General features: G+C 31.3%; 2 protein-coding genes and 1 pseudogene across 2 annotated transcripts; all 3 read left to right on the forward strand.

Moving 5' to 3' along the window:
* The first annotated feature begins 8,347 nt into the window (after nucleotides 1–8,347).
* On the forward strand, nucleotides 8,348–18,061 carry LOC129305829 (protein RRP6-like 2). Its single transcript, XM_054945964.1, is given in 15 exon segments — nucleotides 8,348–9,131; nucleotides 9,575–9,730; nucleotides 11,677–11,738; nucleotides 11,740–11,831; nucleotides 11,917–12,002; nucleotides 12,712–12,791; nucleotides 12,905–12,955; nucleotides 13,945–14,053; nucleotides 14,479–14,561; nucleotides 14,746–14,791; nucleotides 15,432–15,519; nucleotides 15,618–15,787; nucleotides 16,412–16,657; nucleotides 16,769–16,870; nucleotides 17,138–18,061. Coding segments are annotated over 15 exon segments (2,730 nt in total). The 5' UTR covers nucleotides 8,348–8,438; the 3' UTR covers nucleotides 17,804–18,061.
* A 1,710-nt stretch (nucleotides 18,062–19,771) lies between these two features.
* LOC129305579 (plant cysteine oxidase 2-like) lies at nucleotides 19,772–22,045 on the forward strand (annotated as a pseudogene).
* Nucleotides 22,046–33,232: 11,187 nt separating this feature from the next.
* LOC129307455 (probable inactive leucine-rich repeat receptor-like protein kinase At3g03770) lies at nucleotides 33,233–37,933 on the forward strand. The gene is made up of 9 exons (XM_054948427.1): nucleotides 33,233–33,605; nucleotides 33,709–33,841; nucleotides 34,048–35,460; nucleotides 35,885–36,018; nucleotides 36,241–36,481; nucleotides 36,679–36,881; nucleotides 37,015–37,067; nucleotides 37,235–37,346; nucleotides 37,436–37,933. The coding sequence occupies exons 3-9, from the start codon at nucleotides 34,125–34,127 to the stop codon at nucleotides 37,709–37,711; spliced, it is 2,355 nt and encodes a 784-aa protein (XP_054804402.1). The 5' UTR covers nucleotides 33,233–33,605; nucleotides 33,709–33,841; nucleotides 34,048–34,124; the 3' UTR covers nucleotides 37,712–37,933.
* The last annotated feature ends 17,657 nt before the right edge of the window (nucleotides 37,934–55,590 follow it).

The raw sequence follows: 55,590 nt of genomic DNA on the forward strand, positions 1-55,590 counted from the left end.
TTGTAATATCTTCACCTTTGTTCTCATTTACTCTACTGAATCTAATTAGAGATCATCATAGCCCGATTGCAACTGTGTGTGTTGCTCATATTATTTCTTGCTCGCCGTCATCCCTTCTTCTTACATCGAGAGTGTCCTTGCTTTGACAGTATGGTCATTGTCGTCCATTCTGCTCCTACCAATTTTGCACTTCTCTGCCTTTGGTGGTCATCATTTGCCTACAAGTTCACATATATGTATCAAGAGAAGTTTCAAAATCAAATAAGATTATGCTACTAACTTGTATTGTATGATTTAACAAGTTTCTAGAACCTAATAGTTTAGGGAAGGGAGATGCAAGCGTCCCTGAAAGTGATGTCAAAAGGATTCAATTTTGAATGCTGAGTTTTCAACAGATGAGAAGAATGAGCTGTGTAGCTCTACTTCTCACGCCAATCCATGAGAGTCATCACGTGCTACTAAGTACTAATATTTAGCTTTTGATGATGAACCATGATGGTTGTAAATTGAAGCCGTGGTTTGATGAATGCTATGTTTAGTTATTAATCTAAATTTCAACATTTTTTTAGAATGTGTTTTACTAGGCCTCTGCACTGGGCTTCTTGAAGGCATGCATGACCATTTAGCCTTGAATTCATTGGCTTAAGTTTGTGAAACTCTCATCCATTTATAATCATTTTTTTCTGGTTTTGCAAATGCTATGTTTTCTAATTGATGGTATGCTAGATTATTAAGCATAGAATATCTATTTTAATAATTTAGTATTTACTATTTAATTATAATTATGGTTATTATAATTGCATATTTGTATTTACTAATTATTAGTAATACAAAAATAAAATTGATTAAATTAATTTTATCAAGTTTATTGAGTAAATTTTTATGATGCGAGTATTTGATAGTGCCACATCAACTCTTTGAATAAATTTTTCATGTCCAGGTATTTTTTATTAAACTCATTATAGTTATTATTTTAAAATTTTATAATTGAATATTTTGAATTTTATCATTTAATTATAACTATTTAGATATTAAGACTTTTTTCCTATTAATCATAATTTTAAGTTTACTATTTTTTTACTTATTAGTTAGTCAAAAAAATTCATCTTTATTTTTATGATTAAATATCTTAACTCACTTTTAAATCAAATCATCCAAACAAATATCAGTATTTCTAACTGACTTCTTAAAAAAAGTTATCCAAATATAAATCACTTTATATTTATTAATTTTTTTATAATTTTAATTTACTAGCTTCAATTAAATTTTAATCTTAATTATAAATTTTTTAATTCAAACGTACGCATTATCGGATATGGTTGGTAATCCTCTTCACAACTTGGGTGGATGGGGGAGTTCTTTTGTACCGACTTTTGATTGCTGCGTTTTACTACTGCACCCAAATGAAACCGGCTTCCGCGTCAGGGGAGGAACCTGGCATATGGGGTCCCATCCTGGGAGCCCGTCTTGAGATAAAGAGGGGTGGGGTATTTTAAACGGAATTTTCTCCCTCTCCAAAAGAAAAAAATTTAAATAAAAATTTTCAAGTGCATACTTGTAAAGATGTACCACCAAAAAAAAAAAGATATAATATTATATCATATAATCACTATAATTGCTCTATTGGGAATTATAAGATATTTTTAGCTAACATATTCTTTCAATAAATTAGTTAATGACACTTATGGTTATACATTTTTGTTTTCCCCATGTTTGTATTTTTTTAAGACAATGTTTCAATTTAAAAAATATTTTTAATTATACCTTGATTATATATATTCTAAAAGAATTTATTAATTATATACTGAAAGACTCAACATTTTTTATATTTTAACATTATTTTTGAAAAAAAAATCTTATAATACTAAAAGGAGATAATATTATTGATATAGGCATGTAATAATCAATCAATCTATACCGATGTTCTACTGAATATAAAAAGGATGCGATGAATATAAAATTTATATATTTATTTATATTGAAGTAGTATATTAAATATACAATATTATTTTTTTTTTTACCATGCTGCATGATTATAAATAATAATTTTATTTCTATTTTATATTATAATATTATTTTAGTAAAGTTATTTATTTTTATTTCAATTTTTAATTTTTTTTAAAAAAATACTGTTTGTATAATACTTTTAAATTATTTTGGCCCCACAGCGGCCTTCGCTTTTTGGTTCTGCCTGCGTTGGGCATCACCTCTTCTTGTGCTCAATGCCATGCTGAAAGCATTATTTTATGTGGAGTATACACTACATTGAGATGAAAGGGCTTGGTAAATATACACATTAATTTGTATTACTGAGGTTGATTAGAATCCTATCAACTATTGAGTGAAAGCTTTGCCACTAATATTACCATATTCTTGGGGCTTGGGCTCAAAATTTTTAACTACACTAGTATAATATCATAGTTTAAAGAATATTTTTGTCCTTCAATTATTAGTTTAAGAGTATTTAACATTTTAAATTAACATAAAATATGATTTTTTCTTTTGATATTTAAAAATTTTGTATTCGGTACCCTACTATTAAAAAAGTTAATTTTAATTATTAGTTAATTAAAACATTACAAAAAAGACCTAAAAATTACAAATGAGTATCCTGCAAGAAAATTTATATCAACTAAGTCTCTAAAATAATAGTTAGTTAAAATCATATTTTGTCATTTTTAATGGGTAAAAAATAATATTGGTATCCTGTTACTTGTGTATAATTACAAGACTCAATTGATATTTGTTTTATTATAAGGTACTTATGTATAACTTTATAGATTATTTTTTATAATTTTTTGAAGCCATTTTCTGCAATTTTTAAGTCAATTAGTAATCATAATTAAGTTTTTTTAACAGCTGAATGCTTAATACGTCATTTTCAAATGTTAAAAGGTAAAAATTACACTATATGTAAATTTAAAATGCTAGATATTTTTGAGTGAATAATTGATAAACAAAAGTGTACTTCAACTCTAACATCTTTTTAGATTAAATCAATGATTATCAAGTCACGTAGTCATCTCATCCCACTCTTCCACTCCACCTTTTTTGTCTGCAATTCTTACTGACTCGAGATTGATGGTACATGCGGGATCAAAGATGAATCACAAACAATATGCTTGTTTAATATTCAATGTAGTAAGACATGGCTTATATGTGGTAGTAAAGCATCTGAAAACATGTTGACAAAGAGTTTACCATGTTGTCTTTGGTTTTATATTCCAAATCCAATATCTTCCTAGGTTGTAATTTTCCCCCTTCTGAATTCTGATCATATAATTCATTACAAAATTTATAATCCTCCCCCCATTTTTTTTTCCGGTGACAATTTGGGCATTTCATCATGGAGTGTTATAGAGCTTACTTTGTTATTGATTTTTCCACTACAAAATTTATCTTTAAGTTTTGAATTGTAATTTTAACTTTTTATTATATTTGCTAGTGACTGAGTATGCATTTATTTTAGATTGTATTAATATATTTTCAATTCGTATTGTGTTTTTTAATAATTTAAAAATATTTTTATTGTTATTTGGATAATTAATTTTTAGAAGGAAAATATGATTTTTTACCAATAAAAATAATAAAAAAAGATAAATGTGTAATTTCCAAAATTAGTAAAAAAATAAGTTTTAATAGTGTGTTGGCTTGTCAACTTACCAACCTGGTGCAGGTCATGCAGATTGGCAAGAGCACAACTCATCAAGATGCAGGTTGCGTCAACTCACCTCGCCCAATTTACAACCTACAGCAGGCCCAACCCTGTAAACTGCTAGTTGGTTCGTAATATCAAGATTTATGCACCGATCAGCTTACAAAAACGAACTCCAGGCCATAAAATGGCCTCCTGCACTACACCCAAGGATGAGTAACACTTGTCGCTATGAACTCATATTCAGAGTCTGGCCCAAAAAACCAGTATTCATATACTGCTATTTTTGCATTTTATTATTTTATATCAGCGTTGATTTATATCGAGCTGGACTGTATCCCATATCTTACACAAAGTTTAAAACAACTTATATTAATAACGATTCATGACAAGGAGACTTTATATATAGAATTACATATTGTAGATTATAGGTAGACATATTAATATATTAATTACATTTTTTCATTACAAACAGGTTATTTTTATTTTATTATTAATTATATATAAATTGATACATTGACAGCCCCGATGAATAAGCTGGGAATCTGCTAATTAGAGTTATACGAGATGATTCATTAACAGCTCAGGTAAGATCCATCAAGCTTCAGAAATTGAAGCACTGTCCATGGGATGTTTGGCCTTTCAATGTTTGCAATTACAGAATCAAGGATCAAAGATTCTGTTATAACTTGGCATAAGACTTAGGTTAGTTGAATTGTCTGGGTTCTCCGTTCTTGTTTATCGGTTGAAGAAAATAAGATAGAGATGAGAACGAGAGAGCAACCTTTTCATATAGCTGCTGTAATTATCCAAAACAAGAGAAAGAAAAAATTAAAGTAGAATTAATTGAGAGATGACTAATGATTTACATGACTACAACTTCGTTTTCAACCAAACTAGATAGCAGACATGGCGTTGAAAAATCAAGGCCACACAAAATCAACGCAGATTCTCGACTCCACTGCATCTTCAGAACCCTGGCTTGTGCGCTTGTCATTTTGATTTGTCAGTGATTCAGTGGCAGCAGAGCGAGGAGGAGGAGGAGTGGATGCAGCTAATAGAGACGCAGCATCGAGCTCATGATTCCGAACAATCTCATAAAAGAGAAGAATCAGGGAAGCCATTGGAACTCAGGGAGCAAGCAGCTAGTTTCTGTGATACTTGTGTTGTTGACTTTGGAAGCGAGAAGATGAGCGTTAGAGAGAGAGAGAGAGAGAGTGAAGAAATTTATAGGAAAAGAGAAAGTTGAGGCATCGTTGTTATGGGACTCAAGGAGGTGACACCAAAACAGGGTTCTGCAGCCGCTGTTGCCCCTGTTGCGTGTCTCGTCTTTATTTTTGATGGGCTAATCCACCGTTTCCGTGCCCTATGTTAGCATCCGTATTGACTGATGATTTTTTAAATTTTATTTTTAAGGTAGGTGCATCGGCTTTAATAACGGAAAGGCAACCTTTCCATTTGTTCTCCCAAAAAATTTATAGTGCATGTTTCAATTAAAAAATTTATAATTAATATTAAAATTTAATTAAAATTAGCAAATTAAAATTAAGAAATAGGTCAATAAATATAACATAGTTATGTTTGGATTTTTTTTAGAAATCAGTTCGATGAAATGAATTTTATTTGAATGAATTAATTTAAAAGTCATTAAAATGAATATAAGTTGTATATATATATATATATATATTGTAACTAATTTAATATTTTTTAAAAATGAATTAAAAATATAAAATAGAATGGTAAATAAAAAATATTAATTTTTTGAATGGTAGAATGAAATGATAACTTTACAGAATATTTAAATATAAAAATTTATAAATTTATAAATTATAAATACTCAATCTAAAAGGATTAAATATTATAAATTATAAAGTATTTTTTATAAGTTAAAAAATTTAAAATAAATTGATAAATTGTAATTTTAAAAAAGGTAGACTTAAAATATCTAAAATAAGTTAATTGTTTAAAAATCATAATTTTTAAAAAATAGGGTGAATGAAATGATAAATTATAGTCTATATATAATCAAAATTTAATAAATAGTCTAATTTGATCTTCTTTAAAGAAAACTAAACTCAATTTGGTCAAAAAAAAAGAAAACTAAACTCAATTAAAAATTAAAAAACAATATATATAGAATGAAGTATTAAGTATTGTTTATAATATTGGATTGCTCTAAAGAGGCAGAACCACCCAATACTTTAGTCCTAACCTTGCCAATGCTACATTTAATCAACACAACCTTCATCGACCTCATTTGCGACATTTTCACTGATTCCACCTTTACTATTGGCAACACTTTCCTTCTCTTATGTACTTACCTTGTCTCCTCCATGTAGCTCTGCTTTGCTTTGCTCTACATTGTCTCCATTCACGCCAAAAAAACCATGAGCACTAGTTTAGTTGACAGAAAATCGGACAATAATAACAATGGCGAGCACATCCTTGGTTAGATTTGTGATGAGGGATTAGATAGCGGTAAGCATGCTCATGAAAGTAGGGGCTCATGAAGGTAGAGGAGGAGAAATCGTGCTGCTCGTAAATGAAGGTAGAGAAAACAACTATAAAATTTTAAAAACATTAATGCCCCCAACACTCATCACCATACTCAACTTTGGTTAGAAAGAAGCCTCATGCAGCTTCTAAGGAAAATGATCATTCTCCCTAAAATGTTAGTTGAGTTTTTTTTTTACCTAAGCAAGAGTTGATGAGCTTTTAACATCCTAACCTAAGTTGGGGTGGCCCAAACTTAGATGATGTTATCTAAAATTCTAAACACACACTTATTGTTTTTTATGTGGTCATATCAAAAAATAAAAAATCACATGCCTATAATTGATAAATGTTAATTTTTACTGTAAGTTTGACTAATAAAGTTATAAAAAAGAGCATAAAAATAAAAAATAATTCCAAAAGTTACAAATAAGCTTTATATAACAAAAAATGCTAATCAGGTACATTAAATTATAAATAATTCTAAAAGACGTATATCATTTCTTATCTATTTAAAACATTAACATACTAATTTGGTTATCTCTCAATGTTCTCCATATTTTTATTAATCTAAATTAATTATTAAAATTAAAATTGGGATGTTATGGAAGATGAGGAGGAGGAGTGGTGGAAGGAGCTTCTTACGTTACTGTGTCAATATGTCGGGAGAAGGAGAGCAATCGTGAGTTTAGGTTATATATTTTTTAGTTTTAATGGGTATTATTGTATTTTTATAAATCATGTTTAATTGTAAAATAAAATAAAATAAAATAAATATTCTCTATAGATATTACTCCATGCTAAATATAATTTTAAAGCCTTATTTTCACTCTCACTATTAATTCCAATCCTAATTTTACTAAATTGAGGCTTGCTTACCAGTAAGGCCTAACGTAATAGAAGTCTTTCAATTTAAGAAAAATCACAATTGAGGACTCTTAGAGACAATTAAGTACGCTACGAGACTTAATGATTATAATGTTACTTTATATAACCAAAGGACCTAAATGTAATTAAAATTAAGAGAATAATACACAGGACCCAAGAGGATCAATTAACTCAAATTAAGTCTTAGACGTCAAACGTTAAAAATTTATAAGTTTGACTCTTATTTTACAATTTTATTGTAATAAATTTGTAACTCATATTTCAAAATTTAACAAGTTTCCTATTAAAATTTTAAATTTTTAGAGTTTAATACCTCAGATTTAATTTGAATTAGTTGAAACCTTTAAAATTTATTTGTCATTTTCCCATTAAAATTTATTATAAAAGAAAAAATCATCCCTAATGCATTTTTGTTGTGATTGATTATTATTAAAATAAAAAAAATTATTTTTTTCTTAAATGGAGACTTGTTCACTGGATTAAAACAACTCCTTTGCCACATTAATATTTTATATTTGTTAATGAATGAATTGATTGTTGTTAGAATGAAATGGGACTTATTTTTTCTTGAACGAGAATATATTCACTAAATCACAACACATGTTTATTTTCACCATCAAGTTAATTTTTTTGAATTGTTATTAAGATAATTAGTTGTTGATAGAATGAAAATTGGACTCATTTTTTCTCAAATAAGAATTTGTTCATCAAATCACAACACTTGTTACTCTTTCCCACCAAGTTAATTTTTTTAAAGTTAATAATGAGAGAATTGATTGTTGTTAAAATGTGGATGAAACTTTTTTTTTTAATGAGGAGTTACTGTTAAAAGAGCATATAATATAAACATAAAGGGTATTTTTTTCACAGCAAAAGAAGGTAGTTCAATCCTGTAAAATAATATTAGAATTATTTGGTCTTACAACATATTACTCTGATCTTATTTACAAAATAAAGAGAGAAGAAAAAATTTTATTCTATTTATAAAGCACTTGTTAATTTTCAATACTTTCTTTACATTTTTTATTTATTAAATAATTTAAATAAAAATATTAATAATAAAATTTAAAAATATTTATATGAATAAATATAAAACCTTATTAAATTTTAACATAAAATTAATAAAAGTTAAAGCTTTTTTTAATTTTGATAAAACGTATTTCAACTGACTTGTGAATAAAATCATACAAATAATCAATTATCTGTAGGATCATTGTGATCTTCCCTCCGATTTAATTTCCACGTGTAGCCTCCCGGCTGATGACACGTGACAGAAACATATGCTTTGAGACCCGCCCGCTGTTCCCGCGGTTGCACGGATGGAGAGACCCACACACCAAGCGATGGCGATGTTTAGACTAAAACCCTAGCTCTAAACCCTTCACCAATCTCGGCCATCACGATGAGTCAGGACGCCATGGACGTTGATCAATCTCAGCCCACCGCAAGGGCGCGTACTCTGCACAATTTATCAACCGGCCCTCTGTCTTCGTCAGCCGTCAAGCTCTCGGGTTCTTCCCGATGCTTACCTTCGGACAAAGACTTTCACTTTTACTACAACTTCGACGAATTTAAGAAACCAATTGGAGAAATCGAGAAAAAATCCCAGACGATGCTGGAAGCCATCGGCAACTCGGCGCATTTATGGGGCAAGGAGATTGATTTACCCATGGATATCGACGATGCATATGACTGGTTGGTTAATGTGAATGACGAGGTTTTAGAGCGGTTCGATGTGTCCTTCGACGAGTTTCTTAGGATTAGGAAGAAAGAGGAGGAGACAGGGTGTCCCATGAGTTCAATGCCGGGCTCGGAAGACGGGTTCCAGTTGGTTTATGGGAAGAAGAAGAAGAAAGGGGCTAATCATCTGGGAGCTGGGAAAGTAGACGAGCCAGATTCAAGTCCTGCCTCCGGTGTTAAAGTGGCCGCAAAAGACAAGAAAACGACTGGGTCGAAGCCAAAGATTCCGTTTCATATACCAACAATTAGGAGGCCTCAAGATGAGTATAACATTCTAGTTAATAATTCAAACCAGCCTTTTGAGCATGTTTGGTTGCAGAGGAGCGATGATGGTCAGAGGTTTATTCATCCGCTGGTTAGTTTTCTGTTTTTTCTTGATAACATATATTGCTCTCTCTCTCTCTCTCTCTCTCTGCGCGCTAATTGATCCATTCAATCTGTGAAGGATGCAAGTGAGTTCCTAGCGTGGTCGGGAAGAAAAAAATAAGTCTTCAGTCTAAGCATGCCATGTCAAATGGATAATCTTAAAAACATAGGGTAGTATACTATTGTTCCGTGGAATCGATTCGCAGAAAGCTTTTTTAAAAAAAAAGAAAAAAAGGAAAAAAAGAAAACAGGTAGTTACATTTGAAGAGACATTCACTAAATCTAGGGCTTTCCTTACAACGTAAAAATTGATGCATGTGAATGGGGCATTTCTACAGCCTTTCATAATTTTACTTATCTTTTCTTGTGTTTACCATGCTGATTTTATTGTATGGTCCTTTTTATCATTTAATTATTAATTTCTCGTTTCAGGAGAAACTCTCTGTCTTGGATTTTGTTGACAAAGATCTTGGAGATTTTGAACCTAGAAAACCTCCCCCACTAGAATGCACCCCTTTCAAACTTGTGGAGGATGTCAAAGGTTTGAAGGAGTTGGCTGCTAAGCTGCGGGCAGCTAATGAATTTGCGGTAAAATATGAGTGCTGTTTATGTTTTGTTGAAAACTTTTGTGCATTTTTATGATCAACCATTTACCACTAACTCCTTGCTCATGTTTTTCGGAGCTTGTTTCCCTTATTTTTAGCATGATCATGCTACTACCCTTTATGCTATTGCTTTTAGTTTGCACAACTGCAGCGATACACTCTGCTCCAATTTGTTGAGTTTATAAACATTGGCCTTTAACCGTGCTATAGGAATTGCATATAACTTAAAGGCTGCATTTGGTAGGTGGGAACGGGTAAGGGTAAGCAACTTTTAACTAGTTTGGCACTTGCCAGAGCTATTTTCTAGTTTATGGCAATCTAGACACCTGTCATATACTAGGGGAAAGGAGATGGCTTCTTGGGAAACAAAAATTCGGTCCAGAATGCCCATGTCATCTCATTGCTTCGAGAATGCATGTGAATTACTTTGAGTCGTAGACTGTTGTTGGAGTGAAAGGGAGGTGATCATTGCTGGAGCAAATGCCCTCATCGTCATCTGGTCCCTCTCTTCTATCTGTGGCGCTTTCTACTTGCTCTTGCTTCCTATTGCCTCGCTGCTGCTGTCATCAAGCTCTTCCTTTCTCTTGTCCGTGCTCTTCTACCTTTCTCAATTTGATGCAGTGGTTTCTTGTGAGTACATGGAGCTCACTAAACCGGTGAGAATTCCACTGGCTGTGGTAGCGAGAAGAGGGGAATAGTGCAATTCTATCCAAGCCATGTTTTATATGCTGTCAACTGTGTTGTAGGCTGCAACTTGGAGATGGGTTTGCCCTAATACACTTGGGAGATTGGAGACACGGGCAGTATCATCTTTTCCTCATTTTATTTTTCTCTTTTCCTTTCTAAATTATTCTTACCGAACAGTCCACACGTTTTCCCTTTACCCTTCCCCTACATGTCTTGCAAATCCCTTTCCTTACCCCATTCCCATGTGGTCTGCAACTGAATATTGGTCATTCTTGATTCTGGACCATAATCTTAAGCCTCAATCAGATAAACTTAGGATGTATCTCATCATTCTTCTTTTTAAAAAAATTTCTGTGGTTCCTTGATGAGACATATCAAATGACAATACCTTTAGCTGCATGAAATCTTCACCCTTGATATGTACAATTTTCTTGAATTTCTTCGGATTCTGCTGTGTAAAGTTATGACGTCTTGTCTGTTGTGTTAAGATAGAGAGAGATGAAGAGAGATAGGTAGACGAAAGAAAGGGAAATGAGGAGACTTTCTGGGTAGTACATTCTGATTGATGAAAGATCAACAACTACATATCTGGACTTAGGGGTATTTATAGGCCGACCCATTAAGGACTAATACAGTAACAGAGTACCTAAATAATGATTATACCTCTTATACCCCTATACTTAACTAATTCTTACATTTCCTAACATTTACATATCATGCTGTGTGGCTAGTGAATATTGTCAGGTGAAACATGAGTTCTGCACTTTTTGGTTGTGTTGATGTAATAATGACCTGTGTTGGTTAAACTACGTTTTGGCTGATTTTGTTTTTTAAAATACTTTATGTTTGCTCTTCTTGTACCAGAAATACGTCTTTCCCCCCTCACTAGTTGCTGTTTGTTCTTGACCCATTTAATGGACAAACTATTCCCGAGATCAACTCTTGATGGAAATAAATTTTCCAAATTTTCCTATTCCAACAAATTTGATTTGTTCATTCCCAACTCTGCTGAAACCTAGAATTGGATTCTTTTGATTTCTACATCGGAAGTATACATATGATGTTTTAATTAATTTTCACTAATGCTAGAAACTTTAAGGAATGAATATGGAAAATGGGATTCCTCGAGGGATTACTTGTCTTTCTAGAGTCCTTATTGTTTGCGAGGAAATGTTCTACAAAATATAATAATTTGGTCATGCATATTCTTTTGATATGTTTGTCTTGACTTGAAATGTCTAGGTGGATTTGGAACATAATCAATATCGGTCCTTCCAAGGCTTGACTTGCTTGATGCAAATCTCACAGGACTGAAGATTTTGTTGTGGACACTTTGAAGCTTAAGATTCATGTAGGGCCACATCTAAGGGAAGTATTTAAGGATCCTTCCAAAAAAAGGTCTGTTGCGCGTGAATAGTTTCTTTTTGCTGGCTTTTAGCTCTGGTTCAGGTCTATTGACTTCCCCCTCTGTAATGCTTAATTAGGTCATGCATGGAGCAGATCGAGATATCATTTGGCTTCAACGGGATTTTGGCATTTATGTTTGTAATTTATTTGACACTGGCCAGGTTTGTGAAATTTTTACAATGTCCATTATTGAGATTCCTTCCCTATGAAATTTCCAGGAAAAGAATATTTGCAGTGACATTTATTTATTTTGATGGTATTATTTTCTGTGTAAATTAGTTCATTCGATCAGTTGATGCTGACTCTCGTTTACAGTGTATGACAAGGTGTTGAGGACGAGAGTTAATTTCTATACTACCACCACCAGATAAATTAGGCTTGCAATAGTCAAGTGTGTTTTTTGGGGGATGAGGTCTAGTGGGTGATCATATTGTTGCAGTCTTGAAAATTTGCGTGAAAATGATCATAACCAAATTGTATTCTTGCTTGTATCTATATTTGAGACATCTTCAAGGGATTTGCATACTATCTCCATACTACTGTAATATGCATGCAAACTTTTGCAAGATCTTTTCCCATCATTTTAGAGGATCCTGGGAAATTTTAGTATTTGCGCTTTTTGTTGTGTATGATGTGTAGTTTTCTTCATTTTCAGAGGATGTCTTGCTCCTCTGCTTGTATTATTGTTAATGGAATTGTTCTTCAATATAAAATCATGATCAGATGATGTGAAGCTTTTTTAACTTCGGTTCTTCTGGCACCTTTCTGTGAACCATGTTCATTGATTAATAGGTTATTACTATATTAGCATAACTTTGACCTTCACTCTCTCTTGAAAAGGAACTAATCTATGTTGACTCCATTGCTCAGGCCTCAAGAGTTTTGAAACTGGAAAGAAATAGTTTGGAATATCTTCTGCATTACTTTTGTGAGGTGACTGCAAACAAAGAGTACGCTCACTCTTCCCCTCTCTGTTTTATTTATTTATTTTATTGTATTTACTTTGTGCATTACTAATTCCTCTATCCTGCATTTTCAAAGTTGATGGGTAAACTCCTTGCAGATATCAGAATGCAGATTGGAGACTACGCCCTCTGCCTGATGAGATGATGAGGTGCTGTTGTGTTTTGAACCAATCTCACTTAATCCATGATACTCCTTTTGTTTTTCCCCGTGCTTGCATTGTTCTTTTAAATGTAAATCTGGCATCTAATCTCCAAGAATAACATCAGTAAATAATCCCTGGGTGGTTCTTTTGACTGTGGCATCAAAAATTAAGAATCTTAGGAATTTGATTTGTCTGCCATTTTTGCTGTACATAAGTGGGAATTACCTGCCCTGCTTCTCGAACATATAGGCGTAAATTTTCTTGACAAGGCTTTTATTCTATAGTCAGTACATCCCCCCCTCGGATGTTCAAAAGTCTTGCCCTTTAATTTTCTAGTTACTAAGGTTTATGCATCCCTGGGCTGACTAGAGATCTCATTTATGGTGTTTAACTTCTTGAAAGTTACAAGTTGGCTCTATTTGGATTAATGTGTGAATGTTGATTCTTGGGGCATAGATGGTAAAATAACAGATTATATACTTCAAGTGCTGCACAGGGGTTAGTTTAGGAGGGAGCCTGAGGCAATTCGAACACTAGGGCTTTTTCTCCCCTGCATCCAATGTTTGAAGATGCTTTTCCCTACACTTCATTGCTGGTTTGTCTGTCTCTTTTCATCCGCATGGTGTAAATTTATCCATGAAGTGTATAGGATCCAAGATTGTTAAACATTAATGTAGACGCTTGTTAAACTGCTTGAAAATGACTAGGCATCTCGTAATGGACCCTTGGACTCCTTCTATTTGATGGTTGATGCTAAGAAAATTAAGCTTGCCCCAATCATTGCAGTAAATAACAAATCAAACTCTGGTTAATTGTGTCTTTTAGTTTGCTGTTTGTTAACTTTTTCTTACATCTGTAATATTTGTATTGGTACATGATAATTATTATTTGTATTGTTATCATATTAGTCATTTAAGTTTTTATGTGATAACGAAGAGCATACCATCCCCGGGATTTGATGACTGTGATCTAATGAATTGTTATTCTGATGACAGATACGCCAGAGAAGATACTCATTATCTGCTGTATATTTATGATTTAATGAAAATCAAGTTATTTGAATTGCCCAAGGAGGCTGAAAATTCTGATACTCCTCTGCTGGAGGTAACTCTTGTGAATTCCCAAAACCTCCTGTCTGTGGACGCTATGGATTAATCATACTTGCATAATTGTGTTGAGTATCATTCTTGCATGCTCATAGAGTTCAGGATTTCAGTTTGTGCTATTGCGTTTATTAGCTTTGCTTCTGTTTTCTGTTCATATATTTATGGTATTTCTTTAGCTATTTCATGCTTTTGTTAAGTGAGTATGGATTCTAAATTGGGATCGATCATGGGCTACTATGGTGCTAAGTTTGGATCCAAGCAGTTAGATGCATGTGATTCACCAATCCTTTCCTTGGTGATCTTGTAATTTCAGCGGAGACAATTTTTGAATTTTGAATTCTGAATTTTTAAGCTGATGTAATAATAACTGAGCAGCTGGTGTAATATTTTTGTCTTCTAAATGGTGTTTCATTTTACTGATAGGTCTACAAACGCAGTTACGATGTCTGTATGCAGTTATATGAGAAAGAACTTCTGACGGAGAACTCTTACCTCTATATATATGGGTAACATTGTTACCTTTGTCAAGTGAAAACCTTTTATTATTTTGGCATTTCATTTCATTGTATTTTAAATCTCGTGATTACTTCTTTTGCCACTTCTAGGCGGTTTTCTCTTGTAATTTCTGCTCCGCATGATTTTATTAATGCTAGTCTAGAGATGTGGATCTAAACTGTGTTTTCAATGCAGGTTGCAAGGTGCTGGTTATAACGCTCAGCAGCTTGCAATTGTTTCAGTAAGCTGACTTCAAACTTATGAACGAAAGTCCATTTACCATAATCTGAAACTCTGTCTAAAAAAAAAAAGATTTGATTTCTAGAATCTGGAGTTTTCTCAGGAGCCAATTTCACACGAATGTTTAAAGCTGCCACCAAAACCCAGGGTTTTGTAGATTAATATATTTTTGGGCCTTTCTTTCATATGAAATTTCAGAATTGATTCTATACTCCATCACAAGCCTGCCACTGCCTGTTGATGTCCCTGTTGTCCCTGTCATTACTTCCATTTTTCAGCGCCTCTATTACTGTCGTTATCCTTTGGTAGCACCGGCTAATTCTGCTGGTTTTAACTCGTATTTGCTGAAACATATAGGTTTCTATCAAAAATAGCTTGCAGAAAGGTGACACAGCTTCTGTGGACCTTTCAAGCACAGTTATCCATTATATAATTAGGTCGCAATTGGTGGTAGTGTTATTAGTGTTCTTAAAACCTGAAATGCAGGTGGCTTCTAGCATGCTTGGATTGATGGCCCTGTTACGAGGATTATATTATTAATAATGAATGACAAAACATCTAAAAATTTAAAAAAATATGTGGGTATTTATTGCTTCCACTGACCACTGTGTTTAATTAAAATTCTGTTATCTGGCTCACAGGGGCTTTGTGAATGGCGAGATGTTGTTGCTCGTACAGAAGATGAGAGTACTGGATATGTCTTGCCTAATAAAATACTTCTTGAAATAGGTACATGAACATTGTGCCCCGTCTTGTTTTTCTTCTGAACGTAGCCCTTCTATCACGTGACATTTATGCTTTGTTTTTTTTTTTAACCTATTTCAAAGCTAAGCAGATGCCTGTTACTACAAGCAAGCTCCGTCGAATGCTAAAATCAAAGAACCCATATATCGAACGCAATCTTGATACTATAGTCAACATTGTTAGGAATTCCATGCAAAATGCTTTTGCTTTCGAAGCTGCTGCTCAGCAGTTGAAAGAGGGACGCCTTGCAACTGTAAGTGTTGTGTTTCAAAGGGTGACATCGATTGGTTAGGTTAGGTGATTATTTTATTTATGCTAGTCCTTTATTTTACAACTAGTATAAAGATAGCAAATGCAAATCGCTGAGCTACTGACCACTATTGGTAATGTGCATTTTCATCTCAAGTCTGATCTTACCAATGCAGGCTCAGTTCTTTTAGTTGGGTAAATTATCCTCCAGTCCCTGAATGGATGAAATTGCAGATCCCTTTCTATTTGGTTTCCCAATCAAAATACACATTTTGATACAATTTCAACACTATATTCTTGGTTTATGGATTTTTTTTTCCCACATGTTATGTGCTTATTATTGAAGAACTTGATTGCTTGGACTTTAAGAAGTAAGAACTACACCTGGTTTAGTCTTTTAGGAATTGGTAATTAACCTAATTACAGAGGCCATTAGTCGAAGTAATGTGTTGAGAATCGTTTAAATATCTTGGTTTCCAATGTTCAGGGAACGTTCCTCAACTGTTCAGTGCAGTGCTTAACAAGAATAGGGTTTTCTTATCACAATTTTTTTGGGGCTCTGTTTTCTGATATGTTTGTGGACTAATATGATGATTTCTAAACCCCTCAAAAATGTGATGATTTGCAGGGATCGGATCACGCAGTACCTCTTAGAGATGAAACTGATGCTCCCCAAGAGGATATGCCTCACTTAAATGTTTCAAATGCAAAAAAGGGAAATGGAGTTGAAGGTGGCACCAGTTCTAATACCTTGGAAAAATCTGCTACTTCTGTCCACCCTAAACAGGACACTTCTCAGCAGCAAGTTAAAAAGGGGGAGGTATCTATTAAATCTGATACACTCACTGTTTTAGAGCAGGACAGAAATGCTGCTGTCAGTACCTCTTCCGCTGAAAAAGTTGTATTTTAATTATTCATTTGTTTATTTTGATGTCTTGACTTGTATGTTAGGGCATCAGCCTCATTGGTGTTCAATTGTTGACAGGGTCGCAAAGCAACTGTTCAGGTGTTGAAAAAGCCTGCTGGCGCTTTTGGGGCACTTCTTGGCAATCCAGCTTCAAAGCGGAAGCTTGATGCTGGCAAAAAAGTAAGCTTTCCTTGATGAACCTTTCATTCAAAGGATGCGTTTCAGTTTCACACGATGCAAACCTTTTGCCCCTTTTTTTTATTCTCTCTGGCCGCCATTTGCATTTCGCAATTGGGTGAGACGTAATAAAGCTGATTAGTAATAAATTTGCTGAGGCACGTCACGTTTAGGATATTCAGACTTCTTATACATATGGCACACTGCTCGAGTTATTTTTACACGGTTTTAGATAACATTAGTTTCACTTAATCTTTCGTTATTTTCTAGGGCAAGGAAGAGGCCAAGCTGGAGCAGATTAGATCTTCGGTCAGTCTTCCTTTCCATTCGTTTTTGGGCAGCAGTGAGAAGTCAAAAATAGTCGAAGAAATTCCTAGTGTAGCAGCCTCTGAAAGCGAAGCTTCGGCTGTCCAAAACCCAGTTTCCGACAATCCTGTTTCTGCCTCCACTGCTGATGAGATTATTCTACTCGATTCTGATACTGACCCAGAGGATGCTACGAACAATAATCCGGAAAGCACAAAGGAGGACATTGAGAAAAATTCTACGGTCTCCACTTCAGGAAAAGAGAACGAAGACGAGCCAATGTCTCTCTCGGAACTGTCATCAAGCTTCCAAAAATGCTTTCAGTCAAACACTCAAAATAGAAGAAGACTAGCCAGTAAAGCTGAAGAATCCGGTAGGTTACTGGAAGTGAAGCCATTTGATTACGAAGCTGCCAGGAAGCAAGTCAGGTTTGGAGAAGATGCAACTTTGCAGGAGGAGGACGATGACGAAGACGGTGGTCTGAGGCGGCGGCAGCGCAACTCTGGTGGTAAGAAGAAAAATTCAGCAGTAGGACGGGGACAAACTAGTGATGTGGCCAAAGAACTGCCTTCCGCTAGAAGACGTCAGGCATTTCCAGCTTCTGGGAATCGGAGCGCAACTTTCCGCTGAATATGAACTCTGCTTTCTTGGTTTACGAGATACATGGCGAAGCTTGCTGGTCCATTCATATCCGTCCCTGTCGCAGTCTAAGCAACATGAGAGGTTTAGATGCCTATTTGTTCCCCTGTTTTTCTCATCTTTCAATTGGAATCTGACACCGTCTTTATATGAGCAGGTCATCAGAATCTGTGAGTAGTTGATTTGTAACGTACTTGCCCTGCTTTCAATTAATGATAATGTTATCTTTTATTTTTTTAAAAAATTAAATTTAAGTGTCAGTCGAGCATATGATATAAATAACAGCCTCAGATTTCCGACAGTATGTATTTCAATTTTCAAGCCGTATTAGTTTTTTGATCATATAAAAAATATTTTAATTTTATTTATAAGACATGTTTTGCAAGTAATTTTTAATTTAAAATATTGAACACATTGTAATAATTAAATTATATTTTTTAATTATATTTTTTTTTAGTTTATGTGGAGGTATTTAATATATTTGTATTATTATTTAAAATTAAAAGTAAAAATAAGAGTATGTTCTATCCTTATATGATATCAAAAAAAAAAATAATTTTTTTAAAATATATGAAATAATTAAAAGCATTGGATCGTGACTAATAATTGACGCTGGTTTATCATTCATCGGACTATTATGTGGTTTTGCACGGACTTGCAGAAGCATAAACGTGTGTATTTATACCTATAATATAATATCCCTTATTTGGCGTATCCCGAGCATAAAGTAGCTTCATGGTTTTGAATTCCACTGGAGCATAAACCATGAATTCCTCGTAGTTTTCGCATGCGCAATCGCGTCTAATATATATATATATATATATATATATTTTGGCCACAATCGCATCTAATGAATTGGAATATTATCTTTATAAGTTTATACATGACGATCATATTATGTTTATGTAAATAGAAAATTAAATTTGCCGTTAGAAAATGAGGTAAAGACGCAGAGCCCAGAGGATAAGATGTGTGCTCTCAGTCGCTTTGGGAATCAAATAGCACGTTGCAGTTTTGCACAGATTCTGTGCCCTTGCCAGGACATGGCTATAAAAATTACCAGCATCAAGCTCAAGTCACCTATAAATCAAAAGAAAAATATTTTTATGTAGTAGCACCTCAATTTATTAAATCAAATCAAATTTCTGGAGAATTAGAGATATACTGTAATAAGACTAAGAGACGTTAACGATGAAATTTTACAATTAAAAAATATAAACAATTCAACGGAATTAATATTTAATAGTGATGTATATCTGCCGTTTTCCCAACTAGATTCAGATTGGCTTTCAGAGTGTTTCTCCCTTGCGAAGTAATCATGGTCGTGGGACTAGCCCCCACGTTAGTGGCATTTTGGTAATTCCAGCGATGGTTTACCGTCTTAACCATCAAAACAGGGGTCGCTTTAACCACCAGTTTCCTTCAATCTATGGGGCGCGGGAAAGCGGAAATGCAAAAATAAAAAATAAAAATAAAAATACTGCTTTTCTCTTTCCTTTTCATCCGGTTTTCTTCCGACAACACTGCCTCATTTCTATCCCTAATCGAAACGGCCCCTGGTTTTCGAGTTTTATTTTCATTTTCTCTCTCTCTCTCTCTCTGCCTCTGACTCTTCCATTTATCTATAAATATCAACTTATCTGTCTTCTTATTCCCCTCGTTATTCCCTGAAATATCATCTTCTCCGTATTCTTACCTCTGCTCTGTTTTGCCCGTACTGATGATTTTCTTCCTTTCTGGTCGGCTGTAATCTGGCCAGCTTGCTTCCCTATCTCAATCAACGAAAGAAAGGAGCGATATTAAACATCTGAAAGTTTCGATTTTGCTAACTTTGTGGAATCTGGGTTTAAAGTTTTATTCCTGCACTTGTTTTTCTCATTGCTGAAGTTGGAGCAGATTTTAACATCGGGAGACGGTTGATCTAAACTGTTGCATCTTGTAGTATAAGTTTTTGCACAAATGCCTGTGAAAGTTTCTAAGTTGATTGACATGAAGAGAGAGATAGGTGGTGTGTCGGTGGAGCCTGAACCAGGTTTGGTTGAAACAGGGGGAGGACAGACTTGGACATGTCAATAGGTTCGTCATGTGAGAAAAATCATCAGCAAGAAGAAGAAATCATGCCGTGGAATTACCAGGCAGGCAGTTCCGAGGGTTCCGGAGGCACTCCAGGAGCTGTTTGTGTCTTGCAGAGAAACATTCAAAGGCCCAGGAACAGTTCCCTCACCTGAAGATGTTCATAAACTATGCCACATCCTTGGTACTACTTTCTTCTGATCTTGAATTCTAACTCGCTATATTTGCAGGAGATGATGTGTCGTGTTTAGAGTATATGTTTGCTTTTATGTGATCTCTTATTGACAAGTGTCAAGTTCTGGGTCAAATTAGATGTACCTCTTGGGCATCGAGCTGGTGGTTGCTTGCTTTTGCCTGTGCGGTTTGGCCTCTTTACCCCAATTACACTAAAGTACAAACCAGAAAGCTCCCCCCACCCTTTGTTTTCATTTTATCTGCCCCGCATTGTTTTTCTTTATAATTTTTTATTCTTTGTCAGTTAGTTTTTTTTTTTTGGGTGTTAAAAAATCAAATGAAAAGTGTTTGATAAAATTTCAGTGCCCCTTCGTCCTGTGGAAAAGCAAAGTTATCACTTTCCCTTCTGACGGCGATATAGACCAAAATCAATTCATTATAGGACCGGGCCAACATAGGATGGCACGTGATCGAAGTTTCCTTCGGGACACAAGATGGAAAGGAGGAAAATTCCAAAAATAATGATAACTAACTCGTAGGATCCGACTTTATTGAGTTTGTTAAACCACATTGTTTATGAATCCTATGAATGGTGGGGCTTTTAGATGAATTTTGTATTATATATTGATGATGATGATGAATTAGTTTAATTCCTTCGAGGAATGACTTCCATGCACTTGTCAGTAACCATGCGTTTTCTAGTATAGGTAGTGCGGATTGAATATGTATTTTCTAGTTGGCAACAAAAAAAAAAAAATAATATGTATTTTCTAGTATATCTCATTTGAAGTGTTATTGTGATGTTTTCTTCCAGATAAGATGCAGCCGGAAGATGTTGGCTTGGACCTGCGGTTCTTCAAGCCTGAAAATATGGCCTTTGAGAATGCAAGTGTCACCAGCACTACCATTTACGATTGCAAGAATTTCTCGGTAAGTTCTCTTCTGATTCATTTTGCCTACCAATGAACTCACAAACTGATGCTTAAAACAAACATCCTTAATTTTGGGTTACTTTTGTTTGTTCATGCAGCTCTGTATCTTCTTCCTACCTGCAAAAGGAGTCATTCCCCTCCACAACCATCCAGGCATGACTGTTTTCAGTAAGCTTCTGGTGGGGGACATGCACATCAAGTCTTACGATTGGGCTGATCCTGAGGCCTCAAGAATTCATCTCAACCATCTCAAGGTGGCTATTAGTTCTCTTTTTTGAGACTTGTTGGAATATCTATGTAAAAGTGGTTTTTGAATTTTGTCATTTTGGTTTTGCAGTGAGATTGGCGAGGCTAAAAGCTAATAGGGTGTTTACTGCACCCTGCGATACTTCAGTGTTATACCCCACAACTGGGGGCAACATTCATGAGTTCACAGCCATAACCCCATCTGTTGTGCTTGACGTTCTTGGCCCTCCTTATTCCCGACAAGACGATCGTGACTGCTCTTACTACAAGGATCATCCTTATTCTGCTTTTTCTTGTAAGTACATCTCACAGCTTTCCAGAACTTCTGTTATATATGGATTGACAAAGTCTTGTATTATTCTTCAGCTGGTGAGCTGTGTTTAATTTGTGTTGATGTTGCAGGTGGAGAGAGTGGAGTGAGGGAAGAGGAGCAAGATGTGTATGGATGGTTGGAAGAAATTGAGATGCCAGAGAACTCTCAAATAGAGGCCATTGAGTATAGGGGTCCTCAAGTTATTGACACTACTTTGTAATAATACACGTTTTCCATAACAAATCCACGCTTGTTATTTGCTGTTCTTACTGAATACCAAGAAGGCATTATAGAGATCTCAACACAATCACAAACCCTGCGCTTTAGGGTTCATGTTCGAGAATCTACATGTGTTTGCTGGTTTTTGTTCTTTATGGCTTAGATTTTACTTGGTGGAGTGTTAATGTAAAGCTCTAATTTGTTCATTATATGGCTACTGGATGTATAACTTTCATGAGGCTGATTTTTTAATTAAGAAAAGCAATTGGTTACTTACCTGCCGAGGGTTTCGGATAGTTTGGGTAAACAACTCATAAAAGTTATGGTTATGCTTAAAGAAATTGTTCGTTTCACAGTGACTAAAACCAGAGACGGATCGAGGGGGGCAGTCATGGTTGGAAAAAAAAAGTTGTTAAAATTATTGTTTTCTCTTGTCGAAAATGGTAAAATTAACTTCAGCTCCCCCACTGGCCACTACAATGTAATTTTATATCCCCCCGTTTAGTTGGTTCTAGATCCGTCCCTGACTAAAACTACAAAACAAGGCGGATTTGGTTGGTTGGTTTTGGTGAAAAGTCATTCATGAGGAGCGAAATCAAGGAAAGAGTCAAATTCACTTTCTTCGAGATTTCACTAATGAATTAACTGCTTATTTGGTTTTTTTACTTTCATTTTTTATTTTAAAAAATATTTTGTAACATCAACTTTAGAATTGTTTTTCAAAATCTAAATAAAAATAAAAATTTATTTAATTATATTAATTTAAAAATAATTTTAAAATTAAATAATAGACTGATTGAGATAATTACATGTGGTTAATTGTTATGATTCATGATAAAAATTGATTAAACTAACTTCAATTTAATAATCATATGTCATATATATTGAAAATAAGAAAAATAAAATAAAAAAAACTTTAAGTTGTTTCATTTTTTGTTTTTAAAAAATAAAAATAATTTTAAAAACAAACAAAAACACTTATTTAAATGAGTTTTTTAATTTTTATTTGTAAAAAAAATAGAAAACAAACCGTTCTCAAAACTCTCTTTTTTTCTCCTTTTATTTTTTCCTTGGTTTAAAAAATAAAAGCAATCCATCTCATTTGAAACAAATATAATTAAACTCACCATTTCATTAGCATTATCAACAAGATTAGAAGTTTGCTTATGCGTCATTGATAAGTTTTTATTAACCATATTTTTAAAGAAACAAATTTATATGTTGACTGATTTGCTCATGAAGCAGTTTATAACAATTTCCATTTTATGATTTTCGATGTTCCTCCCTCTAGGTGTTGAAACTTTTTATGCTTGGATTCTTCATAATCATCATTTTGTAATTGCACTGTTTTAATGGTGACTCTGTGAATTAAAAACAAAATATATAAAATGAAAATCCTCTTGAATGTGGCACAATACATATTCTCTCCGTTTAAAAATTAACCAAATTTTATTTTTTATAAAGTAGTTACTACTTTCTAACTAACCATATCTTTTCATATTTACCTCTATTAAATACCCTACAATAAATATAAAGTCATTATCAATAGGGGTACTTTTGAAAAAAAAAAGATAATGATCACGCTCGAAAGATTAAAAATGTTTCATATTTTTAAATATTTAATTTCTTAAAAAATTTTATATTTTTAAATAGAGGGAGTACATTTTATGCATTAGCTTTGTAATGTAACAAAAGGATTAGGAAAAAAACGTTGATATAAGCATTAGTAGTCAAACAAATTAAAATAATCCTTCACCCAAAATAAAATGAAATAATCATATCTTAAATAACTTACTGGGTTCAGTAAACTTTTTAGTCGAAAATTAAAAATTCATCTTATTGAAGAAATAAGAAGAGATACTGTAATAAGCAGTGTTTTTAAAATCGAACTGGACCGGCCAGTCAGACCGGTCCGGTTTAGAAGAAAAAGTTATTTTAAGGGTTGAGCCAGGTTAAGCCGTTTCGAACCGGTGGTCAGACCGGAAATTGAAATCAAGCCAGGAACCAGATCCGTTTTCAAAAACTGGACTGTTAAAAAAAACTTTTTTTTATCAAATTTTTTTAAAAAAATGACTAATTTTTTTAATCATTTGATATTATGTTGTATCATGTGGCTTGTTAATCATGATAAATTTAAAATCTTTGATTTTTTAAAGTTAAATAACAATTTTATATGTATTTCTTATATTTAATTATTATATACATATATAATTTTTTTAATTTAATTATTATGTCACCTGTTGGTCCAATCAGTTCAACCATGCGAACCGTAAACTGCTGACTTTTCGAGTTAAATGTCCGATTCAGTTCTGAAAACATTAGTAATAAGAGAATAATCTGTGCGGCAGGGATTTATAGCCACTGGCGTAACATAAACGGGCAATGAACTCAGGCTTGACAAGAATCTTCTACGCAAAGCGCGATTATTCTGGAAGGTCTGCGTTTCATGACGTGCATCTAATCATCCCTATAATATCTTACTAAAGTGATATTAATTATGATTTCATACCACATACATGCATCTGCTTTTCTCTAATATGTGAGAATCTCAAATTTTAAAATCAAAGCCTCCGAGGTTACCTAACGCGTTCAATATAAGAATCTTGACTGACTTTTATTTCGTGGAGTTTCGTCTTCTCAGTGACAAACAAATAATAACATATCTTTATGACCTTATCTTCTCCTTAAATTGTAAAATGTGTCAATGTACTGTAGATAAACAGTTCCTATACAGTAATTAAATCATATTTAATATTCCAAAATGAGATGTTCGAGAATATTGCACATGTGGGGGTTATTTCAAGTTGCTCAGGTGTATTCCCGCTTCATGTACGTAATTGCCGTCAAAATACCATTTTGACATTCTTTTGTTATTATGTTTTTAAAATTATATAACTAGGAGAAGTAAAAGTTGTGAACCTTTATTGAGAAAATGCGGGTGGGGCCCACTGTTGGGCCATAGTAAAAAAAAATGAACATGCAAAAATTTTTAATATGTACAAAATAATGAATTAAAAAATAAAATAAATTTTTGCTTATTTTAATAATAAACTTTTTTATTAAAATAATTTCTAAGACACAAAGTACGCATGTGATAATATATTTTAGAATAATTTATGCTATTTAACTTTTAACATGCATATAGGATAACAAATTAAAATATAACAAGTTAATATCTAGATTTAAAATTACACAGGTAATATACACACCCGTATATATTAGTATTTAATGAATTTTTTAAAAATTTAATTCATACAGATAATAATAAATTTTAGATAAAATAATTTTTTACTACATTTTTAATGTATAAGAGATAAAAAAATATAGTTATTCTGTTTTGAATGTTATAATTATTTGTGTGTGGAGGATAAAAAATATAGTTGTTGGCTCAATTTTTGGTGAATGGGTGTGAGTGTTGCAACGTTTAGGTGTTTGAGTATGCCAAACATATCAAAAGAGCATGTTTCTAAAAAAGTGAGTTATAATCAAACAATCAAAATGAGTTCTTAATGTCCTTTACTATAATTTTCTTAGATAATGAAATAACTTGCTAGAGTGATAATGCATGCACCATGAAAGAGCGTAAAGCTTAGTGGTATTATTTAAAAAAAATAAATACAATGAGGAGTTTCATGAATATAAAAAAGTAGAAAAGTATGAGAAACTAGCCTAAAAAACTAAGTTTATATAGGAAAAAGTGAGTCACATAAGGTGAGATTGAAGACAACGCCGAGGTCAAAAATAGAGTAATTGTGTTGGGTAAATGTAGTGTAAATTTGAGTAAGTGTTAAGTCTTCTTTGATTGCATTTATAGCAAAATGACAACAGCAAGATCCTTTTGAATTTTGATTTTGGTGCCATTAAGAGCATATAACTATTCATGCCCGGGAGCTCCACTGTGTGAAGTAATAGGCATGGAAGCAATGATAATCTCAAGAGTAAAAAATATAGTTGTTGGCTCAATTTTTGGTGCATGGGTGGGAGCATTACAACCCTTCAGGTGTTCAAGTATGCCAAGCATGTCAAAAAGCGCATTTAAAAAAAAAAGAGTTATAATCAAACGATCAAAATGAGTTCCTAATGTCCGTTACTATAATTTTCTTAGATAATGAAGTAACTTGCAAGAGTGAGAATGCATGCGCCACGAGAGAGTATAAAGCTTAGTGGTATTACTTTAAAAAAAAAATTACAATGAGGAGTTTCATGAATATAAAGAAGTAGACAAATATGAAAAACTAGCCTAAAAAAGCTAAGTTTACACAACAAAAGTGAGCCACGTAAGGTGAGGTTGAAGACAATGCAAAATCAAAAATAGAGTGATCGCGTTGGGCAATTGTAGTATAAATTTAGTAGGGTGTTAAGTCTTTTTTGGTTACACATTTATAGCAAATTGGCAATGGTAAGATCTTTTTGAATTTTGATTTTGACACCATTAAGAGCATATAACTATTCATGCCTAGGGAGCTCTATCGTGTGAAGTAATGGGCATGGGAGCGTCGATAATCTTAGAGAGTAGGGAGTGGGCGAAACTCTATCAAACATTTCATCAAAACACACTGTCCAACTTATTTCATAAAAAAAGGTTGTAATTGGGTGAGTTTTCTTTCCTTTAGTTTGGGCTTTATAAACTTTTATAATTGGGCTTGGCAGTTCAAGTTTGGTTCAAGCAATAATTATTCATATTTTTATTTTGGATTAATGAGTAAATAGGATCTTAAACTCTTGTTCAAAAATCGTTATGAACCTTGAACTTTTAAAATATATAAAATAAACTTTAAAATTTTAAATTCATAATAAAATAAATTCTGACGTTTAACTTTTTTAACAGTATTACTATTTACAAGAGTATTGTAACGGTAAGGTTAAATATATAGGAAAATAAATCCTGAATAGTAACGGCGTTAAAAAAGTTACGGTCAGAGTTTATTTTATTATGAATTTAAAAGTTTAGAATTTATTTTACATATTTTAATATTTCAGAGTTCAAAGCGGTTTTCGAGCAATAATTCAGGTCTTATTTTCTCATTACCCTTTTATTTTTATAATTTTTATTTTCTATTATTTTATATAATTCTTTTTAATATATTCCAAACATTTTCATTTGATGTAAAATTATGAAGTCAATATTTACTTAATATTTAACTTTTATTAATGTTATCACATATTTAGTTGGGGTAAATGAAGGGGCACGGTGATTTTAATGAATTGAATCCCCTAAAAACAAAAACAAAAGTGAGGTTCAAACTTTTTAATTAATTTACTTACCCTTTCCATTTACATCTTATCTATTTGTAAATATATCATTTTAAGATATCTTTATTTATATTTTTTAATTTATGCGGGGCAATAAATTTTGGAATAAAATATGTTTTTTAAGTTTGTGATGTTTATTTTTGGCAAAAAAAAAGTTTGTGATGTTTATGAGATAACAAATTATAAAGTAGGACAGATTGTTATATATCATTTTAGCATATCTTTTATTCATATATTTTCTATGTGATTTTAATTTTAGATAACTCATAATATACAGAGTACCTAGGTAAAATAAAATATGAGATTTAATTTTTTTGAATTGGTTGAAATATTTTTAAATAAAATAAGGTGTTACTTATATTTTTAATATGTACAAGGATAAGAAATCCTCAAATAAATTATTAGTTTTTTTATGTACAAGATAATAAATTCTAAAATAAAACATTTTAAAATTTTAATATTTTTGTGTTCACTCATCTTGAAATAACAAATTTTTTATTTATGTACAAGGATAAGAAACCCTCAAATAAAAGAATTAGTTTTTTTTTTCTACGTACAAGATAATAAATTCTGAAATAAAACATATTTAAATTTTAATTTTTGTTGGGATCACACGTCTTGAAATGACAAATTTTGTTGTATACCTTTAAAATGCATAAGTAATAAATCCCAAAATAACTTATATGAGAATAAGAAAAGTTGTTTAATTTATATTTTCAATATGCATAAGTAGAAAATTCTAAAATAAATCAACTTGTTTATATAATATGAAAGAAACAAATTCTAAATCAAAAAATATAGTGTATGTTTTATACTCTGTTTGTTTTGAGGGGAATGGAAGGGAAATAATAAAAACTTTAATGAATTCAATCGGATATAAGATATTGGAGTAAGGTTAAAAGTTTTTATTATTTTCTTGTATTTTTTCCACACATTTTTTCTCTATTAAAATTTTATAATAATACTTCTCCATCTTTTTTAGATCAAGTCATTAAAATACCCCCTTGATTCCATTCCCACCTACTTTATAACAATTGATTATATAGATAAGTGGGTTTAAAATTTTTAAGTATTACTCCCTTCTCACTTTAACATTTTATCTACATTAAAAAAAAATAACCTGATATTTTTTTAGAAACTGAACTCATTAAACATTTCCATCATGTTTCTTTACATTACAAGCGAGAGTTAATATTCCGTACAGGTTTAGTTAAGAGATTAAAAAAAAAAAAAAAGAAGCCAAGTTATGTGGTGTTGTGATTGATATGAAAACTTAACCTGGGCCTAGAAGAAGGGGCAGATCTTGGGCCTAGCCCATGATTTTCACTTGAATTTATTTACGGCCTTTGTAATGGATTCTCCGGATAAAGAAACAGCATCTGAAGTTCTGAACTTAAGCTCAGGAAGTGAAATCTAAATGGCGAACCGAAGAAAAAGTGGCATCTTCAGACCCAAAAAAGGGCTCAAATAATTTAAGTGTTTATTATCAAAATTAAATTAAGTTCTCTAATAATATGTAATAAATAAATACGTTCCATGATTCATCTGCTCAAGGAAGGCCCAGTTAAGAACATCAAGCTCCAAAAATTCCGTTCATTCATGATCATATAAAACCAAAATCCCCATGATGAAGTTTTTGATGGTCGAGCTCGAGTTCTTCTCTAACAAAAATGATACATAGAAAAAGAGAAAATCCGAATTAAAGAAATAATCAATGAAAGAAAAAAGGAAAGAAAAACTTAACTTTTTGAAAGCGAAAGCAGAAAAGAAACAGAGTAAAAGAGCAGAAAGCTGGTAGGAGCAAGTGGGCTTAACTTTCACGTATTCATTCGTGCATGTCATGTCTAAGGTGTGTAAAGTAATTATGTCTGTGAATAATGTTAATGTCACAGTGTGCAAATTCAGATCAACTTGCTTAGCAGAATAAGCAAATTATTAAATTAGTGTCTTAACCAATTTAACATAATATTTTATTTACGAGTTTGATCCTAATTTAATTATAATTTTAATTATTAACCTTTAAATTAATATCTCAATGATATATTTAATTTTCAGTATTTTAGTTAATTTAATGTTACTTTTATGGTGGGTGGGTTAACTGGTTGCTGTGTTGCTTGATTCCGTCGCTTGGATGGGTGGGCCATGGCTGAAGCCCTTGGAACCACACCTAAACCACTTTTGCTGTTGAGCCCTATCTTCCCCAGTAGCTGCCAATTCCTTCTTTTGCTGCTCTCATGTTTACTTTTCCCTTTCACCACCGACAACCTCCATTGTTCTTCTAATTATTTATTACTAGCGAGCCCCATAATTCCCATATATCTTTTCCCCTTCTGATATATATCCCACGAAATAATAGTAATATGGACAAGACAGAAAAAAGAAAGACTTGCATGAATTATTGTGGAAGAATGATTCATGATTAGACTTTGAGGAAGTCTTGATTAATTATATGGTATTATATTTTATGTATATCGATCTCAGGCTTAGCTGTTACCCTGACAATAAGTCCAACGCAAACTCCACTACGACCAGTTTCATGGATCGTTGAGGAATCTATGTAGTTTTAATTTTCAATTTGAAATATGAAATGGATGTAAGAAGCCGATTTCCAGATTATTTTATCGGCGCTTTGTAAATAAAATGTTTTTTTTTTGTTTTTTAAATGAACGTACAAAGTTTTAGCAATTTCGGTTTATAAATATGGAAGGCTTGTTTGAAGACAGCCGTGCCCTTGGGGAAAAAAAAAAACTTTTTTAAGTTATTAAAGTACGCCATAGTATAGTTGTTTGGGCTAAATAATGCAATGGACAAAGAAGCTCCTCTTGTTTTTCTTTAGGATTTTGCATCTCTATAGGTTTGGCTGCACGTTGCAGGTTCGTCTCCGTCAATGTCAACAACGGAGACCATAAGTTTAATGTTATGAGCAGTCGGTCAAAAAGCAAACTAGTTACAGATGAGAGTTTCCTTGTTATAAAAAAAAAAAAAAGAAAAAAAAGAAACAAAGAAACAAAGAAAAGGAAAGAAATGAGAGTTCCTTGCAATTATAAACGATGCATCCTTCAGCCCAGAAAAATTCGCTTTTAAAAAGGAGACTCCATCGAACTTTTAAGTTGAAATAAATAAAAAAAAATGTACGACTAACCTATTAAATAGAAAAATTTCTTAAATTTATAAAATTTATTTATCACGTAAGCCTACTCATTGTAAGACTTATAGCATACAACCTTTTGTATTTTGATATATTATCTTTGTCTCAAATTTTAAAATATTTTTAAGAATAAATTTGACATTTTAAAATATAAGATACAAAAAAAAGTAAGGTTTTATTAATTCTCTGCCTCTATTTAATCTGTGTCCCTCTCTATTTTCAGGGCTTATTTGTTTAACAATTAAAAATAAGTTATTTTTAAATAGTTTAGAGATTTTATAAAAATAGATTTATGCTGTAGAGATTTTATAAAAATGCTGATATTATTTTATGTTTAGCTACAATAATAAAAAGTGATTATTAATTAATTATTTTTAAATTTTATGATATCTACTTTGATTTTTATTTTAAAAAACTGATTTGTTATTATATTATTTTATAATTTAATAATATCTTTGTATATCCAATCTTTTTAAAACACTCTCTCTCATATATCATATTAGATTATTTTCAGAAGCTACTCAAAGTTGCTTTTTGAAATAATCAAAAATTTTCTTTTTTAGATTATAATTGTTTTCAAAATTTTAAGTAAAAATCATAAAAACTCACAAAATATATTTTTTTAAATAAATAATTTTTTCATAAAATAAGCTATAACAATGTAGCCCTCAATATATTAAATGAAATGAATCCTTAGAATTTTATATTTTTATTTTTTAAAAAATTATTAAATATATTTAACTAGGTTTATTGGTATGCAAAATTTTATTTAAAAATATTTTATAATTTGACATGAAGAAAGTATTAATATTAAATATAACATTGTCCCTGTGAAATAATTAATCAAATCTAGTGAGGGCAAATATATTAAAAGTGATTAACTTGTTCTATATTACCTTTGGTAGGTCAAGCACCAATTTTACACTTTAACCTACGTTTATTAGACAAATCCAAAATTCAGGCATTGCAGGCTCAATTGAAGCCTACCCAAGCTTATAAAATATCCCATATAGTTAAACTCAGTTTGAATATCTTTTGAGTTTATTTGGGTTCGTCTAATTATCAAGTTATCATTTTTCCGCATTTTTTAAAATTCAATTTTTATTTTAAAATTAATTATTTTTTAATTATAAAAAATATAAAATATACTTTTTAGAATACCTAAAAAATTGTAGAAGACTCAATTTTTTTAAAAAAAATTGTGTGGATATTAAAATTTAAAAATTAATATTAAAATATATTTTAGATATTGTTTTAAGTTATTTTGCAGATTAAAAATAATACAGATATAACAATATTAACGTTTTTAAATTTTTTAAAGAAAATATCCATCATATTGTACTTAAATATATGATCTATTAGGATAAAATAATTTAAAATTAAATAATTACTTAATATTGCACAAGATGGAAGATGGATCAAAATAATAAGTTTAGGAAGCAACATCCAGAAAACAAATACTCCTTCCATTCTAAAACATAAAATATTTTTGAATAAAATTTTACATACTAATAAATCTTATTAAATATACTTAACAATTTTATTTTTTTAAAATAAAAATATAAACTTAAAAAATACTTTAATTTAATATGTTAAAAAGAGAAGTGGAGGAAAGTTGAGTAGAGAATGAAGAAAGGTAATATTGAAATAAATCTATTTAACGTTTCAATTTATGCTTAAATGGAGGAATATTTTTTGCCACATTAACCAAAAAATAGTTAACTTTTACTTAAATATCAATTAAACAGTCAACATTCAAGAGATTTGATAAATTAATCATTTTTATACTAACTTTAGTAACGTTATAAATATTTTTTTATCTTTTTTTTTATTTTAGACTATTAGATGAACTTGGCTGATAACTTCATGAATATTTTTACCTCTTTTTTTAGTCCACGTTAGTAAAGATGTATGTGACAAGCATAGTCAGCATTTAACATAAAAAACTAAAGGTATTAAGACTAAGTTAACGGCTTGATCACTTTTGCAATAACTTCGATCGTGTTTTGTGTATTTTTGCTTCTTTTCTTGCTTTAAATTATTGGATGTTCTTAGCCAATCATTTAGTTGGTATTTTTGCACTTTAATCCTTCCTAAAAATATAATAATCCACATTTTTTAGAGAGATCATGCCATATTTCTTACAAGCAAATCAAATATGAGTGAGATAGGAATGAAGACATGATTATCATTCCATGAGTGAAAATTCTTATATCCAAAGGGAACCATAGTATCGCATAGCTGCATGTTTAGAATATTCAATGTATCATTCAAAGATGAATCTACATTGAACATAGAGAGGGCAATTGTCCCCATAAAATTTGAAAAATTTATACTTACTTTTTAGCTAAACTTGCATTTGCCCCCCTCTTCAGAACTACACATGCCCCGATAAACATGAATTGCCCCACACTCCCTTTAAAATTGTTCATCATACATATTTAAAATTATTGTCTTCTCTTATATTTAATATAAAAATAAATTTATAATAAAAATGAATTATTATATTTTTTTAACTTATCATATCATTTAAAATATTATGTCAATTATTATTTAAAATTATATTTTCTTCAAAAATATTAATACTCATATAAATATAAATATTACCCCTCTAATAATGTTTTCTGGATCCGTCATTGGTATCATTAATGTTAGAATTTCTTGCTTGGAGCTTGTTAATCTGCTCTGATAGCCAGATGTAATTTCTCACCTCTTGGGCTGTGAGAGCACAAGCGTGAGGTAGATAGGCGTTACGAGAGATAGCTTCGAATTCAATGGATCATTCATTATGTCAATGAAATGGACGCATTAAGGGAAGAGCAAATTAAAATCAATTTACAGTTGGTGAGTTAAAGATAAAGGAAGGCGCCAAAACCTACAGATACAAATCGTGGGGCCACTCTTACAAAGTGAAGTGAGAGAAAGCTAAGGCTCACCGGTCCCAGAAAGCGAAAGTCTGCGTAACAGTATGAGACAGACACAGACACTGAGCCAAAGCCACCTTTAGCCATTACCTTACCATTTCCCCTCTTAAATTATGAAGCCAAGTACAAAATTAGCTCCTTTAACCAAATCTGCTGGACTCCACATGCCCCATGTTAAAAGATATCCTCATATATGATATCATATCATGCAGAGGAATAAAGGCTTCCCATCTACACAAGAATCTTTCTTTTACTTTTCCTGCTTCTGCAACTACGGCTTCCCTTTGGGCCTTCCTGAGAAATAAGGAAAAGCAAAGCTATGTCCTGGGGGAAAATGGAGCAAGTTTTGTGAATCTCAATTTCATTATGATGGAAAATATGTTGTAATGTCGGTTATGAGATGGTCCCGCGTGTGAATTTTGGCCCTTTCATTTTCTTTCTCCCTGTGTCATCTTTGTCTTGGCGTGGACAGGAAAAATCTGGCGCCTGGGAAAATGGTTTCCCTGCCTCAGTAAGATTTGGAGACTCGTTCTTGACAGTTTTCTGAGTTTGGCTTTTGTTGAGTCAAGTGGTCTACAATTTCCGAAGATATTTAAAATTTACTCTCTTCCCAGATTCCCTCTCCTTCAAATTTTGAATTTGGCGCAAGAAAGAGATGATATGAAGGTTTTTCACTTCATTCAACCTGGGTTTGGACTTGTTTTTGGAGGACTTACTCGGAGCTCTTCGTGATTTTGAGAGCTCTTGGTAATGTTTCATGATTTTCCTGCAGTTATACTTTCAGATGATTCTCCTGGAATATATAATTTCGTTTGAGCTATCAATCAGGAAGAAACTTGGCTTTTGATTTGTTCCTATTTATAACTTCATGGATTGTAAAACTTTATAATGAATTCAACCTGCTCTTGCCAATTTCGGCTCTTTTAAATTGACATGGCTTAATATTGTTGCAGGGCTTCTGTTCGTCGTCTTGAGAAACAAAGCTTCTATCTCAAGGACACTTTCTAGAGCACAAAAAATCGTTCTTTCAATGGCAAAACAATTCCACAGTTCACTGCTTGTGCTTTTAATAACAGCTTTACTTTCTATCTATGATTCCGAGCAGCTTCAATCTTCCCAGTTCGATGCTCTTCTCAGAATTCAACGAGATTTAAACTTCCCTGCCGTTATAAACAGCTGGAATAACCTCACAGACTTCTGCAACGCCGATTCAAATTCTTCTTCCACTGTCGTGTGCTATGAAGACATCATAACCCAGCTTCATATAATAGGTGAAACAAGAACTTCCCTTCTTCCTCGAAATTTCTCAGTAGATTCCTTTTTCAAAACACTGGCAAGACTTCCTAATTTGAAAGTCCTCACTCTGGTTTCTCTTGGCATATGGGGTCCATTGCCTGCTAAAATTTCTCATTTGGCATCACTAGAAATAGTTAACATGAGCTCTAATTGCCTATATGGGTCCATCCCACAAGAGCTTTCTTCACTTTCCAATCTTCACACACTCATTCTTGACGAAAATATGTTGGCTGGTCAGCTTCCTAATTGGATGGATTCATTTCCAGCCTTAACTGTGTTGAGTTTGAAAAACAATAGGTTCAATGGATCTTTGCCTGATTCATTGGGTAGCTTGGAAAATCTTAGGATCCTTTCGCTTGCAAATAATCACTTTTATGGTATGGTACCTGATTTGAGCCGTTTGAAAAATCTTGAAGTTCTGGATTTGGACAGTAATGCTTTTGGGCCTCAGTTTCCTCAGCTTGGTACAAAGTTGGCCACTCTTATACTAAGGAACAATAGCTTCAGGTCTGGTATTCCTTCTGAAGTGACCTCTTATTACCAGCTTGAGCGATTGGATATCTCATTAAATACATTTGTGGGGCCATTTCAGCCAGCATTGTTGTCTCTTCCTTCAATTACTTATCTCAACATTTCTCGGAACAAATTGACTGGGATGGTCTTTGAGAATATGTCCTGCAATTCAGAACTCGAGGTTGTGGATTTGTCGTCGAATCTTTTGACAGGCAAATTACCTAGATGTTTGGGGTCAAATTCCAGTGACAGAACAGTACAGTATGCTAGAAATTGTCTTGATGGTGCAGATCAGAATCAGAACCCACAACCCTTTTGCCACACTGAGGCCTTAGCCGTGGGGATATTACCTGAGAGAAAGAAGCACAAAGGATTGTCCAAGTTAGTCCTTTCCGTTGGAATAGCAGGCGGAGCTGTAGGAGTTGGAGCACTTCTTGGACTTATTCTCTTTCTTGTTAAAAGAGGAAATACCAAAAGCAAAATTAAGAATCCTCCAGTAAGATTTATATCCGAGAATGCTGCTTCTGGATACACTTCTCAGTTGCTTTCTAATGCAAGTAAGTTTCTTTATCTCTCTCTCTCTCTCTCTCTCTCTCTCTCGCAGACACAAATTTACGTCTGTTTGATTGGCTACCTTATTCATTTTATGCATTTCTTCACGTGTAGAGTACTTGGAAAAGTCTGGTGCTTACATGTCTATCGTTAAATATTTGGAAACAAGTGTTTTAGCTCATGCAGCTCTGCATATAGACTGATTTTAAAACTTAATAATTGTTTGAATTTGAGAAGAGAAACTAGAGGTGTTTGATTGCAGTTTATCAAATGATTATAAGCTGCTTGTAAATGAAGCTCAACTACTAGTTGGCAATTATTAATTGGGGAAGATGACATGGAAGAATTATAGTTCCCTAACACATTACTCAGTGCTTGTCCACATTAAAGATTGATGAAAACAGCCATGTCTTTTGTCTTCATCTATAGGGTATATATCTCAAACAATGAAGTTGGGAGCAGTTGGTTTGCCAACTTATCGAACTTTCTCATTGGAGGAGATTGAGACTGCTACAAACTACTTTAACACAGCTTCTTTCATCGGTGAAAGTTCTCATGGCCAGGTATACATCTTTGTTTTATATTGAACTTTCGAGAGAGGCATCATATGCTTTAATGCTCGAGCTTTTCCAAACGTGTTTTTAAGGCTGTCAGCATCTTAATAGTCCAATATCAAGACACCGTGAAGAGTTTGCTCTAAATTGAAAGCCAAAATTACATCCGCACTTGTATGTGATGTCTACATGCATACTAAAAAAAATGGTGTTTTGGTTATCTTTTTTCAGATGTATAGAGGCCAGTTGAAGAATGGTTCACTTGTGGCCATTACATGTGTAAAAATGGGAAAAGGTTATAGCACACAAAGCTTTATGCAGCAAATAGAGCTGATGTCAAAACTCAGGCATCGTCATTTAGCCAGTGCTCTTGGACACTGCTTTGAATGTTATTTAGATGATTCAAGTGTCAGCAGAATATTTCTTGTATTTGAGTACGTACCAAATGGCACGCTCAAGAGCTGGATCTCTGGTAATTCACAGAACCATCAATGTTTCTCAAGTTGCAAGTCTTATCTCTCTACTTTCAATATTTACTATAAGTCACACTCAAATTCTGAATTGGTGTCTAAGTAGTGAATAATTGACTTCTTTCCTGCCATATACTGTACAATACAATTTTGTCATAGTTGGTCATGAACTCGTGGTTCTTTTCATTCTATTTGGCAGATGAGAATCCTTCAAAATCACTTGGTTGGACTCAACGCATAGCAGCTGTAATTGGAGTAGCAAAGGGAATCCAGTTTTTGCAAACTGGGATTCTCCCTGGTGTCTATTCAAACAATCTCAGAATAACAGATGTTTTATTAGACCAGAACCTCGTTGCAAAAATCTGCAGCTATAACCTGCCTTTATTGTCAAACTTGGGAAAGGTATCAAGAAAATAACTAAGATTCATCATAGTTTCTGTTTCGTATGGGGAAAAATATGTTTTACTGGTTATTATGTTCGGTCCTTTTATCTTCCTCGAGAAAAGCCTTCAATTAATATTCAGCTCACTTGCAGGTTGGCCATGGAAATTCTTCCAGCAAATCTAAAAGTCCTAAAGTTAACAAAAGGTGAGTGGTGGAATTTTAATCTGATTTTGAGTAAATTTACTAGACATGCACAGACTACTTGTTTTGAATGGAAAGGAGGACTCATCATACAGTAGTTTTCTGTACTATATACTGCTTAGTAAAATATTATGCAAGCTGTCCATTCAGTGAACTATGCTGTTCTGCAGCAATAAACATGAAGATAAGTCTGATATATACGACTTGGGAGTCATACTATTGGAACTCATCCTTGGAAGGACAATGGAGTCAAAGAATGATGTGGACACTTTAATTAATCTGGTAACAATGTCTATTCTATTTTGGAGGTCCATATAACGTGTATCAGCAGCAATCTTCTTGTATTTATGCTCTGCAATTTGATGAGACAGCTGCAAGCAAGCATAGTAGCGGATGATGATGCACGGAGGAGCGTGGTAGATCCTGTGGTTCGAAGGGCAAGCTTGGATCAATCATTGAAGACAGTGATGGAGATCTGCGTGAGGTGTCTGGCTAAAGAGGCAGAAGAAAGACCTTCCATTGAGGATGTGCTGTGGAATCTGCAGTTTGCAGCTCAAGTTCAAGATTCATGGCGAGTGGACTCTCGAAGTAGTGGTGATTGGTCTCCTGGGTCGCCTTCAGACTCTGCGAGACTGGCCTTCCATTAGTGTCGATACACACAGACGAATGACACACACACACATATATTTTTGTATATTTCACTATAAAGCCTATAAATGGTTGAAATTTATAGAATGTGAGCAATATTGTAGCTTACACTTGAAGCATCAGAATATCAGATGCGGGTTAAGGGGGCTCAGAATTCAGAAATGTAATATTACATGCAGCATGTATATGATTAAATTGTGAAATGTGTTCTTGATAAATAAGTTGTTTTAAGAGCGTAATATATATGTCAAGCTTTCTCAGCATCTTGTGGCTAGTGTTCATTCCAAGATCACTGCCATTTAGCTAGCAATGAAAATATGGAGAAAAGGCCGAAAATGAGATGCAATTAATGCGGGCATAGAGTGGCTTGGACCCTCCTTTATTATTATTATTATTATTATTATTATTATTATTATTATTATTTATTTCTCAAAGGTATCTTTTTTATTGAAGGTGACTTATTCAAAATACAATCAGATATTAAATATGAGTATCTGAATTTAAATTTTGATTTGTCGCTGAAGGACTTGGACCCTTTATTCTTCATTTATTATTTGGAAGCAGAGTGATGAGAAGGTGGAAAAAATTAAGTGGGCACATGGTCCTGGCATGGGTACTCCATGCGCTCACTTTCAGCTGGATGAGTTAATCCTCTTGACATTTTATTGAACTTGTCGAATTGAATAAATTTTATGTTGAGATACTTTTTATATGAGATGAATTTAAAAATAAAAAATGCAATTAAATTTTATCAGTCTTGCTGTCAAGGTGAAAAACTTTAATTATATTTTAAAATTTTAATTTCAAGAAATTTTTAATTAGTTCTTCAAAGCAGTTTGGTCTTCAATTCAAACACTATTCTTATAAGATACTTTTAAATAAAATTACATATATTAATAAATTTTATTAAATATACTTTATAATCTTACTTTTTTAAAATAAAAATATAAACTTTCAAAATTTTTCTTAATTTAATACTCTATTTGTGAAAAACATTAAAGAGAGAGACTATATGGTAAAGGTAGTATTAAAATTGTATTATTATTAAAGTTTTATTTTCATTTAAATATCTTATATCTTGAGATGTTAAATTATTTTAAAAAATATCTTATAAATTAATACGGAAGGAGTTGTATTTTCATCATATGTCATGCAGCTAAGTTAGCTTATTAGAACCTTTGCCCTGTGTTTTTTTTTGGGGGGGGGATACGCCGTTCGATGGATAGGAATGTTTTAGTTTTTTTTAAAAAATATAAATGTCAAAAAAGTATTTTAGTTTCCTCAAAGTAAAATATATTGCTTTTTTTTTTTACTTTATCATAATCACAAATAGTTTTTTATTTTTAAAATATATACAAATATTTTTTATAATCAATAGTTAAGAATTATAAAATATAAACATGTCTTTTACTTTTTTTTTAATTTTTATTCATCCAAGCATTAATTGATAGTTGAGTCACTTTGATAAAGATATCATTTTTAATATATTATTTTAAAATTTTATTCATATTTTAAATTTATTAGTTATACAAACTATTTTTTTGCTAAAACAAAAAGTTATACAAACTATTTTATTTAGTATTTTTAAAAACATTAAATATATACTCCCTCCATTAAAAAAAATAAGTCATTCCTAATCGAATCTCACCTCAATAAAGTAGTTACTTGTTTTCAAACTAATATTATTTTTTATATTTATTCCTATTTAATAAAGTATTTTATATAAAATAAATATAATGTAATTTATTTATTAGAAGTACTTTTAAAAAAGACAATAATTACACCATGAAATACTAAAAATATCTTAAATTTTTGAACATTTGATCCCTTAAAAAATATCTATATTTTTTAACAAAGGGAGTAAATTTGCTAAAATAATTCTTCAAACACGTATGTGCCAAAAAAAAATTAATGAAATAAAAGATAGATTGGTCAATATGATTTATGTTTTTTTTATTGAAATTTATAATTTTCATGAAATATCTTTAAATTATTTTCATACTTAATTGTTTAAAACTTGTTTTTTGGCCAAAAATTATTTGAAGTTTCTTAAATTAGGAAGTGAGAGGATAGATAAATAGATTATAGGGGTAAATTAATACTCCCTCTGTCTCACATTAGAAGACACTTTTAGATAAAATTTAATATATCAATAAACCTCATTAAATATACTTAAGAATCTTATCTTTTCAAAGTAAAAATATAAAAATTTTTAAAATACCCATCATTTAATATATTAAAAAGAGAAGTAATGAAAATTAATCATAGAGAGAGAAAGGATAATATTAGAATTGATGTATTTAATAAAACTTTAATATACTCAAAGTGTCTTATATTTTAAGATAAAAAATTTCTTCAAAAATACCTTATAATTTGGGACGGAGGGAGTAATTTAAATTTTTTCAACATAAATACAAGTAATAAATTAATTATTTTAAAATATTTAACATATTATTCCTAACAATATTAAAAGTGAGAATAAAGCATGAGTTTTAAAAGTAAAGAAGAAGTCTTTCTAATTCTAACAAAATAAAAGGGATGCTAGTGTATTTTACTCTACAATTTATTAATTTGTGCAAATTAAAATCAAAAGAATATTCTATTTTAAAATTTGTTATGTTCACACATATTAAAAATATAAATAATAACTTATTTTATTTTAGAATATGTTGTCTAGTGTAAATTAAAATTTGAGGAATGACTCACTCTAAAGATTTCTTACGTTTTCAATCTCTTAGTGTTTGAAAAAAGCATATATTAAAAAGGATAATTTTGTAAATTAATTATAATCTAATTATTGAAAAAGCTGTTTTTGAAATTTAAAAAAGAATGAGCTATTTCTTTTATTTGGTCTTATAATATGAGCTATCTGTGCAAAAGCTCCTATTTTTTTTCTGAAACTTGAAGGACATAATTACATTAATATTTTTTATAGGTTTTCAAATCATAATTTACTTTTACATATTAATTATAGATTTTATACCTTTGTATGTGAATTTTGAAGAATATGAACAAAAAAATGTTCTATGCATCCTTACAAAAATTATTTTATAATTATTTACCCTGAGTTAATAATAAATATATAATAAATTGTTTTTATCTAAACTGTGTTATTTCAATATAAATTTTATTACATATCTAATACCTTTTTTTTTACTAAGAATATTATATCTACCTTTAACTTTTACTATGAATCACATGTGATCTTTCATATTTTTTATGCCTTGTCTAAAATTTTAACATTTACAAATAAAAATTTATATGAAATTTTTTTCTTCTAATGTAAATAAATTTTATTAATTAAATTATAGATCCCAAGACTATTTTTTACTATTGATAATTTATTTACATATTTAATACCTATTATTTTTATTGAAAATCTTATATGCACGGTCAAGTTTAATGAATGGATTTTACATAATCTTTTAAAATATAAAAATCTTAATTTTTCTTTACATATTTTTGAATTTTTTAACATTTATAAATGTAGGTACTACACTCATATTTTTTAATGGTAAATCTCACACATACTTTTCTACAATGAGTCCCACAGCTATTTTTATTTTTTATATTTTTAACAAAATCATCAATTAACTAATTTTTTTAAAAAAACTAAATTATAGGTCCCACACCTACTTTTTTTACCATTAGTAATTTCTTTACATATGTAGCACTTATTATTTTTACTAAGAATTTTATTTTCATGGTTAATTTTTATTATAGATCCTATATGTTCTTTTAAAATATAAAATATTTATTATTTTTTACACATTTTTTAAATTTTTAAAATTTATAAATGTAGGTTCTACACCCACGTTTTTTAATGATAGGTCTCACACCCAATTTTTTTGTAATCGGTCCCACAATTATTTTTTTAATAAAATCATTCGTTAACTAATTTTTAAAAAAACAAGAAATGCACTGTTTAAAGCATTGTAAATCTAACGTGCTTTGACATTGTGTAGATTACATATGCATATTTTCCCTTTCCGATTTACGAAGTGATAAATCATAAGTTGAGGCATTTCTTTGTTTTTTTCTTTGGTGAATTAAATTGAGGCATTTCTAATGGTATTATATAGGTAGGTCCAATTGTTTGATTTCCTCATGTGATAAATTTTTTTAAAAAATTAATTTACACATCCTTATATTTTTTTCTTAATCTTGAATTAAGTGCCTTATTGTTTGATTGATTAAATATGTTAATCTCTAAAGATTAAAATTTCAATGAATGATTAACTTTCTCAAAATAAAAAAACTTTAAAATTTATAGAAAGTTTGATTTAATATATTTGGCCAAAAAAAGAAAAATTGATTTGACATAATTTACATTTTTGTCAAATTTTTCATGAAAAAATTTAAATGTATAAAAATTATTCAGAAGACATAACTATGTAAATTTTGAGTTATAAAAATAAAAGGAAAATACAATCATTGGTTCCTTTAGTTTTATTAGATTTTACTTTTAATTCATGTAGTTTTTTTAAATATTTTTAAGGATACATTGGCCCATCGGCCTAAAAAAATTTTATGCCTAGAAAATATGAGCTAAATTTTTAAAAATTTGACAGTGTGTTTGGTTTACATTGATATACAAGGTGTTTATTAGTGATATACAAGGATTTTATTATTAAAAATTTAAAAATTTACAAGAGCTTTATCATTGATATACATTAATATATCATTGACAATTATAATAAATCAATTATAATGCAAAAATAATAAATATTATTATTTTAGTAAGATTGTGTGATATTTATTTATTAAATCCTTAACAATGTTAAATTGTAGGGACTAGAAAATTTGAAAACACTAAGATATAGAGACTGAAATTATTAAAAATATATAAAAATTAAAAGTAAAATTTGAAAAATTTATATAAATCAATGATTATGATTTCATTATATAGAGGAATTGAGGAAATTATTTGGAAGAATTGCACTAAGGGACTTAAAAAATATATAATTGCACTTTGGGCTTGAAAAAGTCTGATATTGCACTGCAAGCCTGAGGACCCTTATTGCAATTTTCTTGAGACCAAAAATACATTTTTGCCCTTTGTTTAATTTAAATTCAAAAAACTGTGCAGAACCATACACAACACAACATCTACTATACACAAGGCAATGCTCACATATGCTCAAATGAAAGTCCTTGCCTTTTTAGTATTTTAGTAACCGAGGCTTAATAAAATGAACTAGTTAGATCATGCACAACATAACATCTACCATGCACAAGACAATGCTCACGTATACTCAACTGAAAGTTTATGCCTTTTTAATATTTCAATAGCCTAAGGTCAACAAAATGGATAAGTTAGATATACCATACACAACACAACATTCACTATGCACAAGACAATACTCATATATGCTCAACTGAAAGTCCATATCTTTTTAGTATATCAGTAACCTAGGCTTAGCAAAATGGACAAGTTAGACAGACCATACACAACATAACATCCACTATAAACAAGAAATGCTCACATATGTTCAACTCAAAATTCATGCCTTTCTAGTATTAAGAAGAACAGTTACATTATATATGAATAATTTCATGTCGATATTGACCTACGTACTAAAACAAGTACTCACATAAAATTTGACATGATATTTTAAATCTGATATATACAAAAAGTTAGCAACTATATCTAAAACATTTAAAAGTTGCTTTTCTATGTACAAATAAAAAATATCTGTGATTTTCAATTATCTAAAAAATATTACTTGGGAATGCTGCTATATACATAATTATAGTTGCCTATGTACACAAAAAAAGTACAATGTGACAACTTCTCATGTTAAGTTAGGATTCTTGCATGCCTTGCAACTATGTCTAGCCTCTTCACATTTTTAATAATGATAAATTTTCTTGTCTTGAAATTGAGACTCTATCCTCCTTATTCGTGGCCTCCCAGAAGGACAACTAGTTAAAGGCGGTTGTAAGAAAGTTTGTGATAAGTTATCTATCAATATTGTTATATCAGTAGTCCAGGCTTAATAAAATACACAAGTAGGTAAACAATGTACAATACAATATCCGCTATGCACAATATAAAATTCATATATTATTAACTAAAAGTTCACATGATTCTATTTTATTAGTAGGCTAGGTTTAATAAAATGCTGAAGTTAGGCAAATAATGTACAACACAATTTACTATGCATAACACAAGGTTTATATATTCTTAACTGAAAGTCTATGCGATTCCAGTTTATCAGTAGGTTAGGTTTAACAAAAGACTCAATTTTGACAAACAATGTACAACACAATATTTACTATGCACAATACAAGGTTTATATATTCTCAATTAAAAGTTCATGTGATTCTAGTTTATCAGTAGATTTGTCTTAACAAAATATTCAAATTAAGCAAACAATGTACAACACAATATTCACTATACACAACACAAGATTCATATATTTTTAACTGAAAGTCCATGCAATTCTAGTTTATCAGTAGGCTAGATTTAACAAAATGCACAACTCAAAATTCAACAACAACAACTTAAAGTTAATTTTTGTACAACAAAGACTCTAACATTTCTGACAGAAATTTTTTTTCATATTTGGTCATGTTTTATTCAATTCACTTGTCAAAATTCAATATGAAAAAGTCAACCATTATTATTGTATAATAAATGGTTCAGCAACCTTTAGCTTACATTAACAATAAAATCATAACTAAAATTCTAATTTTAACAGTATCATAGTGCAGTTTGCACAACAAAAAGTTCATCTCATATGTACCCCATAAGTTATAAATCAACCAAGCAACATCATAATATAAGAAGTTGAATGTTTTGATTGCATATTCTTAACATACCATCCATTGATCTATCATTATATAACAAGGAAGAGGAAGAAGATGAATGATGGCGGGCGATATGCAAAGCAAGGGAAAATGAAGGAGAGAACCCACAAGAATGCATAACAGGGGAGAAACAAGGAGAAAGAATGAACAGAGAGGAAGATCCCCACCAACACAGTCTTCCTCCGATAGCACCAATGACCTATGGCGAGGCTTAGATCTTTAAAGGTGACTTCATTGAGCTCCAATGATGACCTACCTTCTCATTCATGTGTGGCATCCTTTGAAAACAATTACTACTCACACCTTCGAGCATAGCAAGGGTTGCATGGCTTTCTCCACCACCTTTCTCTTCATTATTCCTCTGAAGATAGCTCTTCAAGGTTTTATGCAAGTTTTATTTTCAAATCATAAAGGCAAAATTATACTTTTGATCTAAAAAAATTACAATAAAGGCCCCTAAACTTACAGTGCAATATTAGAATTTTTTAAGCCCAAAGTGTAATAATATATCTTTTTAGAGTTTTTAGTGTGATTTCTCCAAATTATTTTTAGTTTTTATAGAAATCGACAAAGAAAAACGTCGGATACAAACCCATATGAGGAACCACAAAAAGTAAAGAAAAATCAAGGAACCACAAATTGTATCAATGTCTATGCATGATTGTAACTGAAACAATGGGCTTACATTTAATTTAATCAAAGGAAAACAAATGAAAAGTCTAATAAGATATTATTCAACAAAACCACGGGCCCACAGATATTTTAAGCAATTTAAGCAATTGATCTTATATTACTGTATATCAACAGTAAATGACCGACGGTGTTTACAGTGGATTAATATTAGATAAGATTGATGGGGTTATTTGATAAAATATAAGTGCTGAATAGCGGCGCTTAGTTGCCGCTGAGAATTTGTGATTGCGATAAATTTATGACAAGATTGAAGCCTGTAGCTTCCAGAAATGTGTTGCTTCTGTCATTCAATATGTACCTTTTGACTGATTTTATCACTAAAGTTGCTTAAATTAATATTGTATTTTTTTAATTTTATTTATAAATTATTTTTAACATATTTTATTAAAATTAAAAAATTAATTTCATTTACTCTATCTAAAAATTTAATAATTTTTCAATTTTATCCTATTAAACATCTAATTTTTAAAATAAAATATTTTAATATTTAATAACTTCTTCAATATTTAATAAGGGTGGAAGGAGTAAGGATAGACTTGAAAAAAACTTAGACAAATTTTATATAAATAACACTAAAAGAAATACTTTTTTTTTCTATAAATAAGATTATAAGAATATAAGATGTTACGCCCTTTGGCTTTATTTATTAGGTAGAGAAAAAAATTATTATCTTATTTATAAGTTATATCATTAAATTTTTATAATAAATTTTTTCTTTTTTTCTTTTATTAAATGTTGGATAAAAAATATATTATTAAAATATGCATATATTTTTATAACATTAAAGCATATATATTTAATAGAAAAAATTTAAAAATTATTAAATTTTTAGATAAAATTAAAAAGGATTAAAGTTTTTATTGACTATAATAAAATATATTAGAAATGATTTATAAATAGTTTCAGAAGAATAAGACTTTGTATAATTTATTGATGAGTGTTACATTTACTTTATGATGCCTTATTTTCTTTTAAATGTTATTTTTTCATGATCATGTATGAATTTTTTTGTATAGTTTAATTAAATTATATTAGTCTAATTGTCATTGATTTGACCAAGACCAAGTCTAATATTACGCCGTGAGTCAATATCTTGACCTCTTAAATAACGAATTTAATTTTCAATACTTGATAGTATATAATGTTATTTGTAAAAATTATTTGACGGGTGAATAGTGAAACAAATATTAATATGTTCACAATTAAGGTTATCAAATTTGCGAGTTTAAGTAAACTTATAACAGATATATAAATTCAAAACGTAAACTCGTAAGAATTTACCTCTATTAATAAATAACTTTTAAAAGTATGTGATTAAATAATTAAATTATAAAATATGATCATAATTTAATTTAAATATATTTCAAACATATATCATTAAAATTAAATTCATCTACATTCATATATTATTATTCTCAACACACAAATTTTAAAATGGGGCAACTTATTTTTGGTATGTTTTGTTTTCTTTTTAATTTATATTATTTTTTGTTTTTTTAGTTTTATTTTTCATTGAATTGGGTCTTGCCATTTCTATAAACCAAATTCTACATAGTATATATACATCTTACCCAACAACTTTGTGAGTAAAATGGCACAATTTTATAAATTAAAAACGTTAAAATAGTAAACTCGTAAAGTTAATTCGTGAGTTTCATCAATTTTTATTCAATATAAATTTATAAAAAGTTAATATAATTTTGTAAGTTAGAAACGTAAAAATAATAAAATTAAAAAAATAACTCGAAGGTTTGACAATAATGTTCACAATCCACTTTTATTATTAAAATTATATTACACATGAATTTCTTACATAGTATTGAAAAAAGTAGTAGTATTTATTTTTTTAAAAAAAGTAGCAGTACTTCTAATGTTTAATGTAAGCTATCATTACATATCTTATAATTATTGTGAACGCCTAATTTTGTTTTAAAAGATCCTTGATCAATACCTTCTCAAAGTTTTGTCCCCTTACATTTTGAGTTTCAGGATAACTAATGAGAAAAAAAATATTACTCCAAAGATTATTATCCGTGATCATGAAAACTCAGTGTCATGCAATACAGTCAAGATATGAGTATATAAAATAGCAGTATGATTTCGTGCGGCGGGGATTTATTTAAGTTGGTAAAAAGTAGGAGTATTATTCAAGTTACCGACAGAATCAAGAATGCCAATCTCATGCCCAAAATCGAGTGACAGTGACCTCTCGTTGAGCTGGATTTAGATGCGCGGGGGCTTACACACGAGCCGGACAGGCCGAGCAGGATCGAGTTAATCGGATCATTGAGCCACCTGTATAACCCTACTTCAGCCCCAACTCTCTCCTATTGTATTGATCGAACAATTTACTATGACTTGTCTTTTTTCCTAGAGCAGCTCCCACACTCGCTGGTTGCTTTGGGCCTCCCTACTTCCAATCAATATACATTAACAAAACTCATAGAATTAACCTGATTGGTCAAAAAAATCTTCATTCTAATTGGTTGATGGACTTTGATCTTCCGTAAATATTTCACCCTGATTGGTTGATTTCATTTATTATTCAATGTTCAATGTTCAATCATGTGTTTCATTTTTTTTTTCAATTTCAAATTTCAAATTCAAATTGTAAATCACCACTTGGGATGGGAGCATTAACTGATTATGCTTTGTCCATTTATGGCCTCATCTGTCGTGCTTCCTGTAACAGCTCGACCTCACCACTGCCTCCCTAGGGTCTTTTGGCGGTATTGGGCGTGCCTCCCCTCACGGGACGATCGCCAGCATTCCCACCAGTGGTATAATGGTTATTCCTCATCCCACCCTCATGGGGGTCTTTTGGAACCTCCCCAGACTCGAACCTCCAATCTCTACCACTTTAACAAAATTGAGGCTAAGTCTGGTACCACTGAGTCAGCACGGCCTCGCCACTGCCTCCCCAGGGTCTTTTGGCGATGCTGGGCGTGCCTCCCCTCACGGGACAGTCGCCAGTATTCCCACCAGTAGTATGATGGTTATTCCTCACCCCATCCTCACGGGGGTCTTTTGGAACCTCTCCAGACTTGAACCTCCAACCTCTACCACCTTAACAAAGTTGAGCTAAGTCTGGTACCGCTGAGTCAGCACGGCCTCACCACTGCCTCCCCAGGGTCTTTTAGCGGTGCTGGGCGTGCCTCTCCTCATGGGACGGTCGCCAGCATTCCCACCAGTAGTATGATGATTATTCCTCACCCCACCCTCACGGGGGTCTTTTGGAACCTCCCCAGACTCGAACCTCCAACCTCTACCACCTTAACAAAGTTGAGGCTAAGTCTGGTACCACTGAGTCTGACTCAGTGGTGAGGCCGTGCCTTTTATGTAACAGCATGGCCTTACCACTGCCTCCCCAGGGTCTTTTGGCGGTGCTGGGACTCCTCCCCTCATGGGGCCTAGATCCAGCATTCGGCACTGGTGGTACAGTGCCTATTTCTCACCCCACCCTCACGGGGGTCTTTTGAAACCTCTCTAGACTCGAACCTCCAACCTCTACCACCTTAACGAAGTTGAGACTAAGTTTGGTACCATTAAGTCACTTATTTGTAAAGGGCGTCCTAAATTAGGACTTAATCATCATACTAACCATGGTTAATCAAGGACTAACCCAAATGGATTATCCAATACGAGATTAACCCAAATGAATTCTTAATATGTATTTATTTTTTTAAACTATTTAATATAAAGGGATCCCAAGTCTTTAAAATATTTTAAGAACTCATATAATTTAATTAAACATATGCAGAAGCATGATAATAACTATTTTTACTTGCACAAATGTTTTGGCCCGTAATTATAGCACAAGCATCAAACCACATTCCCCAAGACCCAAAATACATTTCCCATAATACAAAACCCATAATGCAAGTGGATCAAGAATATATTATCCTAGTTAGCAATATCATAAACTAAATACACATATCAAATAAAAGGAGAGAGGCCTACAGAAGTGATTATTATCACTTGGCCTAATGCTCCTTTTCTCTGTTCTTCTCAGATGAGCTAGCTCCTGTAATATGTTAAAAAAGAGGGATGAGTACAACCACTCAGTAATCGAGGTACATCTAAGTTATACAAATGCATGATAATTAATCATGAATGTAAATGGCCAATAAATTAATTAAGGTGACCATTCAAACAATCACATTAATAACATGTTAATCACATTAACATTTAACTCATGTGAATAATTTCAAGAATAAAGTCAAGTATAAAATTTGCACAAATAACCACATATACATTATTCGCATAATTACTACATGTTCTCATTTCTATAATTATAATCATATTCTCAACATAGCCATCAATCACTCAAATGGCATGATAATAATAATAATATGCATGATCGATCTCTTCCTTATATCCCCCTTTATTTCCTCCGACATGAAATTCGTGAGCCAACAATCGAAAGGGATTGTCCATGTGGTGAGACTACCCAAGACCTTAATCATATCATGAGGGCTACCGGGCCAGGATTACCTTACTCACTTATGAACACGGTTTCTCCCAAATCACACACTATGGGGTGTCTTACCCAAAACTAGCTCTACCCAAAACTCCAGGTAGGCCAGTAGGGTCAAGTCCCTTAATAGGAACAATGCTACAATACCTTGCAAGGTAAGTAGCGGCTATAAACTCTAGGATTATTGGTTAATAGCCAAGTACCATATAGATTTTGCATAACCGCTAACTCCTTCACTAAGGCGAACTCTCGCCATATGATCATGCTCATGAGAAAATGCATTTCAAAAACTCATATATATATTTCAAAATTATCTCACATGCTCATCAACTTTCATCACTGTGCATAATCCACAACTTATAACCAAGAGTGTACACATAATCATCAACCATCAATCTCATTACTCACAAGTCAAAGAGTTTCAGCAAAGTTTCAGCAAAGTCACATGCATTACAAACAACTATTTCAAATTTAGATATATATATATATATATATATTTTAAGAATTTAGTCTTAGTCTCTTGAATTCTAAAATTTAATTTCATGTATTTGAACCTATCTACTTGGTTCAATAGTCTCCTTCACAATAATTTCATTCAAATAATTTTCTAATATCAAAATTTCTCTTTTTATTCCAACAATTCGCACATAAAAATACTCAAAAATTACAAACTTGATTTCAAGCCTAGAATCATTATTCTATAGCCATAATAATTTATTTCTCATCTCAAATAATCATCTAAATATCAACAAATCAATTTATATTTTCAGATTTAACCAAAAATCTACCCATAGGGATCTAGGGATAAATTCAAATGTCTCAAATTCTAATTCTATCAACAAAATAATACTCTAGAATATTTATTACACTACCAACAACCTCAACAAGCAGATTTTCTCATCAAAAATTCATCCCTCTTTCAAACTCTAGGTTTTCTAAAATTTTAGAATCTGCAGCTCAAAGGGAAAAACGACTAAAAAAAATGTTTAGAACACTTATCTAGTCTTAGAATACCTAAAATCTCATCTGAAATATCCTATTATGAAGTTTCACTTTCTAAATTAGTCAGCCTCTCCGTCGTGTGACGTCGCTCTCGCTCTCTTTGTGTGGATGCAGAAACGAAAAGGAAGAGGAGAATGAAAAGTCAGAAGTCTTTGGCTTGTTTTATTTTAAAATGGTGTGGGTCCCACATAATAATTCACACTCCTACTTTCTCTTTTTTGTTTTCTTCAATACACACCCGTGAACGTCCGCTTCCCTTTTCTCATTTTTTTTAATTTATTTAATATTTCTTCTTTCTTTTCTTATTTATTTATTATTTTTTTTATACCTTACACGCATATGTGGAGAAGGAAACAAAAGAAAGTGAGTGGGAAAAACAGTTTGTCTCTTTCTCCTTTTTTTTTATCATATCAAACACACACACTCACAATAAACCGTCCCCATCCCCCTTTTTATTTTATTTTTTTTATTTTACATATCCCTTTTCTCTTGTATTAATAATAATAATAATTCTATTTTTTTTAAAGTCATAACTTAAAATTTAGATTTATACTAAATTAAATCTAATAATAATCTCCTTACTTATTTGCTTACCTCTAAATATTTTTTTAAAATTTTTATTAATCTAAATTAATTATTAAAATTTAAATTGGGATGTTACACTTCCCCATGGACGTTTTCTCTATGTAGTGACATTTAGAGCCTTTTTTTTTCAATGTTTCTATTCTCGAGTTTCAATGTAAATGGAGAGTACTGAGGAAGTGTTTCTATTCTCAAACTCTCTTGTTCGAATTCAAGCTACTCAAGCATTGAAGTGTCGAAATGCATATCAACTATTTTTGAAACTCATTGACCACGAATAGGGGATGAAGAGTTTGTTTGTGGATGTAGCCACTCTTTTAAATGGTGAGATTACACTATCGTCTCTTTTTTTTTCCTTAGATTTTACTCCTTAATATTCAAGCGGTTCTTTTCCTATCAATGTGATGCACTCTTTCAGACTCTCACTTGTGCTTCTTTCATCATCAAACAATTTTTTAGATCCAAAGTTGAAGGACGTCAGTTCGTGTTTGTCCATTTTCTCTTAGACAGTAGGTTTTCCTCATTCATTCTTTCACTTCTTATTCCTAGAATTATTATTTTATTTTCCCTTGCGGTTTCTAACTTTGAGATCCTTCTCTTCCCTCTCCTCTATTTAAGGGAGTAATCCTTTGTCATTATCCAATAAACATGTTTTTCTCATGAATTGTTCCTCCTATTTTTTCAATTACTTTATACCTTCTAAATTTTTCAATTTTATGGTCTTTGTTCTAATCTTTCATACAAAGGATTTTGAATTTCAAATGGACCCACATTAATTTGAATAAGCTATAATGACTTTCATTGATTGGCTTTTAATGTTGGTCTTCTCAATCATACTTTGATTTTTTTTTGTGCTTTTCTATAGGTTGATTGGTTAAACCTTTGGTTTATGTTGGATATTCGACAAGAAGTTTTCTGTTCAGAGAAGTTCTCTTCCTGGGGTGCTGAGATTGATTCAAAAAAGTGGGGTCATTATCCAAATATATAGAAGCTTGGGTATTGATGGATCTTTAGAAGGATTTGCAAGATGAAAAGGTAAAAGCTACATAATGCCAAGAAGACCTTGACATCTCATTACATAAATGCTTATGAATAGGTAATTTGAGTACTAACCAGTATGAAGCTTTATAATTTAAGGTCAACTCACTTTACACACACACACACACACAAAACTTTGTTGCCCTCAAAAGTTCTGTTTGCCTCTTTCATGCGAAGAAAATTTAAACTACTGCATCACAGTGGGCAAGGGCAAAGACAATAGCAGCTAATTAAGGTATTTAATCTTCTAATAAATTCAATTTTGGTATTTAGTTTTTGGTAAATTACTTGCACAATGTGTTTCCTTTTAGCTCCCCATGTATTTGAGAGAAGTACCTAATGTGGGTTTATTTCATAGTCAATCTATTATGTGCTCTCTGTTATTATAGATTTTTGTTTTCTAGATGGACTATGAAAGCATGGTATCTGCAGGCTTGGTACATCGAAGAAGAAAGAATTGGAACCTTTGAAAGTATATAACATGTGCTACATATCTATGTGATGAGTTTTTGATATATCAACATACATATAAATTTGAATTTCAAGACTAGTCTGACTGTTAAGTGTAATAATATGATTATTTTTTTATTTATTATTATGCAAGAAAAATGTGTTGGCTTTAATAAAATTAATGAGTGAATTCTGTAACTAACACTGCTACCTCCCCAAAATTTTCATATAATGCAATAGTTGACAAGATAAGTGTAAAGTAATTTTTACAATTTAACTAGCAAAATAAATTTACATGCAATTAATTATAATAAAGATAAAGATTATGCAAATTCTTGCTTTTGTCCTTTTCATTTCCATCACATAAATCTAACGAAATCATGTATTTTGTCATGTCCTTTTAGTGGGGGAGTAGTTACTGGAACTTCAATCTTTTATGATATGAAAGCTCAGACTCCATTGATACCCAAGATGCCCTATCTTTTCTTTGACATGAACAAAGTAGGATGGTATCTTTAATGATCCAAATTATAAATTCACTCTTTAAAAATTTCATCTATTATCAGTAAGGTACAATTAGGGTTTTGATTTGTGTATGTGGATCAAGTGTTGGCCTTCCTTTTCACAATTACACCCTCTAATAGTTTCATTTAGTAAAATTTGTGTGCTTGTATGACTCTAGCTTATGCCGTTGAAATTGTTTCAAGAAGAATACCAAACTATAGGATTCTCAAGTAGTTTGATTTACTATGATCTACAATTAGTTCTTATTTGCACAATTTTTTTCATCATAATTTGTTAGCATGATTTGTTTTCAAGTCAATGGTGTATTGCACAATGTCTCATTCCTTTTATGGTACTTGGTTAGCTTTTTTTATGTGCACATGGTAATCACTTTCATTGTCTGTGCTTGTAGGAGAGAACATGTTACTACAAGTGGAGGGTGAATTTTGAAGGATTTGTAATTATGGTGGTGCTGAGGTGGAAACTTTATATCTTAATGTCACCTTTATTACCTTTTCCATCGTCTATAGGTTAATTTTCAAGCTTATTTATTCATTGGCCATTTCTATTTAGCCTGCTCCTTTCCATAGATCCTATTATGGTTAGACAAGGGTTAAAGTTAAAGTTCAATTAAATCTGCATGGCATTGTTAGTATTGAATAAGCTATAGTAAGAAAGAAGCCTCATTTTCATCGATGTCCACTTTATGCTACTATCACATCTACAGTGATGTGCATATAAAATTTTTCATGGTTTTAGTTGATTGAAGATCAAGTAGATGAAATAAAGGGTAATGATCTTTCAAATGCTGAATCTATGGATGTTGATCGTCACACTGATGACGAGGCAAAAAGAAGTGGTGCTGAAGATAGTAATAATAGAAACAATGAATTTCCACATAAATTTGTGAGAATTATTGTCACCTCTCACTCCCCCTAGTTAAGAGCAAGTTTATTTTTCTTGTATGAGAATTATACAATTAAGTACTTTTGTTTCCCATTCATTTATGATTTTATTTCTAAATACTGTTATATCTCTGCTATCAACTGATTTTCACAATTTTATTGTATGTTTTTCTCTATTTGGAGATGAATTGGTCACAGAACTCATTTATATAGATGTTAGAACTTTGGAGTGAGTGAAAATCTTTATTCACTATAGGATCGAGAAATAAAGACAAAATGTGTACAAATAAAATATTCAAGAAGAAGAAAAATAATTGAATAGAGGAACTCTTGAGAATTTAATCATCTCAAACGTGTTGATATTAATAATATCAATAATATTTGTTTTAAATTCTTTAATTTTAACCTATGCAATGTAAGGGAAGAAGTCTAGTTTTTACCTAAGTCTTGTCTTTCTTCCAGTTCGATTTAATACTTTTCCCCCTAACTGAATTGGATCTAACATATTCATCTAATTTTTTAGTAACATGATATACTAATATTTTAATTTTTATTATAAGAGTTGCACATATTTAATATCTAATAATGTCTAGAATGGGATTATCTCAAATATAAGAATGCTCGTGAATTAGAAAAAAAAACTTAAAGGCTTCTTTCAAAATCTATATATTATTATGCTCCTTCCCATAATTAATATTATAAGATAAACTCAATTCATATTTATTAAAAAATGATTGTTATATTATTAAGATTATTTAAAAATATATTTTTTTCATTTTTCATTTGCTTTCAATTAATAATTATAATAAATATTTATTTAATAATTCAAATTATGATAAACAAACAAAAGATAAAATTAAAAGAAAAAAATTATTCTAACTTTATCTTATATTAAGGATAAAAAAAATTTTAAAATTGCCTCACATTAACGACTAGTGAGAATATTACACGAAATAATTTGTTTTGGCCAAAAGTACATGAAATAATTTAAGTCCCTAGATATGGTGCAAGATCCTTGATTAGCGTTGCTCGTCAAAGATTGTGTTTTTAGACTAGCTGTCGAGCATATTGGCAAATACATGGTGGGTTTGTTTTCGGTTTTTGAAAAAAAATTTAAAAATTCATTTGGATGAATATTTTAAATCAAATTATTTTTAAAATTTTTCTATTTTTTTAAATAGAAATTTCTTAAAATTTTTTTTAAAAAATATACCATCTTTAATTATTAGGAATTACAATCAACTTGATCAATTACTATCATAAACCATCATCATTAGTTGCCAACAATCGTCATTATCAATTAATTTTTTAATTTTTAAAGTTGACTTTAAACTAATATAAATGAAACATATTTTTATTTTATTTTTTTAAAATAATTTTTTATTTTTATTTTTAAAATAATTTTAAAAATAAA

Source organism: Prosopis cineraria, unplaced genomic scaffold (assembly GCF_029017545.1).
Source record: "Prosopis cineraria cultivar Desert tree isolate PC_DT_omini unplaced genomic scaffold, ASM2901754v1 PC3, whole genome shotgun sequence".
NCBI lineage: Eukaryota > Viridiplantae > Streptophyta > Magnoliopsida > Fabales > Fabaceae > Prosopis > Prosopis cineraria.

What these genes read in the sequence shown, in the direction of transcription:
- LOC129307455 (XM_054948427.1), top strand. Translation starts at nt 34,125, where the DNA reads ATGGCAAAACAATTCCACAGTTCACTGCTTGTGCTTTTAATAACAGCT. An exon ending in GCTCAAGAGCTGGATCTCTG is followed by an intron (nt 36,482 to 36,678) that starts GTAATTCACAGA and finishes TCTATTTGGCAG; the next exon opens with ATGAGAATCCTTCAAAATCA. An exon ending in AGTCCTAAAGTTAACAAAAG is followed by an intron (nt 37,068 to 37,234) that starts GTGAGTGGTGGA and finishes GCTGTTCTGCAG; the next exon opens with CAATAAACATGAAGATAAGT.